The sequence below is a fragment of the Thamnophis elegans genome, chromosome 15, assembly GCF_009769535.1.
Source record: "Thamnophis elegans isolate rThaEle1 chromosome 15, rThaEle1.pri, whole genome shotgun sequence".
In the NCBI taxonomy this organism is placed as follows: Eukaryota; Metazoa; Chordata; class Lepidosauria; order Squamata; family Colubridae; genus Thamnophis; species Thamnophis elegans.
In genome coordinates this window covers 3,062,188-3,134,276 of record NC_045555.1, presented here as the reverse complement: position 1 = coordinate 3,134,276, position 72,089 = coordinate 3,062,188, and the positions used below count along the sequence as shown (strand labels likewise).

Genomic DNA, 72,089 nt, shown 5'->3' with positions numbered 1-72,089 from the left:
AGATCAGATCCTGGTTGATTGCAAAATTCTGGCTTGTCCGCAGGTACCAAGATCCTGGGTTCAAGTGACTTTTTCCTCCCTCTGGTTAGTTTATCCATACATGCGAAAGGGGTCGAATGGGATACAACTAAATTCACACAGGGGTAAATACCGAGTCCATCAAATGATACTGCATGAAAGACCGAATCGGACATCGTTTTTTTAAATCACAGCTGTTCAAGCGCAGGCTTTTTACGTGTCGTATTAAGGCTTGTAATTTGAACTAGAGAATAGTAAACAAATGGGCAGAGAGGACTGGAGAATTTCTTCACGCTCGTTCCCGTTGCAAAATCGTTTCCTTGCCGAGAAACGGAAAACAGGAAACTGCAGGACCAAAATGTCCTCATTTCAAACAAGATGGATTCTTTGTTTATGTTACTTATCTTGCACCCCTCAAAAACGCAAAAGGATGGAGGGAAATGAAGAAGAGGGATTTCCAAGTGGCTCGAAGACATTCCTAAACTTAGTAGACTCCGAGGAGGAACAGCGGAAAGCGTAAATGTGACTTGAATCACAGTTTAAACCTTCTTAAACCTAACCCAATGGTTCTTGGTTCAACTGAGCCACATTTACTGAATAACCTGGAATAGGCTAGGCTGACACAACCTAAGTTGTCAGCAACCTGTGTGGCTCTGGAGCCGCATGTGGCTCTTTCATCCCCCTGCTGTGGCTCCCTGTCGCTAGTCGGTTCCACAATTGATAGAGCTTTCGATTAGGACAGGTACAGGAAAAAGGATGCCATGCTAGGAGGAGACTCTACATTGGGGGAACCGGACTTCTGGTGGGCTCCAGAATTGAACACCACCACCCCCGCTTCCGGTTAGGAACTTTCCGGCTCTTTTTTAAGATTGCCGACCTCTGGCCTAGCCAACGGATGAGATTCACAGCAAAAACAAATGATATTATGGCTCTTGAGTGTCTCCCAAGATATGAGGTAACTATAGTTGGATGTTGGCTTAATTCCAAGTGATTCACCATCCCCACCAAACACCGAATATTGCAATTTCTCAACAGCCTTGCTTTAAGTCATCTTCGAAATTATGGATTTGTTAAGTTCAACCTTGCAGATTTTATTCACCATCTACCAAGGCAGATGGTAACATGATCCTGGCTGGGTTTCCTAAATGACCAGCTCAACAAGATTCCACTTAATGGCTATTCCCACCCCCCACCCCACCTCCACACACAATACTGTATTATGAAACTGTGAGCTTCAATCAAGGTCCCATCAATTTGTGGCTGTGCAAATCATGAGCCCACGAGGTCCGTTTATGATTTCCTCTGCTTCTAAAGGTAAAGGTTCTCCTTGCACATATGCGTTAGTCGTTCCTGACTCTAGGGGGCGCTGGTCATCTCCGTTTCAAAGCCGAAGAGCCTGCGCTGTCCGAAGACGTCTCCGTGGTCATGTGGCCGGCATGACTCAACTCCTGAAGCCACATGGAATGCTGTTCCCTTCCCACCAAAGGTGGTCCCTATTTTTCCATTTGCATTTTTACCCGCTTTCGAACTGCTAGGTTGGCAGAAGCTGGGACAAGTAATGGGAGCTCACTCCATTACGCGGTACTAGGGATAGAAGAGGGTATTTGTTAAAAGAGTGCTCACTTTTGCTCCTTCTGCGAATCTAGTCACATAACGGTTGTGTTATCCTATTTATTGGAGTGTGACTTTTTAAGATAACATTCTCATTCTTTCTGCACACATTCCATTGCTAACAAAAGGCCCTCAAAATGATTAGGCTGCATTTCTAGAGTCAAAACAACAGAGTAGAGAAAAATTTGACATGCTTCCAAGAAAATCCCTTGTTTTGTAAGCAACGAAACAATGGTTAGAACCAGTTATGAAATGATGCACAATTACAGCACATGCTTTGCCAAGATCGCAAGCTTGCAAAATACTCTGGACATGGGACATCTTTTCTGGAAATCCATTATTTTATTTATATCCTTATATCATGTGTTATGGTCTGTCTCACAGCCAGACACATGTTCAGACTGGCATTTTTATCCACCTATGAAATCCTTCCCAAGGATCTGGAAAGGCAGATGTTCTTGTTTGAAGGTGTCAAATATATAATTATTATTATCTATGAAGATTCCCAATCATCCAGGTCCTGATTGTCCCAAAGGTGTGTTTTTTTTCCCCAAAAGGCAACTGGATTTTTTAAGGTTTTTTTTTTTAATTATTATTTGAAAACCTTTCCCTTCTGAACTTAAGAAACTTCTGGGATAAAGAAGCGAAATGTTTTCAAAGGAAAAAAAGAGCAAGAAAATCTACTTGGTCACCACACTATAAAAAAAGATGTTGAGATTCTAGAAAAAGTGCAGAGAAGAGCCACAAAGAGGTTTAGGAGACTGGAGTGGAGCCTAAGACATAACAATGAACAACTGCAGGAAATGGATATGTCTACTGTAATGAAAAGGAGGACTAGGGGAGACATGATTTGAGGGGCTGCCCCAAAGAAGAGGGAGTCAAGCTATTCTCCAAAGCACCTGAGGGACAGGACAAGAAGCAACGGGTGGAAACTAATCAAGGAGAGAAGCTAGAAATAAGAAGGAATTTTCTGACGAGAACAATCCACCCATGGAACAGAAGTTGCCTTCAGAAGTTGTGGGAGCTTCATCCCTGGAGACTTTAAAGAAGAGACTGGGCTGCCAACTGTCAGAAATGCGGGGGGGGGGGGGGGGTTGGACTAGATGACCTCCAAGGTCTCTTCCAACTCTGTTAATCTGTTAAAATCTGTCTTTTTTTGGGGGAAAGCACCTTTGGAATATCAATTATTACTTATGTGAAAAGAGTTGCAATCCGGTACATCAGCTTGTAAAGAAAGTTGAACGGCAGGAATTATAACGCAACCACAAGATGCAAATTTCCCAGCCGTGGAAAAAAATAAGGCGGCATTTTTTTTTTTATGTTACACAACACGTTTAATGGGTGATTGAATTAATCCCATATCATCCCAGTTTTTAATCCGTGGGCTGTCTGGCTCCTGAAGGCGAAACAACATCGTAACTACGTAATACGATGGACTTGCAGAGCTGGCACAATGTGTAACATGTTCACACTGGTGTAATGGGACAGGGTGCTGGTTAATATGATTTATTGGGTTAAGGGTTTTTCTTGTTCCTTTTTTTTGGTCTTCACTGTGAGTTGTATTTTGTTGGGGAGGGGGGTTGCATTGAGGGAGCTCAACCAACCTCATTGTACTTATGGTGTGCCCTGACAAATAAAGTGTTGTTGTTGTTACTGCTGAACCCTTATCTAACCAAGCAGGTTTGCAGTTGTGTTGCGTGCAACACAACATGACACACCAACATACCCAACCAACAGCAAAAGTGAAAACAAACCAAGCAGGTTTACAGTTGTGTTGCATGCAACACAACACAACACACCAACATACCCAACCAACAGCCCCAGCAAAGGTGGAAACTAACCAGGCAGGTTTGGAGTTTTGTTGTGACACAACACAACATGATACACCAACATACCAACAAACAGCAAAGGAGAAAACTAACCAAGTAGGTATGGAGTTGTGTTGCCCACAACACAACTCGACACACCAACATGGCCAACCAACAGCCCCAGCAAAGGTGCAAATTAAACAGGCAGGTTTGGAGTTGTGTTGCACACAACACAACTCGACACACCAACATGGCCAACCGACAGCCCCAGCAAATGTGCAAACTAAACAGGCAGGTTGTGTTTGTGAGTGCAATGCAATGCAATACAGGGCAGGATGAGACCCCTGGGCTTGCGGGATGAAGCCTGGTTGGTATGGGTTGGGTGGATGATGGGAGTTGTGGTCCAGCGTCCCTGGACTGGAAGAGAGACCAAATTGCATTGATGGAGGGGAAAGGGACCGCGGGCGCAAGGTTGGGGGACTGGCGAGCGTCCCCTGTGTTTCCCCCCCCCCTTTTCTGGCACAGTCGGTTTCTCCCTCACCACCGGTCGGCCCCGCCCCTCCTGCTGACGTCACTCACCCTCGCGCCCAGGCCCCTCCTCCTTCGCCGCCGCTGCCTCTCTCTCGCTCGTGCTGCCCCTCCGTCCGAGTGGTGGGCCTCCTTCTCACAGGCCTCACGCCGCTGTTGCTGGTCGCCACGGGCGCCTCCAGGCCAGCGAATCCGGCCGAGGGCGGCCGCCGCCGTGGAACCCGCCACGCACCGCCCCCATTCTCCGCCCCTCGGCCCGCCTCAGCGGCCTCGTGAGGGGAAGGCCGGGCGCGGGGCCTTCGCGCGCCTGCGCACTCGCGCCTCCCGGGTGGACGAGAGTGCTGTTTTTTAAAAAAGCCTAGAGCGTCGCGTGGCGTCGCGAGTCCTCCAGACTTTCCTTGGCTGCCCCCTATCGGGAAGTGAGGGAAGTCCTGGTAATAAGATTTAAAAATAAGATTAAAATCTTGCCGATAATAGAAGCTGTTTGTTTTTTTGGTTTTTTCCCCCCAGCATTGCTGATTTCCTCTTGTGTGTTATGCAACTTGGATTCAGGGGGCATTGCAGGTAGTATAAGTATAATCTGATGAAAGAAATGTACTTCTGGGTTCTGCTCTAAGTGGGGAAAAAGACACTGGAGACATGGAGGCTGCTTGGAAAGATGGTTTATTGTTGGACAGGGCCACATGGCTTGAGCCCTGAACAGAAAAGGTGATCACATGCTTCAATGTTGGTGGAGAAGAAGAGAAGGGCTGAAGGAGGGGCTTGCTAGGCTTTTTATAACCTTAGTCCCACCTCTCTGTTTCCTGTTCCTGTGTAAGAAATGTATTCTGATTGGTTGTCAGACTCCCATAGGGCCATGCAGGGGCAACTCTCTAGGCTGTGTTTTGAATCCAGGTTGAGTTGACTTCTCAGATGCCATGTGGTCAGTTGAATAAAGGGCCAATATTATCATACCTTTACTCCCATCCCGCCTGGGGCTGCAGTGGAGAAGTCTTTATTATGTAAAAGGGACTAGCTTGGCCTTCTTAATGGCCCATTAACAGTGGGGATGGGCAGGAAGCTACAGGCAACTATTCTGTCTTTTAAAACATGTTTCTTTCTTTTCATATCCAGACAAATATTCTGCCTTTTCAATATTTCCTATAATATTTCATTTTTTCTGGGAGAGGGCTGGATGATAACTTCCCACAAATCTTTATTGTCATTGTACTTAAATACAACGAAATTGGTTTTAACCTCACTGGTGCTTAACGGCCATCGTACTATCCCCACCGTGTGATTTACATTTTGGATTCTTGGCGGCGGACTGATATTTATGGTTATCCACGGGTCACGTGATCTGCTTCGGCAACCATCCAGCGAGCAAAATCAATGGGGAAGCCAGATTCACTTTACGGCCGTGTGACTAACTTAACAATGGCGGGATTCGCTGAATAACGGTGGTATCAATACCCTGATTTCCCCTTTGCTTTGCTTTTAAAAAACATCGTGTTCATTTATTTGTGCGATTCTTATGCTCCCAGTGACAAAAATAGTCTGCCAGTGGACTGAATACATTGAATTTTATTTCGTTAAATTATGTGGGACGGCCGCTATCAAACACTAAGCTGCATCTCACATCATTGGCTCCGAACAGGTTTGCATTAATATCAACATTTATGATGAAAGACAAGAGGTCAAAATGCATAAAGGATGTACAATATATCCTTTAATATCCTTTAAATTCACAAATGATTCTCCCAGTTGCAATGGATGGCTGTGAAAGTTGGACGATGAGGAAGGCTGAGCGCCAAAGAATGGAGGCCTTTGAGCTCTGGTGCTGGAGAAGAAGACTCCTGCATTGAGTCACTTGGACTGCAAGGCCATCCAACCGGTCAGTCCTAGAGGAGATCAACAACCTTGACTGCTCTTTAGAAGGCCAGATCCTGAAGAGGAAACTCTTCAGGAATTAATAGAAATGTGGGATGGATAGACAAACATCAAAGGGTGTCCACCCTCATCTTTTGAGGACCTGAATGCAAGAAGTGGCCAGATAATCTCCCTTGCCATGCAACCAGAGGGAGTCAAGTTATTCTCCTGTATGAAGTTATCACCCAGCCCTCTCCCAGAAAAAAATGAAATATCCTAGGAAATATTGAAAAGGCAGAATATTTCTCTGCATGTGAAAAGGAAGAAGCATGTCTTAAAAGACAGAATAGCTCCCTGTAGCTTCCTGCCCATCCCCACTTTATCAATGGGCCATTAAGAGGGCCAAGCTAGTCCACTTTACATAATAAAGAGTTCTCCCCTTCAGCTCCAGGGGGGATGGGGTTAAGGCATGATAATGTTGGCCCTTTTACCCAACTCGCCACATGGCATCTGAGAACTCAACCAAACCTGGATTCAAAACGCCGCCTAGAGAGTTGCCCCTGCATGGGCCGATGGGAGTCTGACAACCAATTAGAATACAAGATCAAGATCAAAGGCCAGATAAAACCAGGGACTCAGCATCTCAAGCCATGTGGTCCTGTCCACCAATAAACCATCTTTCCAAACAGCCTCCATGTCTCCAGTGTCTTTTTCCCCACTTGGAGCTGAACCCAGAAGGACATTTCTTTCAACACTCCAAAGCACCAAGAAGCAATGGGTGGAAACTAATCAAGGACAGAAGCAACTTAGAACTAAGGAGAAATTTCCTGACGGTGAGAACTTGGACTGCAAAGCCATCCAACCAGTCAGTCCTAGAGGAGATCAACCCTGACTGCTCTTTAGAAGGCCAGATCCTGAAGAGGAAACTCAAAAGACTTTGGCCACCTAATGAGAAGAAGGGACTCCCTGGAGAAGAGCCTCATGCTGGGAAAGATGGAGGGCAAGAGAATGGGGTGGCTGGACAGAATCACCGAAGCAGCCGGCATGAGCTTCAATAGACTCCAGAGGGTGAAAGAAGACAGGAAGGCTTGGAGGAACGTTGTCCATGGGGGTCAAGATGCTCGGACATGACTTCACAACTAACAGCAACAAGTTCACAAGGTATTTGAACGTACCCCAAACGTGCTCCAAAATTTAGACAAAGATGGCTGGTGCTTCAGACTGAACTCCACAAAAAACAAAAGAAAGATTCTGTTCATTTCCCCTATTAATTTAATCAGTGCCGTTTTCATCCGCCAGCCGTCAGGTCCAGATGACTAGGAATTTGCACATGCATTGAATATCAATAAGACTTTTGTTCTCTCCTGCCTGATTCGTACATTAATATTCTTTTCATCTACAGCTATATTTATACCTGTAAGCGCCAGCTGGCAGAAAACACCGGGTGTTTTTGAAAGCATTTGGAAGTGAAAGAAAGAAAGAAAGAAAAAGGCTCTTTGTTTCCAAGCTTGAAGGCCCATAGACAAAGGGACTGGAAGGATTGACAAATAAAATATATCCCTCTTATCCCTCCTAAAATGACCAATAATCTTCCTCATTTTCCTCAAAAGCCCTTCTTTTAACATCATGTCAATAGGAAAGAATTTGGTTGCTAATTAATAATTTTTCTATTTTTAGCCCCGATTGTAAAATAAGTCTCTAGTCCTCATGCACTTTTAATAGCAATAGCAATAGCAGTAGACTTATATACCGCTTCATAGGGCTTTCAGCCCTCTCTAAGCGGTTTACAGAGAGTCAGCATATTGCCCCCAACAATCTGGGTCCTCATTTTACCCACCTCGGAAGGATGGAAGGCTGAGTCAACCCTGAGCCGGTGAGATTTGAACCGCTGAACTGCTGATCTAGCAGTAGCCTGCAGTGCTGCATTTAACCACTGCGCCACCTCGGCTCTTACTTATTTTTTTTCAAATAATTTAAACTTTTACTTATTTCTTTCCAAATAATTTAATTATTTGCTGTAAGAAGCAAACATAATGCATTATCACTCCAGCTGCCAGATGAGATAACCACAAAATAAGCCTAAAAGAGAGTTTTTAGATTTATTTATCATTTGATACTTGAAGAGAATACCCACAGATCTTTTTCCGTGTGTGTGTGTGTGTGTGTGTGTTCCAGCATAATTCTGGAACGCCTCAAGCAATTTCAACCAAACTTGGTACACAGAAGACTTACTCTCTGGAAACAAATATTGTGGGAGTAACACACCCCTAACACCCCTTGGGGGGGTGTTCTGTTAAGATACAGCCTTTTGTGCCTTCAAATGGCTTCTACTGTACAGCACAATGGAGTTGCCACAGTACTCCACAAGGGGGCTCCCTCTGGTAAGGGGGAAAATCCAACATTAGAAATTACATTTGGTCCGGACAATTTCCCCACTATGATTCACCGACAAATGCGTGCTTGACAAAAGCGTGCTGACGAAACTGCGGTGAGAAAACCGCAAGTTCTAAATCGCGCCGATGAATTGGCGCAGAAGCGCGCTGACAACAGCGCGCCGACAAAAGCGCGTATTCAACAAACAATAACCGCGAGTTCTAAACCTAAACCTAACTCTAAACCTAACCCTTACCTTAACTTAAATTTCGCTTCCCTTATCTTAAATCGCGCTTCCCTTACTTTAAATCGCGCTTCCCTTCCCTTCCCTAAAATCGCGCTATCGGCGTGCAGTTGTTGGCGCCCTGTTGTGGGCGAATTGATGACATCGCAGTTTTTTCGCTGTTTCGTCAGCGCGCTTTTGTCGTGCACGCATTTGTTGGGTCATGCCCCACTATAAATAAATATCTGGGCAACGCTAGGTTATCAGCTAGTATTGATTAAAAATGACTCTTGGAGAGGGAGCAAACCCTAGCAATCCCTCTCCACTACCTGGACCCTAATTGCATTTTTTTTTTCTTTCCCCTTCCCAAAGCACTTTCTGTTTTATCTACTTAAGATTTGTTTTCTGGAGGGTTTCCATTTTGTCTGGCATTTAATGGCTCACCTGCATTTACAATTGGTTATCTATTAGAAACTATCTCTTCTAATGTGTACCTTGGAGAAATGAAGATGCAAAGAATTGATTATGGACATTTTCGGTCTTGGCCGCTTCATTGCAGAAGGAAAATAGAAAAGAAAAAGAAAGCAAGATTAGAAGAAAGCTTAAGTGTTGAAAGGGTTCCCTCTAGTGGAGCAAACGGGTAAGGGCATTTTTAGATATATTTTAAAAAAAAAACACTTTCCCTTAATAATGTTTCTTAGATTAAGAACATTGTTAAACATTTTTTTAAAAAGAGTGATGTTAAACTAAGGGAATGTAAAAAAAATATTTTTTTTAATTGGGACAATGCCAGAATTTGAGATCAGCGTGTTTGAAAAAGATTAATGTATGGAATTCACAATTCCAAATTTTCCTAATTCTACGAGTTTCTTTTTTATAGACACCCATGTATATTTAATTTTTAACCATCCTTTCATTTTTGAAAAATGGTTCTATGTCTCCTGAAACTACTTTTGCATAGGAATAAAATTAATGATAAATATTATTGGTCAGTAATATCAGTATCCATCTGCCTCGGGAGCAAAGAATCTTCTTTAAGGCAAATACATGTGTCGTATCACTTCTATTTGTGAGAGAAAAGGCCCACTTTCTGTAATGTTAAACTGTCTCCAAGTATGCAAACAATTCCCCTTATTTGTATACAAATCAAAGGACAGCTTTAAAGCCACCAAATCGTACTTTAGAGATTTAAAACCTGCTGGCTAAGACGCTGAGCTTGTCGATCGAAAGGTCGGCAGTTCAGAGGTTCGAATCCCTAGTGCCACGTAATGGAGTGAGCTCCCGTGACTTGTCCCAGCTTCTGCCAACCTAGCAGTTTGAAAGAACGTTAAAAAAAATGGAAGTAGAAAAATAGGAACCACCCTTGGTGGGAAGGGAACAGCATTACGTGCTCCTTTGGGAGTTGAGTCATGCCAGCCACATGACCACGGAGACGTCTTCGGACAGCGCTGGCTCTTCGGCTTTGAAACGGAGATGAGCACCGCCCCCTAGAGTCGGGAACGACTAGCACATATGTGTGAGGGGAACCTTTCTCTTTTAGGTAGAATGACTAACAAAACAAAGGTGAATGTTATTATTTAGATAGGTTTCATTGGCCGATGAGTCTCTACCCATTCATAAGTCATCACGTGAAGTAACCAGAAGTGGTGAAAAAAAGAGGAAGTGTTTCAACGCTTAGGAAATTGGCCTATGAAATGTCTTCATGCAAAGAAGAGGCACATTGGCAACTTTGTGCGGATCCAGAAACTGATTGGTTCCGGGCTCGACGGGAGACCACCAAGTAATCCCCACTTCATGAGACAGGAAGCGGCGTGGTGAACGATGGACGGGACAATGGGTGCATCCAATCACCCCGATCTTTTCACCTTGCCGGCGGCTTCTTCTTCCATCGGTTTCCCCTCGCGATTCAACGCCAGAAAAAAACGATCATTTAAAAAAAAACAGTTACGAGAAGCTACTGGACAGAGAGGTGGTTTGAATAAGCGAACGTGTAATTCCTTCTGAAAGCAGGGATGACTCATCCTGGATCGGAGCCAGACCTCCTACCCCACCTCCTGGCAAGCTTTTCTTCTCGGCCCGGTGGCTACTGCCATCTTTCAAGCTGAGACTTCCTGGGACCACAGCGGAGATGCCACCGCGTAAAAAACGCTGGGATTTTTGCTCCAAAGAAACCAATTCTTTTTGGAGCTGATTCCAATTTTCAAGCCCGAGGAAAGGCTGGCGGGTTTGCATATCTAACCTTGGCAGAGAAAGAAGGGGTCAAATTCTCCATTTTTCCGCTCCCTCTTTGAGGTGGGAAAGGTAGCTTTTATAAATATTTTGAAATTTATTTATTTTTTTTGCTCTTCTTCCAGCCGGATAACCGTGCAATTATCCAGGATCACTTCAGCTTCCGTTCAAACATTTTGGTTATCTGAATCGAGCTCTGCGGGCATGTATGAATGCATCACACAAAAACCACATTTGGGGATTCCTTTTCGGTTTTTCAGGGACTTTGCCAAGATCGGCAACATCTGCACGAATGGTAATGCCAACCGTGTGTTTTCTCTGATCCCTTCAAGGTGCGGGATTTCAGTACCTGCCATCCTTGCCTAGCAGGCTCGAGGCCTGTGCAATTAGCCATGAACTTGGCGCCCCCCCTTTTAAACAAACACAAATGTACATTATTTTAGGCCAAGACGCTAACCGAGACTGCAAAAACCTAGTGAGAAATCCTCTTTGTAGACAGCTTAAAAAAATAATAGACTTGTAATCTTCAATCAACAAAAATAAGCCTTAATTTGAACAATTTAGGGCCTGTTTGCCACTTCTCAAGGATTTGGGCTTAAACCAGGGATTGGCAACATTAAACAGTCAAAGAGCCAGAAAGGCCCTAATTGGAAGCCCCCCGTTCAATTTTGAAGCCGACTGGAGGTCCGGTCCCCCCCCATAGTCTCCTCCTAGCACGTCCTTCCTTTTTCCTTTGCTGACCAGATGTCCAGTTCCCCCACCATTGAGTTTCCTCCTAGCTCGTCCTTTTTCCAATGCTGACAAGAAGTCCGTTTCGAGTCTCCTCCTAGCGTGACGTCTTTTTTCTTCTACCTGTCCTAACCAAAAGCCCTCTCAACTGTGGAGCCAACCGGCGACAGGGAGCTGCAGCAGAGGGACAAAAGAGCCACATGCGGCTCCGGAGCTGCAGTTTGCTGAGCCCTGGCTTAAACAAAGAGAATCCAAGTTTAGTTCTAACCTAGTTTTGCAGGCAGTGATATCACACACTTCAAATCTTCTAATTAGAGACCTACATCAGACTATAAACCTACATTACAGATTACAGAATGTGTATATATAATGATCTAATTATACACAAAACCTACATCACACACCAGATGCTAGATGGGGTCCCAAGATGAGTTGGTTCACACAACCTACTAAGACACAGGCTAACAATACCAATAATGGTTTCTCTGTACTTTGGGATATAGAAGTGAGTTCCAATCCTGTTCTATGCTGGACCAGGATGTGTTGTGAAACCCAAATAATTAATTGTGCTTACCTAATCACGTCTTCTAAGCCCAGTTGGTTTTGGCTTAGTGTGTCATTGCGGTTGCAAACCATGGCATATATAACATTTTCTGGAGCAACCAGTCACTTAGCCAGGTTTTCCTGAAGAACAACGAACTGCTGTTTCCGCTCCCAGCAAAAACCACAAGGGCCCTCCAGGAATTCATGTCAAACTGCTTTATTACATCTTAAATAACAGTACATTTTAATATAGGATCTATCTTGCATCCACTTTCTTGAAGTACACTGACTTTTAAAATTAAATACAAAAAGTGAAGGAACCGGGGTGCAGAGTAAGCTCTGCAGAGATTTATCTCAAATGGGGGCAGAGGGGGGGAGCAAGGGAAGAGGAAAGAGGGTGATTTATTTAAAAAAAAAAAAATCCAAGGTGCCAAATCCAGGCCTTTAAAAAAAAAAATGCACGATTACAGCACATTGTGTACAGAATGTTGCAAGGGGGGAAAAACGCAAGAGTGAAAAGAGGATTTTTTTAAAAAAATCACTGCTTTAAAAAAAGGGGGGGGGAAGGGAGGAGAAGAGGAAGAATCAAAAAACTTTATCCAAACAATTTGCTGTCCAAATGGCCTGTCAGCTTTCAAAATGCAAAGGGGATTTAATTTTTTTTTTAAATTTCTTCTTTCTCTACTCCAAACTTGAATCTAAGGGATTATTTAAATAGCTTGCTTTTTTTGCTTTCAAATTTGCTTTTTTTTTTTTGAGGGAGGAGGAGAAAGGAGCGGAGGGGGGTGGAATGGAGAAACCTTATTAAAAATGATAACTTTGATCACCCTACTTCCAGATGTGCAAAAAAAAAAAAAAGTCTGGAGACTTTTCATTCGTCGGTTCAAATCAGTTTTTAACGCACCCCAGTGTGGCGGCAGTAAGGAAAATCAGCAAAGGTTACTAATTGCTTGTTTTCTTTTTTAAAAAAAATTAAAAGAAAAAGGATGAGGTTAATTTCTCGAAAGAAAACACAAGAGAAGGACGTCTTAGTTTTATTATGCACTTCAGCGTTTCTACAGCATGCGATTCTAGGAGTAATCCAACATCCACCCACCCCAGCTGGCAAATACCAAACATTCCCCCCCCCCCCAACAACTTTTTCCATTGTAATGGTTGAATTTAGAAGAACCTCAGAATCGTGTTTTTCACTAAAAAATAAAAAAAATTGATTTGGATCTTGCCTCAGATCCAGCCAAAGGTTCCACGGGTGGGGGTTACATTTTTCCTTTCTTTCTTTCCCAGCCTTTGCTCCTGAAAACCCTAAAACCCACCCAATTCTGGCTGTTTATTGAAATTATGGGATAGTCGTTAGTCCATTAAACTGAGCCGATAGGAAATGAAAAATTGGCCTGCTGCCAGGTGAGATTGAGGAAAAATAAAGAGGGGGAACGTATATATTTTTTTTGTTACCCACAGAAGTGATTTTTTTTTAAACATTCATTACCATGTACAGTGTGCTTGGTTATCTGCTTAACATTATCATATATATGCAATATTTGTGCAACAATTTGTGACATTAAGACAGATTTTTTTTTAAAAAAAAAAAGGATAAAAGAAAGGATAAAAGAAATTCCAGGGAGTAAATTTACAGCATTTTAACAACTCCAGAAACATCTGGGTTGGGACTCCATCTCTCTTGGTTCAAAATTTGGACCATAAAAAGCAAATTTGCGTTTAAAAAATAAAATAAAAAGTTTTAAGAAAAGGGAAAAAGGATATGGAAACATGGACCAAAAAAAAAAAGGAGAGGAGATACCATTCTTGCTACAAACGTGAGTTTCAGAAATGAGATTTAAAACGAAACCTTCCCACCATAATCCATAAAGTCAGTATCATTTGTCTTTTTTTTTGTTTAAACTATAGTGAAACTTAAATGGTTATCTTTTACTTTTGACAAGGTGTTTGTTTTCCTTACTTATTTATCATATCATTTACTTTGCTTTTAAGTTTTGCCCGGGCATGCTTACAACAAGCGTGTGATTTTCTTTTTAATTTTTTTTCTGTTTTTTTTCTTTAAACAAACCCCACCCCAAAATAATGATAATAACAACATGTGGTCCCCAATGGAATGCACAATTTTGATCTCTTTTGCTATTACTGGTATAACAATCGTGATTCCTCTTTGGAGAGAGAGAATTGTGCTCTTTTGCTTTCGGCGAACAAGAGGCGTGAAAAGATATTTTGCCCTTTGGTGGTAGGGTAGGAAGGGGGAAGGGGAGGAGAGAGAGAGAGTGGAAGGCAGAGAAGGGGATCCAAGTTAGTATATTGAGTTGGATACATTATTTTAAACTTTCAACCGTTGGGAAAAAAAATTCTTCTGATCAGCGGGGAGTCCACAGACTTTCCTGAAAGAGAATACACAGAGAAAAAGAAACCTTAGTTAGGAAGCAAAGCTACTGGGGATATATTTATATATATCTATATAAGCTTTAAAATCTTACACGGGAAAAGACCCGAATATAACAAGACCAGCATACCTACACCCCCGTGAAAATCTACGAAAACAAGTTAGATAGATAGATAGATATAAATCAGTGGTGGGTTTCAAAAATCTTCTGTAGGTGTGGCCTGCTTTATGGGAGTGTTTTGCCGGCCATGTGACCAGATGGGAGTGGATTGGCAGTCGTGTGACTGGGTAGGCGTGGCCAACTCATAAAATGTGGTGAAACTCACTTAACAACGCTCTTGCTTAGCAACCAAAGTGTTGGCTTAGAAACTCTGGCATTTGAAGCACACAAGTCTCAAAGCTGTCACGTTACAAGATCCTCGCACCCCTAACCCTTTAGGAAAAAACCCCCAGGGGGGGTTCAAACTTGACAGCTTTAAGACCTGTGGACTTCAACTCCCAGAATTCCTCCTCCAGTCATGTTGGCTCAGGAACTCTGGCATTGAAGTGTGCAAGTCTTAAAGCTGTCAAGTTACAAGACCCTTGCACCCCTAATCCTTTAGAAAAAAAAATCCCCAGGGGTGTTCAAACTTGACAGCTGTAAGACTTGTGGACTTCTAACTCCCACAATTCCCCCTCTCACATTTATCTTGATGATATGCGGACGGGTGGGGAGAGGGAGCTGGAGCCGGTTCTAAACGGACCCCACCCCTGATATAGATAGATAGATGATAGATAGACACTTAAAGTTTGAAATTTAATTAGTAGTTACATCGGGCATGATACATTGACACTTAAAGCTTGAAAATTAATGTAGAATGTGTAACTCCTTAGCATCAGAGGATGTTAATATAAGGCAAATGGCAGTTGGAACAGAGTTCCTTTCAGTTGGGGAGAGGGAGTAGATTGTCTAACTCCTTAGCATCAGAGCGTATTAATATAAGGCAGTTGGAACAGAGTTCCCATTCAGATGGGGAGGGGGAGTAGAACTCCTTAGCATCAGAGTGTGAATATATGAAATACTAATGATCCGATGGTCATTTTGAAAAATCCTTTCTTAGCGAGCACCTAGAAGCCAAGAGGAAATTACGTGCCAAATTTCAAGTTTGTAGGCTTTACAGTTATGGAGATTTCGTGATGAGTGAGTGGTATTTGGCTTTTATACATATATATAAAGATAATCCTCAACTTGCAACCACAAATGAGCTCAAAATTTCCATCGCTAAGCAAGAGATGTTAAAGGAGTTTTGCTCCCCCTCACCCCATTTTACGATCTTTCTTGCCGCTGTGCGAAATGAATCGTTGCAATAGCTAAGTTAGTCACGGCGGCTATTAAGTGAACCAGGCTTCTCCATTGAGGTTGCTTGTCAGAAGGTCACAAATGGGGATCAAGACACACACACACACACACACACACAATGCAACAATCATAGGTACATGTCAGTTTGCCAAGTGGCCGGATTTTGGTCATGTGACCATGGGGATGCTGCAACGGCCATAATCCATTTTTCCCCCAGTGCCGTTGTTAATTGGAACAGTCACTCAGCGAAATGTTGTAAGCCAAGGACTGTACTTAACAAAGCCACTGATGGCTTTGCCCTCTTGTTCAGCCACGTCTCCAGCTCAAGCACAGAACAGACAAATGGACAGGCAGCCACTTACTACCCGTGAAGGACCTAGCATCCCTTAAACTGGAATGTTTTGTTCCTAACCCTGATGATCATTTGATACAATGATGGTTTCCCTGCCCCTCAGGCCAGGATTAGGCTGGACACTTTTGCTGACTGTTCTCCCTCCCCAAACCCCATAATCCACTTTAAGGGAAGATGGAAGCAGATTGCGGCACGTTTCCCCCAGCCCGCTATTTTGGGGAAGGGGAGCGTGGGAATGGATACCTACAGGCTTCAGTTCCAGATCTTGAGGAAGCTATCCCACGATCCTGTTGCCACCGCCATGCCATCGTCAGTCACACCTAAGCAACTGACGCGGTTATCGTGACCAGCTAAGACGCCTGCAGGGAGGGGGGGAGAGAGAAGAGGAGAATGAAACACAATGCAGGAGGAGAGTTGCAATACAGCCAAGTAACAAATGTATATGCACAGAGAATCATGTCATTTGGGGGGGGAGGAAGAGAGGGAGGAAGGAGAGAGAGAGAAAGCAAGAAAGAAGAAAGGACAGAGAAAGCAGGAAGGAAGGGAAAGGGAGGGAGGGAAGGAAGGGGGAGGAAGGGAGGAGAGAGAGAGAAAGAGAGAAGGACAGAGAAAGCAGGAAGGAAGGAAGCAGGAGGGAGGGAGGGAGGGAAGGAAGGGGGAAATAATCATGAGTGGCTGAATTTTTGTTCAAGGATTTGATATTCACTCATTCCCCCACCTTCCTCCCCCATGTCTTCCCTCATCCACCACTGCTCTTCCCCAGCCACGTGCCCCCCTTTCGCCCCCACCCAAAAAGAGGGCCAAGGCTGACCTGCTCTGTCCGCTTTGAGCGTGTCCCACACGTTGCAGTTGAAGTCGTCGTAACCAGCTAGCAGGAGGCGTCCGCTCTTGGAGAATGCTACGGAGGTGATGCCACAGATGATGTTGTCGTGGGAATAGACCATGAGCTCTTGGTCGGCACGGAGATCGAAAAGCCGGCACGTGGCATCGTCGGAGCCAGTGGCGAAAGCGTTGCCATTGGGGAAGAACTGCGTGGGGAGAAAGGAACAAGTGGTGATTGGTGGTTGGCCAGGGGTTCAGACTGGGTTTGCCATTTCTGTCCCTCTATTCGGGACAGGCATCTGGGGTGGGCAGGTGTCCCTGCTTAATTATATGAATATATTTTTTTAAAGAATACTGTTTTTATGCTTTTAATATTTTATTTTGTATGCCCTCTGTGAGGGACATGGCCAATTCCTCAATTGGATGGATGGACAGACAGACAAGAAGATAGGTAGGTAGGTAGGTAGGTAGGTAGGTAGGTAGGTAGGTAGGTAGGTAGGTAGGTAGGTAGGTAGGTAAAAAAGTTAGGAGGGAGGGAGGGAGATGGGTGGATGGATGGATGGATGGATGGATGGATGGATAGGCAGGCAGGCAGGCAGGCAGGCAGGCAAGAAAGTTAGTTGATAGATAGATAGATAGATAGATAGATAGATAGATAGATAGATAGATAGATAGATAGATAGACAGACTGACAGACAGACAGACAGACAGAGACAGAAAGTTAGGAGATAGGTAGGTAGGTGGAGAGAGACAGACAGTCATACAATTAGAGATAGATATGATGGATGGATGGACAGACAGACAGACAGACTGATAGAGACAAGAGAAAAAGAGAGAATACAGATAGAACAATATAGAATAGATAAATAGACCGATACAATGGGAAGATTATCCATCCATCCATCCATCCATTTAGATATAAGTAGATAGAGGGAGGGAGGGAGGAGTCTTTGCATTAGATCTACTCCCTAGTAGGAAATCTTGTCTCCATTCCATCCAGGGACCTCACAGCATTAACGGTCAACAATGACAGACAGCCCGAACTGCCTCCTCACACGCCATCTTGCTACGTACACAAATGGCATTGATGTCCGACTCGTGGCCGGTGAAGGTCTGCCTGCACATCCCTTCTCGGACATCCCACAGCTTGGCTGAGGCATCGCAGGCACCAGAGACAAAACACTTGGAATCCGGAGCGAGGGATAGGCTCATGACATCGCCGGTGTGGCCGGTAAACGTGGTCGTTTGCTGTCCGGTTTCTATGTCCCACAGGGCGCTGTGGTAGGGTGCGAGAAGGAAAAAGCCACCGTCAGAACCACCGAGTCAAGTCTTCTAGGCCAGGGGTCCCCAACCTTTTGGACCTCAGGGACCCCTGAATCCATAATTTTAAATCTCGCGGACCACCAATATATGATCTGCCTAATGACTGACTGGGTGGGCGCGGCAAGGTGGTCATGTGACTGGGTGGGCGTGGTCAACTCAACGTCACGTCAAGGGACGCCTTGCCAGCCTCTACCCACCACTCCTTGCCTGCCTGCCCAGGCTCCTTAGGTCCCCAATGGAAAGCAGTTGCTGGAGCTAAGCAGTCACCAGGAGGAAGAGTTGGCAACAGAGCTCCGTTCAAATTGGATCTGACCGAGAAGGAGGCTCAGCAGAAGCACCTCACTGAGGACTAGGAGCTTAGGCTTTCCAAGCAGAGGGAAGAGCTGCGGGAGTGCAAGTTCAGGTACCGGCGCCTGGAGGCTCAGTGGGCTGAGATGGTCAGCCAGTTCCAGGCCATGATAACAGTTCCACTAGAACGAGGCCCTCCGGCTCTTTGCCACCAGCGGCTCTTCCCTCCAGCCTTCGCCCAAAGCCCCCCACCAGGAGGCTGAAGCAGACCCCAAGTTGGAATTTCTGCCCCCCTCCAACCCGTACAAAAAGACTCCGAAGGGGGAGACTCTCTGCAGCAACACAAGTATTCATTGCACGTATCTGTCCCGGGGGGGCGTAGTTTGAGGACCCCTGATTTAGTGCAATATAAAAAAATACAAATAATTTTTCTGTGGACTACCGGTGGTCCATGGACCACCAGCTGGTGACTGCTGTTCTAGGGGCTTCTCCCGCTCCCTTAAACCCCTGCTGGATTCCCACGCACAGATCAGATTTCTAAATTTGCAATCTTTTCTCTGACTCACAGGCCTTAAAAGACCCGCTTTTATTCTCAACTTTGTTTTATTTATTTTTTTAAAAAATAAGCAGATTATCTCCATGACTTAAAAAGGGGGGCCATCGCTCTGACGGCGAGATCCCAGCATTCAAAGCTTAAGTATTGCGGTTTATTATGTGACATAAAACTGGATGCCCGCAACGATCTGAAGACATCAAAACAGGGATGGGGACGGAGGGGTAAAAAAAGGCCGAGCAGAATAGAAATGGGCTTCTTCCACTACTATAAAATAAAAATCTTGATTAAATCTGGGGAAGAGGACTGCTTTTGGCTAGTATTTCTGGGATGATCAGGAAGGGATTGGAGGGGAGCTCCGCATGGGTTGTGACTCCTAATGGTTAAAAGGCACAAGCTTTCATCACGAAGCCACCACCACCACCACCACCCCTTTTGATTTCGGGGTGCTAAAAATAAACTCCTGCTTGAACATTGCTGCTGGGAGAAAACAGCCTTCTCCCTCCCTCCCTTTTTATGTTTCTGCAGGATTTCAAGGCTGGCCGGGGAGAGAACAAGTGTCCGGCCTGCAGTCATGTTTCCTTGTGGATCTTTGGCCTGCACACTTAATATTACTTTACTATGCATTTTCTATGGTGGGAAAATTTGGAGTTAGATGATATGTAGCCATAACAACATTCTTCTTAGAAAGCCAAGGTCATCCTTTGTCTTTGCACCGCTGCACCTGACCGGAACTGGATGGGTGGAAGCTGCTAGCATGGCAGTGGGAGATTGGACCGTGTGATGGACCTGTGGGTGTGGGGGAAAGATCTTGAACTTTCAACTGGGTGGGGAAAACTGGGAAGCTTTCAGATTCGGGTTTTCCCAGATGTGCCAACATGGCTCTCCTAATAAATTGAAACTTTGAGCAATACTTTGCCTCGGGCTATGATTTATTTTTGGATGCTATTTGGCACCCTGACAACAAGATTTCGGCCGAATGTTCCAACGTTTTGGTTTTTTGGAGCATGCAAAGCTATGACGGTCGTGTAACCCGAGTCCGGATCTTACCAAGTGGTGTCTCCAGAGCTGGTCACAATCTGATTATCATCCACAAACCGGCAACAGGACAAATATCCTAGCAAAAGAGAAAAGCGAGAGAGGGGGTCAAGCCCTTCGAGGAGGTCCAAGCAAGCAAGGAACTGAAAACCATGAGGACTAGCATCGTCTGTGCTGGAGGGTTCCACTAACAGAGTCTTGAAAGCCCGAAAGCATGATCCACCCTCTTCCCTTCTTGCCTTGACAGCTAAGCTCCTGACTTACAACAGTTCATTTAGCGACCGTTCCAAGTTACCATGGCATCGAAAGCAGTGACTTAAGGACAATTTTTCACACTTAACGACCGTTGCAGCATCCCCACGGTCACGTGATCAAAATTATCTCGGCAATTGACTTGTAGTTATGACGGTTGCAGCAATGGGGAAGCCAGATTCACTTAAGAGCCGTGTTACTAACTTAACCGCCACAGTGATTCACTGAACGGCAGCCAGAAAGGCCGTGAAAACTTGCTTAACCAGTCTTGTTTAACAACAGAGGTTTTGAGCTCGATTATGGTCGTAAGCAGAGGACTACCTGTACTTTCCAGAGAATTAGCGAGGGTCCCTTAACACTTCCCACACCTCGTTCCTTTGGAAGCATCTTATCTAGTGGTGTCAAAACTCGATTTCATTGAGGACCGCATCAGGATTGTGTTTGACCTGGGGGGGAAGGTGCAGCTAAGGTGGGCGTGGCCCACATGCACCGCAGGCAAGTCCTTCGCTATTTCCAGGGCAGCCCCGTGGGCCAGAGCTGCCGGAAGACAAGAACAACTAAGAAAGCAGGGTCGACTTGGGAGTAAAGCCAAACTTGGAGGTGAATGGCCCCTCCCATAGGAAACAAAAGAGGAGCGAATGGGGGGGGGGGGCTTTTGCAGGAAACAATTCGTTCCTTTGGTCGTGTCGAGAGTGGAAAGTTCTGTTTGTGACTATAAGAGACTCTGTGCCAAGTGTTTGGAAACTAGTTATCTGGCAGCTGTCCAAGCGAGATAAGGTGCGTGTGGATAAACATTCCTCTGAAAGACTGTTTGCTAAGCCTTGCTGACTGCGAATGAAAGGAATTCAGTCGTGTAAATATAAAAGGGGTTTTGCTGGGACCAAGACTCTGTTTTTTGCTTTTTAAGGAAGCCTGGCTCAGAACAAGGATCTGATCCAACAAGATATCCCAGGATAGCTTCAAAGAAACCCAAGGCCAGAGGAAAAAAATGGTTCCAGCCCTTTGCCATAAATATCCCCCCCAATTCTTCAATTCAACTCAGGCTTTACTCAGAAAATGTTCCCATCTGACTCTCACCTGTAAACCTGGCCAGATTTATAAATAGCTCTTTATTGCTGTCGTATAACCTCGGCTCCCCACCTTTCCTCCCCGGCGAGCTCTTCTCGGAGAGCTGCTTTTCGTCTCCATCCAAAAAGCCTACGCAGCAGAGCAAAGTCAGCGGGACGCAGAGCTTTGCTGGAGGTGGGGGAGCTTTTAAGAAGCGCCAAAGGTTTTCCGGAGCCAAGCTGGCAAGTGGGAGGAAGCAAAGCCCTCATTTTTTATTTATTTATTTTGCAAACAGAAAGAAGAGCGGAGTAAAAATAAGAGGGCTGAGCTGGATGCCCCCCGGGGAGCAAAAGGGTTTGTTTGTTTTGGAGAGGATTCGTGTCACCGCCCCCCAAAAAAATTCCATCTTAAGAAGCTCCGTAGAAAGGGAGGTGGGTTATGGGCTATCTCTAGGGACCAGCAGCCCCAAGGCCGTAAGGAAGGATGCTCAATTCTCTCTGGGCTGGGCTGGGATATATTAAAACGAGCCTGATGTTTGGTGATGCAGAATTACATCTTGCTTTTCCTCTAGAAGAGCGGTTCTCAACCTGTGGGTCGGGACCCCTTTGGGGGGGGTCGAACGACCCTTTCACAGAGGTCGCCTAAGACCGGGGTCACCACAACATGAGGAACTGTATTAAAGGGTCGTGGCATTAGGAAGGTTGAGAGCCACTGGTCTAGAACAAGGACGTCCAACTTTGGCAACTTTTAAAGACCTGTGGACTTCAACATGGCCGACTAGGGAATTCTGGGAGTTGAAGTCCACCGGTCGTTTAAAGCTGCAATGCTGAATGGGGAATTCTGCGAGCGTTCAGAAATGGTTCCCACAGATGGGCCAACATGGCTTTCATAATAAATTGGAACTTTGAGGAATTCTTTTGCCTCGGACTCCGATTTAGTTTTGGGTGCTATTTGGAACCCTGACATTAACCCGAATCTCTATTAAAATACTTCACCAGCTACCCCAACCTTCAGGGTGCTGTCCGGGGTCCTGAACCCCAGCGCCAACCCAAACCCGGGCGGTGTAAAGACTCAGGGAAGATGGACAGCAGGCGTATCTTTCCTGCATTGTCTGGACTTGCCAATCCTAAATAAAACCTTTGAAACCTTGGTGGGTTGGTATCAGAGGTGGTATTCAGCCACCTCGGGCCGGTTTGGGCAAACCGGTAGGAACGAGAATCAGCTGGCCCTGCCCACCCTCCCCTGCGCTATCCTGCCGTATATTTCCTTCTTTCTGGCTCAGCTGATTTGCGCGGCACAGCTGATTTGCACCCCTCCGCAGTTCTACTTGCCGGGGCTGCCTTAAAAGGTAAGCAGCTGAGCTTCAAATGGCTGTATTTTAAACACTGCGCGCAGGCGTGTTAGGCGCCCGCCGACGCACCCACTGAATTGGTTGTTAAACCAGTTGCATCCCAATAAGTATAAGTATAATCTTTATTGTTGTTGTACTTAAATACAGCGAAATACTGGTTGATATGCAGGCCTGCATAGCTCAGAAACATTTTTTTAATTATTCGAGCAAAGCATCCTGACACATGGCTGAAATCACACGTTATTGAACCTTGGGTCTCCTGCAGGAGCAGAGGGTTGGACTAGAAGACCTCCAAGGTCCCTTCCAACTCTGTTATTCTGTACTCTAGGCCACTGTTGGCTTGAGCTCATCCAGAAAACTGGATCCTCAGGTAAGAGGATAGTCTTGGTTAACCCACAAGGAGGCAACCGACAGCTCTGCAGGATTTCTTTGCCCAATATTTTTTTCACTCTCAAGGTGTGTTACATCACTGTCCTCACACCTGTTCTTCTTTGCAAGAACAACAAACATTCCCAAAGGAATCCCACACAGAACGACTGGAAAAGGAGACATTTTAGCCCTGAAACCCTTTTAAAATCTGATGCCCAAGACCGAGATAAGTATCCCATCCGCTTATCCTCTTTTAAAAAAAACCACAACGTTCATCCTTTTTTATTAGCGCTCTGAACTTTGTGTCATGGTGAATTTTGCTTAATGGCCTGCAAGTGGACAGATGCCGATTCAGAGATATTCCCAATCAGGGAGAATTTCTCGGGATTGTCGTGCTAAGACTATTATGACAAAAGTGAGATTATCATCTTTTTAATGGCACAGGAGAGCAGCCGTTTGTGCGAATTGAACAGCGTAATTGGGACAGACGCAGTCAGTTCTCAATCTCTTCCTCTATGATTGGGGGTGGGAAGTACCGTATTTTTTAGAGTATAGGACGCACCCTTCCCCCCCCCCCCGAGAAAGTAGGTAAAAATCTGGGCGCGTCTTATACACTGAATACAGCATTTTTGGCCTCCTGAAACCCCGCCCCGCTTTGCAAAAGTGGATGTGCATAGGCTTTGGGAGGCTTGCAAAGTGCTCCTGGGGGCTGGGGAGCTCATTTTTGCCCCCACCCCCAGGAGCACTCTACAGCCTCCCAAAGCCTCTACATGCCTTCTTTTTTTTTTTTTTGGAAAAAAAGGGCATGCAGAAGGTTTGGGAGGCTTGTAGAGTGCAAAAACTTTTTTTTTTAATTTACCTTTTCAAAATCGTGGTGCATCTTATACTCCGCTGCGTCTTATAGTCGGAAAAAATACGGTACCACCTGACGTAAGGCGAGTTGCATAAAAATCACCCAGAATTTGGGATGCATTCTGAAGCCGACAAACAAGGTGACCTTCACAAGGATGCAGTGTCACCCAGGGGCCAAAGGAACAGAGCCTGGACATACCTGTGTGGCCGGCCAGCTCCCGGCTGACCCGGACGTTGCCTTCGCGTGTTTTCAAGTTGTAAATGGAACAAATGTTATCGAGACCACCGCAGGCCACGTAGTTTCCGGAAGGGGCGTATGCGCAGGTCATGACCCAAGAGGAACGCAATGGGATGGCATGGACCTAGCAAAAGTATAGAAAAAATAAAAAGTATGATCATTTGGTGAGAACAAATAGGCTTACTTACATGAGCTGGTAGATGTTTCACTGGCGCCTAAGTGGCAGGGATGCAGATTTCCTGGCAAATTGGAGGCAGGAACTATTTGACCAATAAATTATCCTGAAATAAGGCTAAAGTTATCCTTTGACCCACAGAAATGAAACTGCACCGGCATTTTCTCAAGAAAATGAATGGAGGTATCGGAAAGGCTGATCTGGCATTGCGCTGCTGCTTTTTAAGCGGTTCATTTTTATTTGGCAAGCCATTTAGGGAAAAGGCCTCTCAATCAACCGGTGGAACAGAAGAAGTTGCCTTCGGAAGTTGTGGGAGCTTCACCCCTGGAAGCTTTCAAGAAGAGACTGGACTGCCCTCTGTCAGAAATGGTGTAGGGTTTCCTTCCTTGGGTGGGGGTTTGGACTAGATGATCTGCAAGGTCCATTCCAACTCTTGTTATTCAGTGGAATGGGTTGCCTTCAGAAGTTGTGAAAGATTCATCACTGGAGGCTTTCAAGAAGAGACTGGACTGCCATCTGTCAGAAATGGTGTGGTGTCTCCTGCTTGGGCAGGGGGCTGGACTAGACCAGGGGTCGGCAAACTTAAACACTCAGAGCCATTTGGATCCATTTCCCACAGAAAAGAAAACACCGGGAGCCACAAAGGTCCTAACCGGAAGACCCCCGTTCAATTCTGGAGCTGCTGACCGGAAGTTCAGTTCTCCCACCATAGTCTCCTCCTAGTACGGCGTACTTTTTCCTCTACCTGTCATAACCAAAAGCCCTATCAATTGTGGAGACAACTGGAAAACCCTCCCCTTGCCATAGCGTCTTCTCTAGGGGCACTGTGCTTCTTCCCCATCCCCCCCCCCACCGGAAGCTCCTTTCAAAATTGTGGCGCCAACCGGTGACGGAGCTGCAGCCGCAGCAGAGGGAGGAAAGAGCCACATGCGGCTCCAGAGCCGCAGTTTGCTGAGCCCTGGACTAGACGACCTACAAGGTCCCTTCCTACTCCTGTTATTCTGTACCTGAGTTTTGTTAGCACTGAATTGCTTGCAAATGGGCTGCTTGCCTCTTCCTATTTTCCCCCACCACGGCCCTGCGAGGTAGGTTGGGCGGAGACACACTGAATGGTTTGAACTCCGAGGGAGCTTTGATGGCTGGGGGGTGTGTGTGTGTGTGCAAGAATCTGAGTTTCCCTGCTCTTAATCTTAACTACTTTTAAGTACTATACATGCTGGTTCCCTCTAAGTTTACAAGTGTTGCATGAATTTTGGGAGAAAACACAATGGGATCGAGAAGATTAAAACTTCTGATAAGATAGCTCTGTTGGGTACCTTAGGGAACTTTGAATATTATGAAATCTGGAACAAAATGCATTAATGGTTGGAAATGAGGAAAGGGAGTCGGAACAGAATATTTTGAGGATTGTAAAATTGGAACTGGATAATACATAGATAAATATATAAAGGAGGATAAGGAATATGTTAATAAGATCAAAGTAGCTATGTACGATAAGTAGAAACTGTATTTGTTGTTATGTTAAAATATGTATGGAAATGACAAAGCCAGAGAGGTCGCGTTATGTCCAATGTTTTAATGCATATTCAATAAAAAAAAATTTTAAGGGAACTTTGAGAAAACATAGTGGTAGGAAAAATGTTTAGAAGGTTAAGTAGCTCTTCTGTAACGTTGCAAACTGTTAGTAATTTCCATTTCCTGCTAAAATTCCCTGTTGTTCACCCCAGCTAGCAGCTCTTCAATGTAATATGTATCTACTGCCAGCAGTAGGGGCTAAACTTGTCTGTAGCTTCAAGAAACAATTACTTTCGGCTTGCAACAAAAGGAGCAACGGGTGTGTATCTTAACTCTTTCACTAGGGCTTTAGCAAATGTAAAAAGAACGCAGGTTTTATGGAACAAAAGTTGTGTTGAAGTTTGCATTGCTAGAATTGTATTTGCACAACAAGGGAAAAGTGAGGAGATTCCTATTGATGAGGTGGTGATCAGGAAAATATTAGAATGTGCAAAAATGAATAGATTAACACTAATAACTAAAGAGAAAGAGTAAACTGAATATTATATGATATGGGAAGTATTTCATCAATGGTTAGAGGGGGAAAAGGGAAATTGGAAATAAGGGAAGAAGACTAAAGAAGAGTAGAAAATATGTTAAGATAGAGGCATAAACAAGATGATAATTGTTAACATTATGATGAGGAAGAGAATTATGTTTAACGTTATTATTGTATTTTTATTAGAAGATATGTTAGGAGGAAAACGAATAGGTTAATAATGTTCATTTAATATACAATTTTAAGATCAGAACATTAACATTAATGTGAATGATGTTGTTAATGCTGAAAGCTGTTGCACAGAGATATTTTACCCTGACGAGAGACTGTGATGAAATGTTTGTATGTGGGGAAAAAACCCTTTAAAAAAAAGAATTGCTTTCCTGCAATTCAACAACAACCAGAACATTGTTTTGTCTCTCACCTTGTTTGTGGTGTAGCTGTCCCAAATGATCAGTTTTCCATCTTGTGATGCACTAACCAGAAGCCTAGAAGGGCAGACAAGGGAGAATAAATGGTGTTGTTGTTGTTGTTTTGGCTAATCATACAGTGAACTGGTCCAGACTGGCCTCGATCAATTGATTGAATCCTTCACAAGAGGTTCTCATCAAACCACGTTACCTTTGCTTAAGCTTAACCCAGGAACCGTATCAATGGCTTCGGTGCCGTTTAAATCCTGAAGTTTGGAGTGCCGTAATCTGCGCGCATCTTTGCTAAGTGGCCATTTAACCATCCAAACTCAGCCATAGGAAACACTTGTGCGTGTCAACTCACAAAGCACCCCTAGCCTGCTCTTGAGTTGCCATAGGCAAAGGGGATGGGAAACTGACCAAGCAGCCACAAACGGAAGCATATTCCAGGCATAACTTTCTCAAGGCTGTCTCCCAGGTTACCCACAGCAGCTGGAGGGGGAGTGATCTCTACAGCCCGGCCCTTGGAGAATGTGATTTATGGCACACCGGGGGGGGGGGGGGAATAGGGTCATAATTGGGCTGTAAAGTACGTGGGGTGAGAGCTGGCTTCACATGTTGCTCCTAATAAATAACTGGATTTCTTTTGAAGCTTGGCTCCAGGCTCATGATTTAATTAGGCATCCGAATTGCGACCACAATTGAAACCGAACTACCATTTACTAAGCAGAGTGGCTGCTGAGTCACACCCAATTTTACAACTTTTTTTGCCATGGTCGTTAAGTGACTCACAAGGGTCATTGAGTAAAGTGGGCGGCCATTATGCAAATCTGCCTCCCACCCCCACTGACTTTGCTGGTTGGAAGCTGGAAGGGGAGGTTTCGAGCGGCAATCATGTGACCTCGTGAAGTGCTATCATGGTAAATCCATGCCTGAATTTTGATCATGTGACTGCAGAGGCATTACAGTGGTTGTGAGTGACTTTTTCCAGTGCTGTTGTAACCTTGAACGGTCACTAAAATGAACAGTTGTAATGTGAGGAGTACCTATATATTATCCAATAACGAACCCAGGAAAGTGCGTTGAAAGTAACTGGGGTGGATCTGCTGATATTTCCACCTTGGGATCTTTTCTACGAGATTACAAAGATCCGGGAATCTGTAAAGACCTTAACATTGATTATCTAGATTCCTTTCAGTCTGGATTCAGGCCTGGCTACAGTACGGAAACTGCTTTGGTCACGCTGATCAATGATCTCTGGAGAGCCAGGGACAGGGGTCATGCCTCTGTCCTAGTGCTCCTTGACCTCTCAGCGGCCTTCGATACCATCAACCATGGTATTCTTCTGCGGCGGTTGCGGGAGGTGGGAGGCACCGTTCCCCGGTGGTTCTCCTCCTACCTCTCGGATAGGTCGCAGTCGGTGTTGGCTGGAGGACAGAGGTCGACCCCTAGGCCCCTTAAGTATGGGGTGCCACAGGGTTCGGTCCTGTCCCCCCTCCTGTTTAACATCTACATGAAGCCACTGGGTGAGATCATTCGGCGGCACGGGATAAAATACCACCAATATGCGGACGATACACAGTTGTATCTGTCCGCCCCATGCCAATCTAGTGAAGCGGTTGACGTGATGTGTCAGTGCCTGGAGGCTGTTAGGGTCTGGATGGGTGTGAACAAGCTTGCACTCAATCCCGACAAGACCGAGTGGCTTGTGTTTTTCCCTCCCAATAATTGGCCTTGTATTCCAACTCTCAGGCTGGGGGGTGAAATTATACGCCCCTCAGACAGGGTTCGCAATTTGGGAATCCTCCTGGATCCACAGCTGACTTTAGAGCATCATTTGTCAGCTGTGACCAGGGGGACATTTGCCCAGGTCTGCCTGGTGCACCAATTGCGTCCCTACCTGAACCGGGAGGCACTTAGAACAGTCACTCACGCCCTTGTGACCTCAAGACTGGACTACTGTAATGCGCTCTACATGGGGCAGCCCTTGAAGAGCATTCGGAGACTTCAGCTTGTCCAGAATGCAGCCGCACGAGCGATTGTGGGTGCACCTTGGTACACCCGTTACACCTATCCTCCGCGAGCTGCACTGGCTGCCTATCGGACTCCGGACACGCTTCAAGGTGCTAGTCGTTACTTTTAAAGCCCTACATGGTATCGGACCTGGGTACTTGAGAGACCGCCTTCTGCCAATTACCTCCCTATGACCAATTAGATCCCATAGATTAGGCCTCCTCTGGATTCCATCAACTAGCCAGTATCGACTGTTGACCCCCCGGGGGAGGGCCTTCTCTGTGGCTGCTCCGGCCCTCTGGAACGATCTCCCCGTGGAGATTCGGACCCTCGCCACCCTTCAGGCTTTCCGCAAAGCCGTTAAAACCTGGCTGTTCCGGCAGGCCTGGGGCTGATGAGTTCCCAGCCCCACTCGAATTGTTGCGGCTGTTGACGAGTTTTTAATTTGTTTTTTGTATTTGTCTTGTCTTCTTGTTTTTTTGTACTTCCACTTTCCCTATTTAGTTTGTTAGCCGCCCTGAGTCCCCTCGGGGAATAGGGCGGCATACAAGTTTAATAAAAACTAAACTAAACTAAACTAAAAACTGTAGTTATTTTTTTAGCGTCTATTTTATTTATTGCTGCACGGCATGTCATATCTTGGATTTACATATTTCAAAGGGTGTTTGTAAACTTTGCTTGTACAATTAGCTTTGACTTTAAGCTTGCTCTATGTTTGAATGCCATGCTGACAGAGTTCATTAATAATCAGTTTTAAAAAAAGAGTAACAGGGATTAGTGAAGAAACAAAACTGAGTAATTATTAAGATTCTTTTTTCTTGGATTAAAAACGGCCCTTCCGATACAGCTTTGGTCAATTCCCCCCACCCCCCCCCCCCAAAAAGGAGGGAAGGGGGCTGCTGTCTTTTTGAAAAACAAGCCCAGTTCTGTGTCAACAAAGAAGAATAAATGTTAACTTTACTTGTCAGCATCGCTTAATATTCTACGTTCTGGAGCAGGAAAGTACAATTGTTAAAACTTATTAATGACTGCGGTGGCTTTGTTTAAATAAACCTTTCCTGGTTGGGAGTTTGTGTTTCGGAGCTTTGCTCAAACTCCAGGCCAAAAAAATAATAAAAATAAATGATCTGGCTTGAAGCTCGTTTCAAAAATTCAACCCCTGAGGTCAAAGGGACTCAACCAATGCTTGTTTAAGGACAGTTCAAAACTTCCAAAAGTCCTGAAAGAAATGACTCGCTGTTGGACCCCAGGCTAACAAATATTCCTGCAGTCCCATCATCAAAATTCAGGTGTTAAAGGTAACCAAAGGTAGCTAAGACGGTGAGCTTGTCGATCAGAAAGGTTGGCAGTTCGGCGCTTCAAATCCCAAATGCCGCGTAACGGAGTGAGCTCCTGTTACTTGTCCCAGCTTCTGCCAATCTAGCAATTCGAAAGCATGCAGAAAAATAGGAACCACCTTTGGTGGGAAGGGAACAGTGTTCCATGCGCCTTTGGGAGTTGAGTCATGCTGGCCACATGACCACAGAGACGTCTTCGGACAGCGCTGGCTCTTCAGCTTTGAAACAAAGATGAGCACCGCCCCCTAGAGTCGGGAACGACTAACACATATGTGCGAGGGGAACCCTTATCTTTACCTAAAGTAACCAGCATGTATTCACCACGGCTGCCATGTCTCGGGGTCATGTGATCATGGTTTGCCATTGTTCCCCAGCCCGTTTCCAACAAGCACAGTCAATGGGAGAAGCCAGATTCCCTTAACGTCCTCATGAGTCACTGAACGACTGCACTGATTTGCTTAACGACCACGGCCAAAAAGATTGCCAAATTGGTGGCGGCTCGCGAAACAACTGTCTTTGCGTAGCAACGGACATCCTGGGCCCAATTACGGTCGTAAATAGAGCACTAGTCATACATCGAGGAAAAATGGCTGGGGTGAAGCAGGAGGGAGTCCTAGTTGGTCATCTGTTGTGTTGCACAAAGCAGCAACACAACCAGGACTCTGTTCTAATGTTCCTCCCACTTTCCTTCTATCTTCCCCCACCAGCACCTTCCCTCTCCTGACGAGGAGGAGGAACCTTGTGCTGGGGACAACCTGTCCAGGCTAGGTAACTTACCTGGAATCAGTCCCCCAGTGCATGGCATAAATTTTGGCCAAGTGTCCTCGCAGTGTTCTTCTAGTGCGCATCTGAATACGACCCACGGGATCAATGTTGGCTGTGATCTGGAAAAAAAGAATTGCATATAACCTGTCAAACGCTACTACACAAAGGTGTCTGTGTGTAAGAGGGAGGCGCACACAGAGAAAGAGAGACAGAGAGAAAGACAGAGAGAGAGAAAGAGAGAGAGAAAGAGAGAGAAATAGAGAGGGGAGGGAGGCAGGAAAGAAGGGGAGAAAAAGAGATGAAGGTGGAAGAAGGAGAGACAGGAAGAGAACGAGGGAGAAAGAGAGAGATGAAGAAAAGAGGGAGAAAGGGAAGGAAGGAAAGAAGGAAAGAAGAAGGGAGAGAGGGAGGGGGAGAAAGAGAAATGAAGGAAGGAGGGAGAGAGAGAAAGGGAGAGGGAGGGGGAGAAAGAGAGAGGAAGGAGAGAAAGAGGGAAGGAAGAAGAGAGAAAGATAGAGGGAGGGAGGGGGAGAAAGAGAGAGATGAAGGAAGGAGAGGGGGGGAAACAGAAACAGAGGGGGGGGGAGATAAAGGGAGGAGGGGAGGGGAGAGAGAGGGGGGGGAGGGAGAGAGAGAATACACTATAGCAGAGGTGTCCAACCTGGGCAATTATAAGACCTATGGACTTCAATTCCCAGAATTCCCTAAGAGAATTCTGGGAGTTGAAGTCCACAAGCCTTACAGTGGCCGAGGTTGGGCACACCCTGTCTTAACATATGAGATAATACGAATAGGGTTATATGCCTGCCAGGGTCTTTATTATTGCAAACTACTAAAGGCCCAGAGGGACTCGTTAAAACCCGAAGGTGTCACACACAAAAAGGTTTGGCTGCCCAACACAAACAGACTTTCTAAGAAAAGTGCTTGTAAAAAAGGAAATGGTTTTCCTCGTCATGTGGCTAAGTAAACACCACAAGGGCGACAACACAAGTCTGCATATCTGCACTGCCTCCACGCCACACAAACTATTTCGCTCCCTAACACAGAAAACAGAATTTTCCCCCTTTCTCCCCACTTCCACATTTAAAACTATTATCGTCACAAATAGTTTTAGCATTTGTTACACTTAAAGTGAGCTTAGCACTGCTTTTTGAAGCCAAGATTCCCAGATAAATGATCATTCGTGGCTAACTCTTGGTCTGTAATCCTTCTAAATCTAGTTTGAAGGAGGCAAACCTCTCCAGTGGCAGCTCCCTAAGAGGACACCGGATCAACTAGCCACTTAAGCCATCATTAAGAAAATAAAACGAGGGCCTTTTTTTTTGGGGGGGGGGGGTCCAAGGAGAAAAATGTTATGGAAGTGAAGAGCAACAAAAGGATGATGGAGAAATATTGAAGTGCCCGAATTAGAGGAATGGATTGCTGATTATGGCAGAACAGGACAGAAAGGTCAAATGTCTACTGCTTGCTTGGGGGGGGACCCATACAGGTAGTCCTTGACTTAAAACTGTTCGTTTAGTGACTCTTAGAAGTGACAAGGGGAATGAAAAGGTGACTCAGGACTGGGTTTTTTGACTGTCACAACATCCCCAGCGTCATGTGATCAAAATTCAGCTTGCTTAGCAACTGGCATGTATTTATGAATACAAGAGAATAAAATAGGAGAATAATATAGAACATAGAATAGAATAAAGAACAATATAGAATAGAATATAGAATATAATAATATAGAATATAGAATATAATAATATAGAATATAGAATATAATAATATAGAATATAGAATAAAATAGAATATAGAACAATATAGAATATAGAATAATATAGAATAGAATATAGAATATAATATAGAATATAGAATAAAATTAAAAAATAGAATATAGAATAATATAGAAAATAGAATATAGAATAATATAGAATAGAATATAGAACAATATAGAATATAGAACAGAATATAGAATATAGTAGAAAATAATATAGAATAGAATATAGAACCACACAGAATATAAAATAGAATAAAATAAAATAGAGAATATAGAAAATAAAATAGAATAGAGAATAATATAGAATATAGAATAGAATAAAATAGAGAATAATATAGAAAATAGAATAGAAATAACAGAGCTGGAAGGGACCTATGGAGGTCTTCTAGTCCAACCCCCTGCTTAGACAGGAAACCCCACACCACTTCAGAAATTTTGAGCTCCATTGTGGTCGCAAGTCAAGGAGCAACTGTATGCCACTTTTATGCGACACAAAACGCTTTGATTAAATTTCACACACACACACAGCACGCAGACCTTACCTGGGCCAAAGTAGCGTCAGCACAGGCTTTCCTAGCATCCTGCAGGAAAGAAAAAAAGAATGTGTGAATGCTTGCATAGGAGTAATAGCCAAATGAATGGGGGGGGACCCACATTTTTTCCCCTGCTTCTGTTTTAGAATGACTGTTCACTATCCTAGGGCTGCGTCCTGATAGGGAAAGGGCACACGTCAATACCTCTCGGAGGAGGGAAGCCCTTCTCTATTTACCGGAAGCTTATAATCTGACTAAGAATTCAGAAAGCCTATTAAGAGCCAGTCGCATCTCCCTCGATCAAATGGCCAAAAAAAAAAAAAGGAAAAAAAAGGAAGGGTGATTAGGACGAAGGGGAGGGCGGGTGGCAAAAGGTTTTCAGACAAGCTAAGCCGGATAATCTCTTTTATGAAACCCCTTTCCGCTGGGCATCGCAAGCGGCATCAATTCTGCTCAGTGCCCACGTTGGCCTAAATGTTAAAACAGCCGCTCGAAATGTGATCTCGTTACTCGTGGTTAGGGAATTCCAGCACGGATTCCAATCTGGCGGAGAGGAGATTTAAACACGATTCTGCTGCTCGGCGGCTCGAAGATAATAGAATTTAAGGCAATAGCGTCTGGTCGATAATCAGGTTTAGCTTCCCTTGCCCTAATATAGGGCAATAGTTTCAATATTCAATATATAGTAGTCCCTGTATCCAACACCTTTTAAGATGTGTTGACTTCAACTCCCAGAACACCCCAGCCAGCATGGCGGTTGAAGTCCACACGTCTTAAAATGCCAATGGTGGGGAAACACTGCTTGAGAAACAGTGGATCTGAAATGCACAAAGAACTTTACCAAAAGTTTCTGCCGGATTTTGATGTGCGTATATTTGGGGCGGTCATTCTGTGCTACCTATAAGTAGTGCGGTGGCCTAGCGGTCGAGCTCTCACCTCACAATCAGGAGGCTGTGATTTCGATCCTAGGTAGAGGCGGATATTTCTCTCTCTGGGCACAATGAGAAATCTATCTGCTGGGGAAAAAAACTCTGCTCTGGTGACAGGAAGGGCATCTGGCCAGTAAATACTCAGCTCCATTCAGTTGCCCAAGACTCCACCACGCAAGGGATTAGGGGGCCTTTAAAAGAAGATGATGATTCTGTGCTACCTACGGTCCAGTAGTGGGTTCCTACCGGTTTGGACCAGTTCAGCCAAAGCAGTAGTGGTTTGGCAGCCTAGGTCACTGGAACCGGCAGCGACCCAGGCCTGCCACACCCCCAAACTGGTTCTCCTGGCGGCATTGTAGTCGCCGTCATCTTGTTTTTCGCTTCTGCGGATAGCAATTTTTGTTGTGTTGTGCATGCTCGCGCAGAGTGCCCACGAGCGAACCAGTAGTAGTGCCGGAACCCACCCCTGCTACGGTCACTGCCATATGGTACTTGGTAGCTTAAATATGTCACAGGGTGTAACAGATGCTGAAAAATGGACTTAAATGAGTAGGAAAAAGAAATGTTTGCCTGCACAATCAAAAATACCCCTCAAAAAAAAATCCAATTTCAAGGCCATTTTTCATGTGGTGGCTATCTCAGCCCAACGGTGCTTTTCATTCCATACAATTCTTTAATGTTAATGGTTTTTTTTTTTCATTTTAATGAAAACACCTGTCAAAATCCAATTTTAGATATCCCCCCTCCCCCATGCCTAATCTTTGAAAATTCTATAAATCAAAGATCTCAGGAATATTTCACTGAAGGAGGAGAGGAAACAAGTTAATACTTACTCTGATTTGGTTCTTTAGTTGTTCAGCCTCCTGGCGTAACTGATCGAGTTCACTCATCTTCCCGCACTAATGGTGTGCAGCTTTTGTCACTCCTTAAAAGCTTAAAAACCTGCAAAATAGATAAAAGGAGAGAGTGTGACTCAGCTAATCTTTTGGTCATCTAATAGGGAACGAAATATTTATACCGACATTCATCCTAAAATCCTGGGCTAAGTACAAGCAGTTCTCGACTTACGTCCACAACTGAGCCCAAAGTTTATGCCGCTGAAGTGAGACATCTGTTAAGTGAGTTTTGCCCCATTTTTACGACTTTTCTGGCCTCCGCTGTTAAGGGAATCACTGCAGTTGTTAAGTTAGTGACACGGCTGTTAAGCAAATCTGGCTTCCCCGTTGACTCTGCATGTCAGAAGGTCGCAAAAGGGGGCCACGTGACCCAGGGACGCTGCAACTGTCGTAAATATGAGTTGGTCGCCAAGTGTCTGAATTTTGAACACCTGACCCGCAGGGATGTTGCAACAGCTGTGTGAAAAATGGCCGTGAGTCCTTTTTTTTCAGTCCTGTTGTAATTTTGAACTGCCACTAAATGATCTGTTGTAAGTCGAGGACTACTGGTAACACTGAATTACATGACATTTGTAAACTATGCACTCTTCTCAATTATTATTTTTCAAAGACTGCAAAGGAGAAAACAAAGTAATAGAAATACTACTTCCCGTTATTGATTTTAGATATATTTCGGGGGTTTGTTTTTTTTGCGCTCGCTCTTGAATTTTCCTTTGAGAGATAGAACAGAATAGAAGGCAAAACAGAACAGAACAGAATAAGAACAGGAACAGAACAGAATAGAATTCTTTATTGGCCGTGTGACAAGGAATTTGTCTCTGGGGCATACCTTGTGTGTCCAATCACACTTGACCAATAAAGAATTCTATTCTGTTCTATTCCTGTTCTATTCAAGAGTGAATCTAAAGGGAAATATATATATATATACTCTATAAGTATAATTCAATTCTCTTATCTCAATGAACCACTTTTAGATTTGCCCCCTTTCAGGTTTATCCTTTTTATCCCCCCTCCCAAGAAAATAGGATCACTGCATATATAAAACATCCTGTCTTTCAAAAAACAGCAGCCTGTGGAAGCCATCCCAGTTGGCTGGATTTATTCCAGCTGTTTTCCCCAGCTCCAGCACAACCTCTCCAACGAGACTGGGAAAAACTCGTACAAACGCCTGTGAAATGCGGCAGGACTTTTGGATGGCAAAAATCCCAATCTTTTCATCTTCCCAGACCCTCAAACTCCCAAGGATCCTTCCGGGCTTCCAGAGCTGTTAAATGTTTTAATTTCACCCACCAATTTCTTCCCTTGCACTCCAGAGTCAGATCGCCGAAGCTGATCCGACACTGGCAAACAGATAACATTTCCAAAATTACAATTTATTCTCCCGCGCATTAGCGTTCAGACAAGGTTTTGTAAGGAGTTCGCCACCATCCAGGTCCTCCATTGATCAGCTACGTGATAGAATATAATCTTGGAGGGGGGGGATGGCCCATGGCCAAGTCCTCCTTTAGCCACATAAGCTCAAAAGGTCACATTTTGTGGCAATCTCTCTTTCTCTCAGACACCCCCAACATTGTGGTTTGAGGTGAAAAAAAGGGGGGAGGGGAAGCATTTTGAATCAAGTTCTAAATCCGTGATGGCGAACCTACTGCATGCATGCCACAGCCCAGCTGCAATGTGCATGCACGCCTCCCGCCAGCCAGCTGGTCTTTGCATTTCTGCTACACATGGGGGGGGGCTGTAGGGATGCACGCACGCATGCACGCTCGCATTGCATTTTGGGGCCTCATGCAGCGCCCCTGCACCGATTTAGATCTGGAAAGCCTGCACCAACCTAGAAGATAAAACAGGGCGCGTGGATGCCACACAAGCACCCCCCACCCGCGTGCCCTGTTTTCAGCCTAGAAAGCCTCCTGCACCAACCTGGAAGCCAAAAATGGATGAGAGCAGGGCAGGACGCATGCGCTGGGGGAGGGGGGAAGCTCACACGTACATGTGTGGGGGCGGGGCACACATGGGGGGTTATGCATGCATGCGTGGGGGGGTCGCAATGGCATTGCATTATGGGTGTGGCCACGGGCGCTGGCTGTTGTAAACATGCGCGTGCTTTCAACCTTTTTGGTTAGCCACCACTGCCCTGAATGATCAATAATTTAAAATAATTTTACAAGAGCTACCTCAGTCTGAACCGGCAGCGACGGCTACACCCAGAAGCATCTCCGAAATTCTGGATTGCAGGATCATGGCTAATGCTTCATAATCTCCCGGCTCGAGTTAGCCATTGGTGCAAATCCAATTAAGATGATGCCTGGATGATCTTAAGCCTAGCCTCTCTTTATCCCGGGGGCTGTTTCGAGAAGCTAACCCCAGGGAGAAAGGACCATAGGGCGGAGTTGCGGGGCAGGTCTTCCTGTCTTGACATAATTCAAAATAGTTAAAGAGTCTATGAAGATTCTTGTTCATCCCGGTCACGATTGTCTCAAAGATGCCTTTTTCAAATCATGTCTCCCCTGGTCCTTCTCTTCCCTAGACCAGCCATGCCCAGTTCTTGCAACCGTTCTTTGTGTGTTTCAGCCTCCAGTCCCCTCATCATCCAGGTTGCTCTCCTCTCCACTTTTTCTAAAGTTTCAACATCATTTTTTTTTAATACCAAAACTGGATGCAATATTCCAAGGGTGGCCTTACCAGGGCGTGACAAATCTAATGAATGGATGAACGCTTTGCTCACAATTTCAAATAGTCAAAAGATCTAGTAGAAAGAATATTTAGATGCACATTCATGATTCAGCCACATGGCCTGACCAAATTATTTGGTCTTCCTCTTTTGGACAGAAAGGCATTCTTTAATAGCCATAACGGCTAAACGGGAGGGGATGGGGGGACAAACTCTAATTGCCGTTTCAACGGTCACTTGCAACGAACCAAACCAAGAATCAAGTCAGCCTGGAAAATATTTTCCCGGTTGTATTTTACCCAGCAAGCTTTTTTTTCCAATGGTGCTATTGTACCCCATAATTTAACTCATTTTTTTTTTTTTAAAATTGCCTCTTAGCCCAACGATGCTACAATCAGAAAAAGACCGAGAAAGGATTTGAGTTATAATCAAAGGATGCTTACCCAGTATCTTGAAGCAGGGAACCAATTGAAGAAAGTGGGGCTAATTTTACTTAAACTCACCTAGTTAAACTGCTGTTATGACACTGAATTTAAATCCTAATTATTTGTAGATGACTGTGCTGTGCTAATATTCACAGCAATAGTTTTATCTTAAAACCCCACAAAAGCCGCCAAAACAGATTTCCCTGCGAAATGAAATTAAAACAAGCGCTGTTTGCAACCACTATTATTAACAAGGTAAAGCTTAACAAGGGTTGGCGGTTGCAACTTCGGGGGGGAGGGGTCTGCGCCAGCCCACCTGTACCAATTGTTGATGCCGTTAAATACCATGCTAAATTTCGAATTAACGAAAAGGACTGGGGCTTTGATTAATTATCTGTATGCTCCAAACTGTAACACTGAGGTTTTTGCTGCCAAAAAGAAAGGGGGGGGGGGTTGCTCTCATGATTTCCCCAGATCAATTCCCAGGCACCTGAGTGTAGAACAAGAAGCAATGGGTGGAAACTAATCAAGGAGAGAAGCCACTTAGAACTGAGGAGGAATTTCCTGATAGTGAGGATAATTAATCAGTGGAACAGAAGTTGCCTCCAGAAGTTGTGGATGCCCCAACACTGGAAGTCTTTAAGATGATGTTGGATAGCCATTTGTCTGAAGTGGTGTAGGGTTACCTGCCTAGGCAGGGGGTTGGACTAGAAGACCTCCAAGGCCCCTTCCAACTCTGCTATTGTAGTGTATTGTATAATAACTTGTAAAAATTGTTTTATATTGAAAGGTATTCCCCTCGGATGTTAACTGGGGGTGTCTTTTTCAAGGGGTGTCCTTTCGTCAAAGATTTCAGAGGTGAAGTTTCCAGCATTTGCATACAGGAGGTCCTCGACTTACAACAGTTCATTTAGTGACTGATAAAAGTTACAACGGCATTGAAATTAAGTGACTAATGGCTGCTTTTCACACTTACGACCGGGTTCATATTTATGACCGTTGCTGTGTCCCAAGGTCACGTGTTCCCACGATGGCGGCCTTCTGACCAGCAAAATCAGTGGGGAAGCCTGATTCACTTAACAACTGGGTTGCTGACTTATCCACTGCAGTGATCCACTTAACAACTGTGGCGAGAAAGGTCGTAAAGTGGGCAAAAAATAAATGTCTCACTTAATAACAAAAGTATTGTGCTCAATTGTGGTCGTAAGTCTTCATCTCAAGCTGGAGCTTAAAAAAAAAGGAAAACTGAACTGCCGCTAACAACTTAAAATGAAGAAAATCAATAAGACCTCAGAAGAAGCCATGAACCTGATACAAAAATAGAAATGGAAAAGGTTGGACAAAAAAGAGAACAAAAGGACTCAGCGGTAGACCTGAAGGGACCATCCCAAGTAAAGATTCCTCACTTTTACAAACACCGAATACGCTTCCCCCCAAATAGATTTTTTACAAGATTAGAAATATCCATTTACCCGATTCAAGAGAACTGTGCCATCAGTTGGTAAAAGGTGGCTCCATTAACCCGAAAAAATTCAATTCCAACATTTCTGAACTGTCTCCAAGGTCAGCCCTATAAAGAATGCCTTTACAGTGCAGGTAGTCCTTGACCTATGACCACAATCGGGACTAGAAAGTCCACAGCGAAGGAAGGAAGGAAGGAAAGAAGGAAGGAAGGAAGGGAGAGAGAAAGCAAGAGAAGGAAGGAGAGATAAAGAGGGAGAGAGGAAGGAAGGAACGAAGGAAGGAGAGAAGAGACAAGGAAAGAAGAAGAAAGCAGGAAGGAAGGGAGAAAAGAGTGTGAGAGAGAAAGCAAGAAAAGGAAGGAGAGATCAAACAAAAGAGGGAGGGAGAGAGGGAAGGAAGGAGAGAAGAGACAAGGAAGGAAGGAAGGAGAAAGCAGGAAGGGAGGGAGGGAGGAAAGAGTGGGTGAGAGAGAAAGCAAGAGAACGAAGGAGAGATAAAGAGGGAGAAAGGAAGGAAGGAAGGAAGGAAGGATTGTAAATTGAGGACTACCTGTAATCTAACCTACCTGGACACTTCATAACATGGAATGACCTTAACCAGGTTATCCTCACCCAGGAAAGGCTGCAGCTGAGGAAGGACCCAACTGTCATGGCGGCGTGAACCTGACCCTGGAAGAGAGCCACCCACTCACGGCAATCTCATTTCCTCCTGGGAGATTCCCTTGGGCTCCCTACGTGGGCAGATCCCTTAAGCTTTCCAAACCAAAGGCAGACCTCCCATCCTCACCCAATTCACAACAGGCTTAAAAGCTTCCGGATTCCTCGGAGATGCCATCCAAACGGCTGGCCAAACATTTGACTTCTTGGAAACAAAATGCTCGCTATGAATTCACTTTTGAAACCTGGGAGAAGCCCAATCTGCCTAAACAAGGAACATAATAACAACAACAACAACAACAAGGCAGTAATATCCAGGAATAGTTCCCCCCCTTGCATACAATCAGACAGCAGTAAAAATTATCCATTAAACCAGTTAAAGCAATAGCAACAGCACTTAGACTTATATACCGCTTCACAGGGCTTTTACAGCCCTAAGCGGTTTACAAAGTCAGCCTCTCCCCCCCCCCCCTTCCAACAATCTGGGTCTTCATTTTATCAACCTCAGAAGGACGAGTCAACCACGATGAGCTGGTGAGGATCGAACTCCTGGCTGAGTCAGCCTGCAATACTGCATTTTAACCACTATTATAATAATTCAATGATGTACAATCCCCGATTTACGACCGCAAAATGGGATCACATGACAACCACACACACAGAGGACACTGCAACCGTCGTAAATACAAGTCAGCTGCCAAGCATCTGAATTCTGATGACATGACCATGGGAACACAGCAACAGTCATTAAGTGGGGGGAAAGGTTCTAAGTCACTTTTTTCAGTGCTGTTGTAAATTTGAATGGTCACTAAACAAACTCTTGTTAAATTGAGGACTACCCGTATTGGAAATAATTTCTGTCAAGTTTTTGCTTCACCTCAAAACTGGTGAGGAGTGTCAAATCCTATGTCTAAAATAGAAAAAAATATTTCCTTGGGGAATCACATGCTTTTGTGTAGGTATTAAAGAACACAATGATTCAAACATGATTTAGCATAGAGGTGTCAAACTTGCATCGAACAGGGAATTCCCCCCCACCTTCGCTAAACCGGGCGAGGGTGGGGCCAGCACATGAGGCAACTGGGCCACGGGCCGCGAGTCACGACTTTTGACACCCCTGATTTAGCACCTTCCTCTGGATCAGGGGTCAGCAACCTGTGTGGCTCTGGAGCCGCATGTGGCTCTTTCACCCCTCTGCTGTGGCTCCCGATCGCCGGTTGGCTCCACAATTGATAGAGCTTTCGGTTAGGACAGGCAGAGGAAAAAGGATGCCGCGCTAGGAGACTCTATAGTGGGGGAACTAGACTTTGGGTCGGCTTCAGAATTGAGCGGGGGGCTTCCGGTAAGGACCTTTGAGGCTCTTTGAGTGTTTAAGGTTGCCGGCCCCTGCTCTGGATATATGCCTGTTAAAGAGGCAAAAGCTTGTTTTAAGATGCTTAAACAGTGATCAAGTGAATTATGGTGGAAAGGGACTTGAAGTCAATTTCTTTTCTATTTTGGAGTAACACCTGGAAGGAAACATTCAAAAGTTTGCACCTGAATTCTTTTCTGTCCTGGAAATTATGAGCATCCATCCAAGTCTGCCCCTATTCCTGGCTACCCCACTTATTGTTTTATTGTTCAGATTTAGCAAAGACACCAATCTGTGCAGCTGATTAAATCTCCAGGTGTTTGGGTGATCCATTTCAACCAACCCCATGGCAAGATAACCAGTGGTCGGGCTCTGATAAGCTTCAATTTCCTGCTTTTTCCTCCATATTTATTATCTTCCTGGGTGTGCTGCAGTGCGTTCTAATTTCCATGAAATCCTCTTAGAAGTCCTGCTACCTGGACTCCCCTTCCGTAGGAGATACAAAATTTATGAAACTTAAAAAGTCCCAATTTGTTTGAAGCGTACAGGTGAGAAGAGGAACGGCTCGTCCCTCGGAGACCAATTAGGAACTGCGGCTGCCGACGCATCTCGGATTAAACATTCAGCCTTGACGTGTTTAATTTGTATTAACCAGTGGGTAAAATAGGGGTTATGAAAGCATGAATTAAAACCCTTTGAAGCTTTCCTTGCATGACATTCTCCAACCCTCACTGTTGCCCCACGCTGCAGAGGCTCTAATACAGGGGTTCTTAAACTACGGCCCACGGGCCAAATACGGCCCATCAAAGCAATTAATCCAGCCCACGCAGGACCACCAGGCTGTCCCTCCCAAATCGCTCCACCTACCTGCCGGCCCCCACCTACTTTCAGGAGAGATTTTAGAGATTTTAGAGATTTTATTAATATTTGTAGGCCGCCCTTTTCCCTGAGGGGACTCAGGGCGGCTCACATAAAATCAGGGGGGGGGAATACAAAACAATGACGAAGACACATATAATAAAAGTAATAAGCAACATACATTCATCATTCGGGAGGGGCGGCTATCCTTGTCCCCAGGCCTGACGGGCTAGCCAGTTCTTAAGGGCTGTGCGGAAGGCCTGGACGGTGGCGAGGGTACGAATCTCCACGGGGAGTTCGTTCCAAAGGGTCGGGGCTACTACTGAGAAGGCCCTCCTCCTTGTGGTTGCCAGCCGGCACTGGCTGGCCGATGGAATACGGAGGAGGCCCAACCTGTGAGATCTAATTGGTCGCAGGGAGGTAATTGGCAGAAGGAGGCCAGGGAAGCCAAAAATGGAATGCGCAGAGGCTTCTGGAGGCCAAAAGTGGGCCTGTTTTTGGGGGGGCCGAGAGGTACTGGAGGCTGGGAAGGCCAAAAACGGGACATTTTGGCCTCCCCAGTCTCCAGAAAGGGAGGGAGGGAGGGAGACACACACAAACACACACACAAAAACAAAACTCCCTCTTAAACGCCCCAAGGCAGCCACATCCCTTCACTAACCTGCTTTCCACCCCCAGGAGCAACACAAATCATAAAGTTTAATTTGTGTGTATGATTTGGACTGCTAAATTGGCCACACCCACCCAGTCACATGACTACCTAGCCACATCTACCCAGCTGGTCCGGGCCCCCCCAACAGTCTGAGGAACCATGAATTGCCCCCCCTGTTTAAAAAGTTTGAAGACCCCTGGTTTACAGCTTAATTCAGTATTTCTCAATCTTGGCCGTTTTCAGACGGGCGGACTTCAAATCCCAGAATTCCCCAGGCAGCTGGGGAATCCTGGGAGTTGAAGTCCACCCGTCTGTAAAACGCCAGGGCCGAGAAGCACTGGCTTGAGGTATCAGGAGTGTCGAACTGCCGAACTTTCTGATCGACAAGCTCAGTGTCTTAGCCACTGAGCTACTACGTCCCATAAATGATCAATAAAAATACGGCAAACGAGGCCATTTCTGGCCAGCTCGGAAGACCGTGGCGAGGTCCCGTTTTTGCCAGGTCAAAAGTACGAGGGCCGCCTAAAACATCTTTCCTGCAGTCAAATCCCTCTTTCCAACCCAAGAAATAAAGCTATTTATGGCTCCCGTGAAAAGAAAGCTCGCTCAACGCACAGACGGGTCCACGCAGCTAAATGCTGGTGTGAAACAATGCCACTGGAATTTGGAAAATTTAAGAAAAGGAAAGCTATTTTCGCTCCGCGGGGCATAATGCGGGGTGGCAACAGGCCTGTAATTTTAGCATTCAGTCTTAGCAGCAAAGAAGAAGAAGAAAAGGGGTAAGGCTGCATCTTTGCAGAGCTGAAGAACAAAAGGAAATCATTGTTTTAAAGAAAGCAAAACTCTTGACTCCAAACTCTGCAATACTTTGCTCAAGCCATCCCAGGGAGCTGAAATGCAGATTGTGCCTGTCTTGTCATATTTTATTCTTAGCCTCTCTCTCTCCAACACGGATTTCTTTTTTTTTTAAACTGGTTTCCAGTTATTACTGGTGTTCTGGTTGCAGGGGAAGGGTGGGGGAGCGTCTCTTAGAGAGAACAAGAGCTTTGGCCAGAAACTGTATATTAGCTGGACAGGAGAGGAAGTAGACAAGGAAAATGTTTTTTTTTGGGGGGGTGGGGGGGAATAGAAGGATTTGACGTGTCTGCATAGCAGAGGTTGTGTAGATGAGCAGCCTGAGCCAAAGGAGGGGGTCAAACGCGTCATGAGTCCCTACGTGCCTGCAACAGATCTTGAGTGCCTTTCTTATCTCCTGCTCATTTCCCTCCACTGTTAGTTGGGCAGATTCTTGTAGAGAGCTTAAGCTTGCAATAAATCTTTATAGTCATTTGAACCACCCAGATCTCCTGATTCCCCCCGGCGCTTGACGGATTATCTCAAGGATGAAACTATGGTTACTAGTGGTTATTGGCCATGTTGACACTTTGGTCGTCTCTAATACTGGTTTGACAAAATTCAGCTGCCAGGACGGATCATATATCTTGAGTGATCACTCTAACTGTGTTATGCCTCATTCAGATGCTTTTCTTCTGGGTTGTGAGACAAAGGACACAAAGAGAGAACACACTTTTCCCCCTTCTTTGGGGGCACAAAACTGTTCCTCTTCTCCCCCTCCCAAAACTGTCTCTTCCAAACCAAACACTCAAAAGATTTCTCTTTTCTTCAGATACCAGGAAGGATTACCAAATCATCCAAGTGATGGCAGGGTAAATCTACAAATTAATATCTCAAATTCAGACTTTTTATCACTGCCCTCTAGTATTTGGAAGCCAAGTCTAGAATTCCAACACAACACTACTAAATTACAGGTAGTCCTTAACTTGCAACTGTTTGTTTATTGCCCATTCGAAGTTACAGCGGCACGGGAAAATGCAAATTTTGACTGTTTTTTTACACTTACTACTGTTGCAGCTCCCCTGTGATCATGTGATCAAAATTCAGTACACTTGGCAACTGGCAGGGACTTATGACGGTTGATGTGTCCTGGGGTCATGGGATCGCCTTTTGGGGACTTCTGACAAGCGAAGTCAACAGGGATTCACTTAACAACCATCTGACTAACTTAGCTGTAGTGATCCACTTAACGACTGTGGCAAGACAGGCCCTAAAATGAGGCAAATCTAATAACAGTCTAGCTTAGCGATGAGAGTTTTTGGCTCAATCGAGTCAAGGACTATTTGTAAACCCCCCACCAGATACAAAGGATGCATTCAACTTGTAGGTGATCCAACTATCCAAAGATCTGGCAGATAAAATATATCCAAAAATGGCATTTTGACCGCATATCATTTGTGGCAACAGAATATGTTTTAAAAAATATAGTGTGTTTAAGAAGAAAGCTAGCTTGCTTTTACATCTCAAGGGGTCACGTAGATGTATTGCAAATTTTGTAAAAATTAACAGAAGAATAAACAGTTGGAAGGGACCTTGGAGGTCTTCTAGCCCAACCTCCTGCTCAAGCACGAGACCTTATACCATTCCAGAGAGGTGGTCTAGGGTCTTTTCCTTGAGCAGGGGGTTGGACTAAAAGACCTCCAAGGTCCCTTACAGATCTATGTCCGGTCTCTTTTTAAAAAAGCCTGAGTGATGGAGCACTCACAACTTCTGAAGGCAACTTCTGTTTCACTGATTTGATTGTTCTCATCCAGTTTCTGACCAGAAGGATAATAGCATCTTCTATGGTCCATTGACTAGGGATGCGTTGGCTCAGTAGCTAAGACGCTGAGCTTGTTGATCAGAAAGGTCAGCAGTTCGAATCCCTAGCACTGCGTAACGGAGTGAGCTCCTATTACTTGTCCCAGCTTCTGCCAACATAGCACTTCGAAAGCACGTAAAAAATGCAAGTAGAAAAATAGGGACCACCTTTGGTGGGAAGGGAACGGCGTTCCGTGCGCCTTCGTCGTTTAAGTCATGCCGGCTACATGACCACGGAGACGTCTGGACAGCGCTGGCTCTTCGGCTTTGAAACGGAGATGAGTCGGGAACAACTCACACATATGTGCAAGGGGAACCTTTACCTTTACCTTATGGGTCCATGGATTATTGCCAACAGTAATCTAGAACTCTCTTTAACACCATCTCAAAAAATAACTACATTAGCAATGGTGCCGTTTGAGTCCCTCTCATCTTCTAGGCGATGATAAAACAAACAAACCAGTCAACTTTCAAAAGTGTTCAACTTTCACTTCAATATTGAAGCTTTTAAGAGCTGTGGAATTCCTCCCCCACCCCAAGCCCGGGAGAAAGAATTGTCTTTGAACAAAGCAGCACTTTTTCAATTCCTTTAAATTTTTCAAAGGGTGTTGAAAGGCCCTGCCAAGAACAACCCAATTCTCCAAATTACTGGTTTGGACCGAGTGTTCCAGTGCAAACGATTTGATGGCACAGCTGCATGTTAGAAGGCTGTTTTGGGTGTTAACGCATGCAGGCAAGGCCTCTACGAAGGCCCCATTTGAATTCAGATTTTGCTCGCCGAAAGGAACTGCTCAATCCGGAAGAGATTTCATGGAAACAATCCAAAACTGAAGTTCAAAAGAGGCAGCCAGCAAGCTTCAGGTTTTGGTGTTATATGACATTCCAGGTACAGGTGTCCAGGCAGGGTATTCTCCATGAAGAGTTTTAAAGGATGGTGCAGGGTTTACAATGCAAAATAAAATGGGGTTTTGTTTAGACAGGGTGGAAGGTAGCAAAATTGGTCTCCGGCAATTTTACATATCCAAAACCAGAGGGGAAGGGTGGATTGCAGCAGGTCAACGGGTGAAATGATAACCCCAAAGAAAGAACTCCCAAACAGCAGCATTCAGAAGAATGTAAAGGAAAAAAGGAGGAGGGAAGCAGGGTGAAAGAAAAGGTATTTGTTCCAAGTAATCAACTGAAGTTTGGACTGTACACCCTTTCATCGTCATCTTTTAAAGACCCCATAAAGACCCTTGCAGGGTGGAGTCTTGGGCAACTGAATGGAGCTGAGTGTTTCCTGGCCAGATGCCCTTCCTGTCACCGATGCAGAGTTTTGTTTGGCAGATCTATTTCTCATTGTGCCCAAGAGAGAGAAATATCTGCCTCTACCTAGGATCGAACTCACAGCCTCCTGATTGTGAGGCGAGAGCTCCACCTCTAGGCCACCACACCACTCTTGGATTGTATATACCGTTTGCTAGGAATAATCCCATAACGTAGTACGAGATGTTGCCAAATGCTAAGACTCGGGTAGAAGGCAAAAGCTTTGATTCAATTTTGGAATGAGGAAGTTGCTTTAGGTTATTGGGTGTTGGCATCTAATTAAATCTGGATGTCTTCACTACAAAAGACGGTTTGGAGAACAGGAGAATTCCAGCCCTATTTTTGGAAAACACCGTTAACACCCAATGTGCGTGTTAACCCTTCGACCCCAATGGGTGAGTTTTTCAGGAGTGAAAATTAACAACTGATACTAGAGTAAAAACCAGGCAGCTTAATAAGGCCAGGTAGCTCTTGGCTTTGTTGTTGTTAGTTGCAAAGTCGTGTCCAACCCATCGCGACCCCATGGTTAACGTTCCTCCAGGCCTTCCTGTCCTCTACCATCCTCTGGAGTCCACTGAAGCTCATACTGACTGCTTCGGTGATTCCATCCAGCCATCTCCTTCTCTGCCGTCCCCTTCTTCTTATGCCCTCCATCGTTTCCAGCATGAGGCTCTTCTCCAGGGAGTCCTTCTTCCTTCTCATTAGGTGGCTAAAGTCTTTGAGTTTCCTCTTCAGGATCTGACCTTCTAAAGAGCAGTCAGGGTGGATCTCTTCTAGGACTGACCAGTTGGATGGCCTTGCAGTCCAAGGGACTCAATGCAGGAGTCTTCTTCTCCAGCACCAGAGTTCAAAGGCCCCCATTCTTTGGCGCTCAGCCTTTCTCATGGTCCAACTTTCACAGCCATTCATGGCAACTGGGAAAACCATCACCTTGATTAGACACATGTTTGTTGGCAAGGTGTTGCCTCTGCTTTTTAGTGTGCTCTCTAGATTTGCCACCGCTTACAACAATTAAATTTAGTGACTATTTGAAGTTACTACAGCACTGAACAAAGTGACTTATGGTTGTGGTTGTAAGTCAAGGACAACCTCTATATGTTTTTTATTGCCTTGAAAGGATACACAGCTGGTTCTGCTATCTGAAAATATTTTGGGGGGCTCAACTCAATGTGTCTCTTGGAAGAAAAGCCACAATTGATTCAGATGATCCCACAGTTCCATTGCGGGTGCCATAAAAATCTAAATGTTTTAAATCTTGGTGGTTTTCTTGCAGATATTTCGTTACCCATCTAGGTAACACCATCAGTGCAAAACCTGCATGCAACCCCAGACATGGTGCCCTTTTCCCCCTTGCACATGTTTAATCGCCGTGATTCATGGTACACGGAGAAACTTTTTCTAACATGAAGGATCCCAAAGGTTAAGGAAAGACACTGAATAGATTATGAGTCCAAAAAAAGAGAGATAATTTTGTATTCCTTTTGAATAACATTCAGACTTATGCCGAGTGGTGGAGCTCTGCCTATTTAAAGTAACACTTCTCCTGAATACAGCTAGTCCTCGACTTACGACCACAACCGAGCCCAAAATCTGTTGCCAACTGGGGCAGTTGTTAAGTGAGTCTTGCCCCATTTTACAACCTTTCTTGCCGTAGTTAAGTAAATTGCTGCGGTGGGTGAGTTAGTCTCATAGTTGTTAAGTGAATCTGGCTTCCCCATTGGCTTTGCTTGTCCGAAGGTGGTCAAAAGGGATCACGTGACCCCAGAGATACTGCAACTGTCATAAAAATGAGTCAGTTACCAAGCGTCCGAATTTGGATCGGGTGAACACGGGGATGCTGCAATGGTCGTTAAGCGTGGGAAATGGTCCTAAGTCACTTCCCCCCCCCCCAGGGCCGCTGTGACTTTGAACTGTCATTAACTGAGCTGTTATAAGCTGAGGACTACCTGTATATGCACCCTCCCAAGAGATGCTGGGGGCAAAGGTATCTAGGCAACCAGTTGGGCTAGCGAGCTCCTAAACAAATATGCACCCAGGTGTATATCCATCCTTCCTTCCCTTGGGGAATTTTCCAGAAGACCCTGTACTTTCACAGGCTAGCTGTTAGTTAGGTTTCCAAAGGTTTTTCCAAAGTGCAGCCCTTTAAACCAAATTCCTCATGGATTTCAAGTTGATTTTGCACATATACATATATACGCAAAATTAGCTTATATATTTATTCATTCTTAAGTGCAGAACTTACTGTTCATTACCTTAATCCCCAGAGCTTTCCTTTGTCAACATCTATCAACCCTCCGGTGAGTTAAAATCCCCAATTAAACTCCCAATGCCTCGCTCCTTGTTTACCATGGGCAGGGAGGAAAAATAGCATGAAAAACAAGATACTAAACCAGCCGTTAGTTCTTCCTAGGCTGGTGAATAACCTCACGTGTTTATTTTCGTTTCCAGAGAGGCGCATGTCATACCTACCTGTTCATCCAGTCTGCAGCTTAAAGTGGTTTATGGGCCTGGTACAAATCCAGGTGTTTTTCTGTTGGGAAACCCGCACGGCTAGAATTGCTACTTCTTCCATTAATTATAATAATAATAATAATAATAATAATAATAATAATAATAATAATAATAATGGTGGAAATACAATCAAGGCCATAAATACCTGGGCAATACCAGTTATAAGATACACAGCTGGTATAGTTAACTGGACACAAGCTGATTTGGACCTTTTGGACCGAAAAACCAGGAAACTAATGACAATGCACTACAGTTTACATCCACGTGGTGATACTGATAGACTGTACCTGCCCCGAAAATCAGGTGGCAGAGGATTATTACAAGTGAAGCAAACAGTTGAAGAAGAAAAACATGCACTGGCTGATTATTTAAAAGAAAGTCAAGAACATCTATTAATCGAAGTAAAGAACAAAAATCTACTGAAGGCCCAACAGACGAAACAAGAATACAGAAAAGATGTGATAAAATCAAGAATGGAGAGTTGGCAGAACAAAGCACTGCATGGCCAATTTCTGGAAAAAATAAAAGATAAAGTGGACAGTGAACAAACTTGGTTATGGCTAACAACAGGTACATTAAAGAAAGAAACAGAGTCACTAATCCTGGCTGCGCAAGAACAAGCTATCCGCACAAATGCCATTAAGGCCAAAATCGAAAAATCCTCTGATGATGCCAAATGCAGACTTTGCAAAGAAGCTGATGAAACTGTTGATCACATACTCAGCTGCTGTAAAAAAATCGCGCAGACTGATTATAAATTGCGGCACAATTCAGTAGCACAAATGATCCATTGGAATTTGTGCAAAAATTATAATATTAAAACAGCAACAAACTGGTGGGAACATCAGCCTGAAAAAGTCACCGAAAATCAGATGGTCAAGATCTTGTGGGATTTCCGTATACAAACCGACAAAATACTGGCGCATAATACACCAGACATCACACTGGTTGAGAAAAATAAGGTCACAATCATAGACATCGCAATACCAGGTGATAGCAGGGTCGCCGAGAAGGAACATGAAAAAATCGCAAGATACCAGGACTTAAAAATCGAAATTCAACGACTATGGCACAAACCAGCAGTGGTAATTCCAGTGGTAATTGGCACACTGGGTGCTATTCCAAAAGCACTGGAATTACATTTAAAACAGTTAAAAATTGACAAAATCACCATCAGTCAAATGCAAAAAGCCGCACTGCTTGGATCTGCACGCATATTACGAAAATACGTTACGACGTCCTAGGCCCCTGGGTGGGGCCCGACTAGTAACCAATGCCAAATCCGGTGAAACAACTGGCCGCTGTGATACAATTGTACAACAACAACAATAATAATAATAATAATCGGGCTTTATCAAGCCCTTCTGAATAACCGTTGTCATAGGATGCAAATTAAGTCAAATACTTTAAAAATATATATGAAGGTTTAAGAAATCAGGTAATATTATTGAAAGCTCAGGAAGAAAAAAGAATTTCTTCGATCAAAGGCAAATTTGAATTCTGTATTTATTATTTATTGATTAGGCCCTTGGGCCATATCAAAGTGCAGAGTTCCAGAAACTATATATCTATCTATATCTATATCTATAAATTTATATATCTATATCTATATAAATGGATGTGTGTATGTTCCAGCATTAACTCTGGAACGCCTCGAGCAATTTCAACCAAACTTGGTACACAGATGAGTTACCCTCTGGAAACAAATACTGTGGGTGTAAAATACCCCTAACACACTCTGGGCTGTGTGTTCTGTTACCATACAGCCTGTTATGCCTTGAAATAGTTTCTACTGTACTGCCGTAAAATGGCTTCTACTGTACAGAGCAGTGAAGTTGCCATGGTAACGGCTGCACAGTACTCCACAAGGAGTCTCCCTCTGGGAAGGGGGAATATCCAACGTTAGAAATTATGTTTGGTCCGGACATTTTCCCCCAATAAATAAATAACTGGGCAACGCCGGGTTATCGGCACTAGCTGATTACTAAAATTTGATCAAAGCAATTTAAAATGGAATTGGATAAAACACAAGATAAAATGAAACTGGAATAAAGTAGTCTAAAATGAAAAATGGCCAATCTGGTTGCAATGATACTAAAGTCCAGCGAAGGGAGTACAATATTAACCCAACATGCTATCCATATTTTGGATTTGGGCTAAGTCGACTATATTGCCTGCTTGCTTAGAAAAGGACACAAAAATATTTATACACACAGAATTAGTATTTATGTTGTCCAAAGCACCTCATATTCATTCTGCAGCCCCGTGGAGTAAATTAGTGTTAGGGTTGGTTGGAGTGACTTATCTTAAATATGTAGTTTTACCATTAGGGTAAGAGCTGTATTAGGGACTTTCCAGCTAATGTTACTAGCAGTTAATAGTTCCTCAGCTTCTAATATTTTAAAGCAAACAAGGGATTTGATTGTTGCTTGTACGGTATATTATGTCATTCTGCACACACACAGAATGTACAGACAAGATTGCATATCCATAAACTGCAATCTTCAGCTTTTTAACCACTCTGTGTTAGCTTCTTTAAGGAACACATTGTTTTATTGGGCCGATTAACAGCATGATAACTAGAATGGGATGAAAGCAATAATGTGTCTGATGCATGGCAAATGAAGAAGGGAACAGAACAGATAAAATGGCATTATTTCCAACAGTAAAGTAATGACTAAGCATTTGAATAACATAAATCTTAACTAACCCACATTGTTGTAAAAATAAACACTTTTTCCCCCTTGGTTACCCGGTTGCAAGGTTTAAAAAAAAATAATAATAAAAAAAAACCCAGAGGAAGGAAACCGGCATGAAATTAACACAGAAAAAAAACACACACCTCACAATCCCTTTCCAGTTTTCATTAGTAATCAGAACAAAAAAGGAAGCCACACCCTGAAGCTTGTACAGTTTGAGACCACACCACATTCACTCAAATCTTTTCTGTGTCATCGCGTGGCTTGGATTTTCTCCACGTTCTGCCGCTCGCTTTCAGCACGCACACTTATTATCATTATCTGATCAAAAAGCACATCGCTGTACTTTTCAGGGAGGGAAACAAGTTTGCATCGTTTGGGCGCAACATTCTCCTACGTCTAGTCGAATGAAAAGAAGGCCAAGGGAGGGCATGATATAGCAGTCTTCCAATATTTGAGGGGGGCTGTCAACCTATTCTCCAAAGGAAGGCAGGAGAAGAAGCAGCAAAGGGTGGAAATTAACCAAGGAGAGAAACAACCTAGAATTAAGGAGAAATTTCCTGAAAGTTTGAACAATTAATCAGTGGAACGAATTGCCTTTGGACATTATGTGTGCTCCAACACTGGATGCTTTCAAGTAGAGACTGGAGTAGAAAATATCCAAGGTCCCTTCCAATTCTGGTATTCTAGTGTTGCCACCACAGAGGCATCTCACATCAGCTTTCCCCAAATATCTCTTCTCTTCATGGCTCCTCACAATAACCCATTAGTGTAGTTGGCTCCATCGCGGGAGGTTTTCCCGAAAAGTATGGGCAACCATTTGTCCAGGATGGTATAAGGAGGTTGAACTAGAAGACCTTCAAGAGTCCTTCAGGCTCTTCAGATTCTATGTCATTCTAAGCAATTCATACAAGAGAGTTACAGACCAAATTCTAGATTGGGAGACATCTAGAGAGAATATAATATAACAGAGCAACTAAACCACAGATCAGCAACCCGCTGCTCTGGAGCCGCATGTGGCTCTTTCGTCCATCCGCTGCGGCTCCGTCGCTGGTCGGCTCCACAATTGATAGGGCTTTCAGTTAGGACAGGTAGAGGAAAAAAGGACGCCGCAGTAGGAGGAGGCTCTATGGTGGGGGAACCATACTTCTGGTCGGCTTCAGAATTGAATGGGGGGGCTTCCAGTTAGGACTTTTGTGTGGCTCTTTTGAGTGTTTAAGGTTGCCAACTCCTGAACTAAACATACAGGCACCTGCCTCTTGCATCATCTTTTAAAACATACATGCGGGCACAGATGCACCGAGGGACGTAAAATGTACAAGAAAACAGGAATCCAGCTGAGAAATACGAAGTTGGATTAAAACTCAAAAATTGTAGAAGCGCCCTTACTGTTTAATTTGTACAGTGAAAAAGAATGCTGGGGTCAGTGCATTGCACTGCTCAATGGCTGGTTAGGAACCACCTCTAAATAGAATTGATATACGTTTGCGTTTTGGGAGGCGTCCTCTGCAGAGATGTGTCTTGAAAGAATCATTATATCAGCTACCAGCATCACGAGGCTGGGAAGCAAATGCCAAAAGCAATAGACTTCATTAATTATTATTTTTTTAAAAGAACTGCACAGAAAGACTCAAAAAAGCGGAAGCAATGTGGGATAAATTGCTTACTTCAACCTCTTGGCTGTGCCAGATGTGGCACAACAGCTGGTTGATTGTGTAGCAAGCGTGGAATATATTTTTTTCTAATTCAACCATTTTTTTAAAAAAATCAGAGCAAAGCTGTTACTGTGGATGTCGGCCATTTTTTTACTAATATTTGGGGATGACACACAATATCTCTCCAAGATTAAGCCACATCCCACTCCCCTTTTCAAGCCCCTCCAGACCATTTCCTTAAATGTCAGACTGTCTGTCTCTACATTTAATGATCGTTTGGTCCCAGAAACTTCAATAAGGTGTGATACCAAGGCCTTTTAGTCTTTCAATAACACACATTTGCGGCCCCTCACTTTGAGGATAAACAGTTCATTGTTACTGAACCCAAGAGCAGGTGAGTATGGTTCTTGTTAGAAGAAATACACACTGGATTTCACTTTTCCTTTTGCCTAAAAAGAAACTTAAAGTTGTAAAGAAGAATCAATCTGAATCAATGTTTTCCCAAACTTGTCAACTTTTAAGATGCGTGGATTTGAACAAGAACATATGGACAACATTAAAGAAGGAGAAAGAGAGTACCAACTGCAATCGACTTCATCCGTTGTGTGTGTTTTATCTACTCAACTCCATTGTGCCAAGTGGCTTTGTAAGCATAGCTCGCACATCACTGTCACCAAAAACTCTACTTCTCATCGACATAAGGCAAAAAAAAAAGGTCCTTAATAACATTTGGAAATAGAATGACATTTTAGTTGTAGTCCCAATGACGCCATCCAAGGTGTCCGCCATTTTGAAATGGAATGGGCTTATGAAGAGAAGAAGTCGGAGAACCTGTAGCTTCCCCTTCCTGTGCGTTATCCACCCAGGGTGAAATGCTACTGGGAAAACAGAAACCACAATGGTGGGAAGATGTTCTTGTGTCATAAGTCGCTAAAGTGAGAAGTCAGGAAAATTATTTTGGACTACTCTATGGATCTCTAAAAGAAAGACGCAACCTAGAAGGAAGGAAGGAAGTTTTCTGACAGTGAAAACAATTAATGAATGGAACAGTTTGCCTCCATGAGTGGTCTATCATTGAAGGTTTTCAAGAAAGGATTGGACCGGGATGATGTAAGGTCTCTGGCCTTGAGCAGGGGGCTGGACTAGAAGACCCCTGAGGTCCCTTCCAGACCTACCGCGTTTCCCCAAAAGTAAGACAGGGTCTTATTTTCCTTAGACCCCCGAAATAAGTGCTTGGCCTTATTTTCAGGGAGGTCTTATTACTTTTGAAGTGCAGGAGGCCCCTTAACCTCAGCCCGTGGCCCGCAGATCAGTTCTGTCTCTGTTTCTGACACACTCTCGCCAGCCCTAGTGTTGCTGTGGCTGACGCTCTTTTTGCGGCTGCCACTAAGAGAAGGGGTGTGGTAACTAGGGTTTGAGGGATTGGCCTCGGTGAGGCCGTTCTGTATGGGTGGCAGGTACATGTGGGGTGCGTGGGGCATGTTGCCCCCCTCCCCTAGGAAATGGCAAGAACCGGCTGCACATGTGTTCAAGTATTTTAGGGGAGGGCTTATTTTAGCATTCAAAAGCCCGACTGGGCTTATTATCTGGGGAGGTCTTATTTTTGGGAAAACAGGGTATGATTCTGTGTTCTATTAGTTTCCATGCAATGGCTCTTAGGTAATCTGGCATGTTCTGAAGACAACACTTCACCCCTTCGGTCAATCTGAGATATCTTTCTCTTGATTGCAAGGGAAACCCCTCCCCCCCAAGCGATTAAAAGAAATGCAGGCGCCAAAAACACTCCCCCCCCCCCAACACCCTCATTTGTTCGAGGGAATTTTTCTGGAGCCTCTGAAAGAGGTGAACCGGGCAGCCCAGCCAGGAGGCTCGCCATTTATGGGAATGGCCCTGTTCTTGTAAGAAATGAAACATCCTGTGTTTATGCAACTGGTGGAAGTATTTTGGAAGGAAGGGGCAAGGCGCGGGAAGGGAGAGGTTTACTCAATGCTGAGTTGAAAAGCTGAGTTTTTACCCTTTTATTAATACACTCTGTGCAAAACCGATGAAGGCAGTTGGGTAACATTCGTGCAAGGGGTGGGTGGGAAACAGATGAAAAGCCCTCCTAATGGGTTAAACCCATGCTTTTAAAAGAGTCCAATTTTCTTATTTCAGGTTGGCCTCCTGTGAAGGTTTGAACCAGAGTTAAGATGAGAAATGCTGGATAACATCTGCCACAGGTTTGCCTATAGGATAGCTGCCCTGCCATCTGTAAATATAGAATAATTAAAAGAATAGAGGTGATTTGGGCCCCTTCTTGTAGAGTAATTAGAATTTAAGGTGATGTACAGAGGCTGTAGAACATTATAATTGACAACTGATATCAGGAAGTGCTGGGGGCAATTGTGTTTAATTTTTATAGGCAGATTATCTCTATATTCTATGTGCTAAGTGCAGGCTTTATTATTATCACAGCTTATCAGTTCTAGTTTTAATTATTTGTGAAATCTGCACTCTTGTCTTTTGAGGAACAGGTCTTATAATTTTATGGAGAGAATGGGTTTTTTTTTTCTCCCTCAAATCCTTAAAACTTCAAAATCTGCATCCTAAATCCGAATTGTGATTATTAGCATTTTAGACATTTTACTGGATAATGAGAAGGGGAGGGAGAAGGGAAGTTAAATGAATTTAGTTTAAATTAATAGAAACAATCCAAATGGCTAATAAGGCTGTCCAAATAATAAATGCTCATCCAACTATTTAAAAAAGAGATAAATTCTTCACACCCTGGTACAATGGACTAACAATGGGTGCCCTCCCAGCTTCATAGAATTTTTTTGGGGGGAGGGGGGGTGAAATTATAAGTGCATGTATCATATTTTCCCTGTCCTGTTTTGCAAAAGCAAAGCTGTAACATTCGTAGGAACTATGAAGCAATGCAAAAGGAATTTTGTTTCCCAGAGTAAAATTTAACACATGAAATAAATTCTATTTAAAAGGTAAAGCACTTGATGTGAACTGATAGGAATCTCTTTTGAGGACACCTCTAACAATTACTGAACCAACAGGCATATCTGTGAAATTTGAAATAACTCCTCCTTCCATGCTACTCAATTATGTTGATGTTACTAATCAGATTGCTCCTATTAAAAAATAATAATTCAGGATCTGTAAAAGAAGTGCCATCAAATCTTCCAACCTTGTTTTATGATTACATTTCTGGGAGGGGGGGGGAAATAGGAAGCATATTTTAACATTTGTTCGGCTTTTTTTTTAAGCAATTGTATAATCTCCAAAACATGAGAATAATAATTCTTGGGAATTTAATAATTCTTGGGAATTTCAACCTAGTGCCTGCATGTATTTTTTGGCTCATTGTTGATTCCAGCTCAATTTTTATTGCATCTGTTGCTGATAAACTACCTTTCTGTGTGGAAAATAATTTACTGTTTTGGAACCTGAATGATGCAATGTTAGGTAACTGTGTTTCTCCTCCCTTCAACTAAAGACATTCACTGCTAATCAGAAGGAAGGAAATGATGTTTGTCAGAGTATCATAGAGTTTTAAGGAGAGGCCTTTTAAGTCTTGGTGGCCAACACCACGAAGGATATCCCAGACTAAAATATCCCAGATCGATGGAGGTTTTTCCGGAAGTCTTCCATCAACCATCTCTCTTGGATCTTTAGACATTTGATTTTAGGATTTGAGAAGTGGATAGTTTCCCACTTAAATCAAACGATGGCCCCTTCCTGATGTGGACTACAACTCCCAGAATTCCTGAGCCAGCCATGGGAATTGAAGTCCACCAGTGACAAAAGGGCCATCATTTCCTCCCCCCCCCCCTTAGGTTTACCACCCTCAAAGCCAAGTTGGTTCTGCTTTCACATGCTCACATGTGCACACTTAACACAGAAGCCTTCTGCATGACAGGAAGCTGAGAATTGGGAACACCTGCTCTAAACAGGAAGTGGCTTGCAGGGTTTGCCAGCTAGGCCATGCTAAGCTTTTCTCCCTTTCCCTATTCTCGGTTGTTAGCCCCCTAATTTGCACTTGTCTTGGATAATGCAAATGGGTTTCACGCTAGAATAAAGTGGAGTCCAGTGCTCACTGCATAATGTGGCTTCCATGCTTTATTCTGTGGGGCTCTCTTGGTTTTTACTAACCCTGATGATGTTACCTAGTTGGGTAATGAAATGTCTGCAAGGAAACGACCAAGCTCAGAGAGAGCATGAAGGACTCAGTCCTGAGCTACAGATATTCTACGCTTTATCCTGTTTATATGACCCCCCCGATGCTTTGGGAGGGATAAAACTGAGTAGGAATCATTGAACAATGAGGGGATTTTCATATTCACGTTTTTACATTCTCACATCTAAAGAAAATATATCTGTGATACAAAATGCTATCAAACTGGTAAAGACTTTAGAACATGACAAATCCCAACAACTTCCATCAATACCTAGTTTCCGAGGAGTTTATCAACCATTAATCATTTTCCTGGATTCATAGTTATAATTTTCTTTTTTTTTTCATGTATCACAAGAGTCACTTATTTAAGAAGTCATTTATTTAAGAAGGCTGGGCCTTCTTAATAATAATAAACACTCAAACCTGAAGGATAGATTATAATGCATGCTATCTAGTCTACAAAAATACCTCGGATCATATCTTGATATTTCCAAGCAACATTGAGAAAGCATCCTTTTTAAAAATCCCAAGAGAACGGCTACCAATCAGAACCACCAAGGCTGAGCTAGCGACCAATAGCTTTTGTGTATGTAAAGATGTTTCCCATAACACAACCTATTGGATGAACCATGCAATATTGTGTTGTGTGCGTATAAAGAAGTGAACACACACATACCCAAGGCACTTCGCATATTTTTAGCATCCTATGTGATGGGCAAAAGTGAAAAAGGAAATTAATCCCAGGAATGGTGCTGTTGCTAATTTGTATATTTGAGGGAGCTGAATAATAATAATAATTATAATAGTAACATCATATATTTTAAGAAAGTACTTGGTTGATATCTAGAATGCTGGCAGCAACCCGTATCAACCATTAGCACCAGTCAATGGTATTTGTGATGCATTTTTGGATGTTCAGGTGACTGAGTTTCATGTTTAATGAATAAAGTATATACTACTAATAATAATAACAATAACAACAACAACAACATATATTTTAAGAAGGTACTTGGTGGATACCTAGGATGCTGGCAGCAACCCATATCAACCATTAGTACCAGTCAATAGAATTTGTGATGCATTTTTGAATGTTCAGTTGGCTGAGTTTCATGTTTAATGAATAAAGTACAATAACAACAACAGCAGCAACAAATTCTTATTTCAGGAGGGGGGGGGAATCTGATATTTATCTAAACATTCATATCTGCTCCTCTATCTGCCCAAATTCTAGACAATCTTTCTTTTCTCCAAGTTATCCACTGAAATTTGCAAAAGATGGGGAAAGTATCATGGGAAAAAACCTGAAATCTCTATTCCTCTGGCCCCAAACATCCATTTGGTCAAAGAATGCTGACTTTAACCTAGCTTTAAAAAAAAAAATACCGTATGCCTTGCTTTGCATAGTTTAACTTGGTAGCCCAACTTAATTAAAAGTCAGACATACTTTCAGTTCCATTCTGTGATCCAAACTAAGACAGGTCCCCCCCCCCTCACTTATGGACAGTTCTATATAATCCTTGTTCAAGGTGAAGACATAGGCAAAAGCAATTTTTAAAAAACCATTCTTTAAAAAAAAAACTTGTATCAAAAGGTGCAGATCTTCTTCCTTCCAGACTGCTAGGGGGAGAAATAAAATCTGAATTTCCCACCTAACCTCTCTGAACCTCATGCGGGGGTGGGGACAAATTGGAAAACCAAAAATCGCACCGCCCACGGTCAGATAAAATATGAACTCATCTTTTCATACAACGTGCCTTCAAGCCACTAGCGACAAAATTGTTGTTCTAACTTGCAGATCAGTTGATAATGGAATTAGCTTATCTTGATATGCGTCTTCTTATTAAGACGGGGTGGTTTTTGGGTCAATATTGTATTGTCAATTTTTTAAAAAATTGTATTTTTGGAGTATAAGATGCACCAGGGTATAAGACGCAGCAAGGTTTTGAAGAGGAAAATTTTAAAAAAATTTACACTCTGCAAACTTCCCAAAATGGCCCTTTTTTTGCAAAAACGGGCCCTTTTTTTTTCCAAAAAAGGGCATGAATGGCCCTTAGGCAGCTTGTAGCGTGCTCCTGGGGGGTGGGGTGGGGGAAAAAAGCAAAAAACAGCCCATTTTTCATGAAAACAGGCCCGTTTTTTGTCAAAAAAGGGGCATGGACAGCTTTTAGGAAGCTTATAGAGTGCTGGGGGTGCTGGGGGTGAAAAACGGGCCGTTTCTCTCTCATTTCTTCCCTCCCCAGCCCCCAGGAGCACTCTGGAAGCCTCCTAAAGGCTATGCATGGCCATTTTGGGGAAGGGGCAGAGTTTCAGGAGGCAAAAAAATCTGTATTCAGTGTATAAGACACACCCAGATTTTCAGCCTCTTTTTTGAGGGAAAAAGGTGCATCTTATACTCCAAAAAATACGGTATCTAGAGTCAAAAGGCTAATAGATAATCAAAAATTATCTGGAGCAAAAATGGTTTTTTTCTTCTGCTACCAATGGGGACATTGTCTTCAACTGGTAGGCCAGGCAAGCACAGGTAGTCTCCTCAACTTATGACCATAATTTAACCCAACAATTCTGTTGGCAAGTGAAACGTGAAGCAAATGTGCCCCATTTTACAAGGCTTTCCTTGCCACCGTTGTTAAGTGAATCACTGCAGTTGCTAAGTGAATCTGGTTTCCCCGCTGACCTTGCTTATAAGGTCACAAAAGGTGGATCACATGACCCCCAGGACAGTGCAACCGTCAGAAATGAGTCCGTTGCCAACTGATCATATGACCATGGGAATATTGTAATGGCCAAAAAACAGTCATAAGTCACTTTTTCTCCAGTGTCATCGTAACTTTGAACGGCCACTAAGTCAAAACTGTTATAAATCAAGGACCGCCTGTGCAAGACATCCGTCTATGAGACTCAAATGAGCCAACAACTAAGAGGGATTCTATAAATTCTACCCTAGAAATTGGAGTTATTTTCCCAGCCTTTCTCAACCAGGGCAGATGATGTGTGGACTTCAACTCCCAGAATTCCCCAGCTGGCAGGCCTCGGCAGGGAAGACTCCCAAATTAGTCATTTCCCTAGCTTATTTCTTTAAAAAAAATGCTAGCTGGCCAACAAAGGAAAATGAGATGGGGGTTTTACTAGAGAGGTGTGGTGTGTGTGTGTGTGTGTGTGTTGGAATGGGATTGTGGCCAGCCAAATGCACGGTTGCTTTGGGGGGGGGAAGTCAAGAGAGACTCTCAATCCACGCCTCTCTTCTTCTTTCTCTGCAGCCGGACATAATTCTCTTTGCTTCCTTTCAAAAGAGCAGTGATTCCAAGAAGCCAGGAAATCATGAGCTCAACGGCCAATGTTGTCGTCTTCATTTTGTTACCTCTGTCCCAATTCCGCAGCGCGGATCAAGCCGCAGAAGCTCCTCTTTGTGTTTCTCAATATTTGAGCCCCTTGAAGGCGTGCGGACTTCGACTCCCAGAATTCCCCAGCCCTGGGGAATTCTGGGAGTTGAAGTCCCACATGCCTTCAAGTGGAGGCGGGTGTGTGTGTCGAGAAACACCGGCATAAACAATCATTGCCAGCTTTGGGTCACGATGACAGAGTCAAGCTTGGAGCTGATATAATATGATCCTGGACAGGCCTTCAACTTAATAAAGAGAATAAAATCCAAGGGCAGTTTTTTTCCCTTCTCTTAATCTCTAGTCACATATTCTCTTCTAATAGGAGACTTTTTCTTATTTATAATGGTAGGCTAGTCTTTGGGCGAGTCATGATTTTGATCTTTTATCATCCAAGAAATTCATTTGGGGATTTCTCTTTCAACAAAGCCTCTCCTGAATTACCACACATTTATTTTTCTTCCTGCCTGCCTCTATCATTTTTCTCCCCCTCTTTTTTCCTATCTCCTTCCTCTCTCCCTTTCTTTTCTCTTTCCTTCCTTTCTCTCCCTTTCCCCTCTTTCCTTTCTTCTTCCTTCCTCCCTTTCCTCTTTCCTTTCTCCTTCCTTCATTCCTCCCTTTCCCCTCTCCATCCTTTCTCCCTTCCTTTCCCCTCTTTCCTTTCTCCTCCCTTCCCCCTCCTTCCTTTCTCCCTCCCTTTCCCCTCTTTCCTTCCTTTCCCCTCTCCATCCTTCCTCCCTCCCCTTCACCTTTCCTTTCTCCTTCCTTCCTTCCTTTCCCCTCTTTACTATCTCCTTCCTTCCTCCCTCCCTTTCCCCTCTCCATCCTTTCTCCCTCCCTTTCCCCTCTTACCTTCGTCCCTTCTTTTCCCCTTTCCTCTCTCTTTCCTTCCTCACTCCCTTTCCCCTTTCCTATCTCCTTTCTTCCTCCCTCCCTTTCCCCTTCCCTTCCTTTCTCCTCCTTTCATCATTTTCCAATCTTCCTCTCATTTCTTTCCCTTCCTTCTTTTCTTTATCTTCCTCTTCCTTTCTCCTTTGTTCTCTCCTTCCCTCTCTTCCTGTTGCCTACTGCCCTTCTATTTAGAATCCACTTGTAACAACCACTTCAGTAGTACCCACATAAAAACAATTCAACACTCAAAATATTAAAAGCCAGCTGCTCTGAAGTTGCTTCAAAATGTTCTCAAGGTAATGGCTGTCTGAAGCACATGCCTCTTTAATTCCCATTATCCCTTTTACTTCCTGGTGGAGTGAATAATATGGAGGATTCTGCCCCCCCCTTTTCCCCTGCAAAAATCATAACTCTGCTATCCCAGATTTTCCATCCTCTTTTTTTTCCTCCCCGTCTCTCTCTCAGACCAGCATTAGCAGTACTCTGAAAACAATCCACAACGCCACACAGCTACATCTGGATATTAAAATTGAGAATATCAATTACCAATCCATTAAAGCAAAGCCAAAATCCATGGACAGTAAGAATTTAATCCTATTCAGGGACTGAAATCTGAGCCAATTGAAACAGACAGGCAAGGAAATCTACAGGGCTTTGGAGAAGCATGATTATTTGGCCAAAAAAAGTTCTCACAAGGAGAGACAGAGACAGAGAGAGAGGGGAGAGAAATGGGTGGGGGGTGGGTAGACATTATTAATGAAACCAATTGCATTACATGGGTAGTAACTGAATCAGGCATCTGAAGAACAGGCAATTTTCAAAAACCCAACTTCTAGATCTCTTCACAATCTCTTCCCCGGGCCCTGAGCTTGAAAAATTGTATTTCCCCCCACCCCCACCTCGAAGTTTGCTATTCATGCAATGAGGAACTAACTTCCTGGTGTTTTACAAAGCTGGTTGCTGACTGTCAGCTGTCACTCCTTAAAGGGAAGGACTGCCTGCAGAATAAACACCACAGCCTATTTATTGTTCATTTAGTCCCCCCCCCGCAACCCCCCAAAATATGTACCCAACCCAACTCTCTTGCTTTCCTTTTTTAATCTAGCACAATTCCGACCCATTAGGTTAGAGAGACAACCTTCTGTTGCAAAGCATTGTTCAATTAGATTTTTTTAACACAGGCAATTGTACACAATTGTATGTTGGACACTGCTTGCTGCAAGCTGACCAAAGAGCTACAGAAAAAAAAAAAATAGGAAGAAAGTCGTGCACATCGGGGACCCACAACATTAGGTTGTGCCTGGGCCTAGATGGCCAAAACCAGGAAGATAGAAAATACGAAGATATGCATGTAGACATTGTATTGACAATGCAAAGTACACTTCAATCAATAAGTACTGGAGAGAAAAAGAAAGAGAAACAGTAAACCCGATTCCAAACTCAAATCTAATAAAAGGAGTTTTTTTAATCAATGCTTCTCTCCTACTGATCCGTAATGTTTCAGAACCTACGGTAAAATATTTGGTTAACTGAACTTGAAAACGATTTATGTCATTAAAAGCTGTGTTAACGCATGTCTAATCTGTTTCATATTTAAACAGGAGATCAAACTACAATAAAATAAATATTCAACCGTATCTAAATTATTCCAGAAATGCTTGATTATTTTAAGCCTTCTTTTTTTAAAACAAAAAACAAGAAAACATTGCCTTTGTTTATATTGCTTCAATTAGATGAGTTTTGCCTTTGCTGACTGTTTGGCTACAGCACTATTAAAAGTTCAGGATTTAGATTTACTAAATAAACATTTATTTTGTCTTAATGAATCTTCAGATATAAGCTGGGAATCCCAACCCATACAATTGTAATAGTTGGATTTTTAAATTAAGACTATCAATTCCATTCCACCTGTCATTCTTCCAAAGTATTCAGGGCAGCAATATAAACCCAATCATCAGATAAAGGCAGAATATTTTGGAATAGTTTTTGTTTAAACTCTGTTGTTGACACTTAAGTCCAATAATAGTAATTTGGGCTTTATTTTAAGCAGATAAGGCCCCACTGAATTTAATGGTTTCCCAATAAAGCAACAGATCAAATATGATTTGGGGAAAGTGACCAAAACAAGATTTTTAGCTACCAAAATTTATTTTATGGGATAATTTCAGGTAAACTGCTGTTTACAGAAACATTACTGGCAGGAGATTTTTTTTTTTTTTTTTACAGATGTACAAATGGTTTACACAAAACCAAGGTAGCCTTTACAAAATAAATAAATCAGAACCTTTTGGTAAAGGGATACTTGGGTCTAATCTTCCTACCATCCTTCATCCTTTGATCTGTTATCCAGTCTGTAACAATTTTAGTCAATTACTCCACCCAATAACCTATGGCTAATAAAAAACTGGGAAGGGGGGGGGGAGGGAAAATGAAAGTTTTTTTAAAAAAAAAAACAACATAACAAAACACAACCAGAGCATTTGTCAATTCCCAATCAAAGCACTATCTGTCAATGATGGGGGAGGGAAATCAAAGTTAAAGAAAACTCTCTCCAGCTGCGAGATTGAAAGCTTGGCAGAGAAGCGGCCAAGAGATGCCGGGGAGTTGCAAAACGCAGAGAGAGGAGGCTTCCTGCAAACGCCATCTTGTTGCAGTTGCCCGGTTCCAAGCACAAAACATCCATTCATTTCCAGAAAAGAAAAAAAAGAAAAAAATGGGGGAAGAGAGGAAAAGAAAAGGGGGAAAAAAAAACCATGGGCGAGGGTATGTAAAGCACACGCATCCTGACGTGCGGAGACTGAAACGTCGTTCAATTCTTCCTCTCCAAAAATAAAATAAATCACAGAAAGGAGAGAACAAGCTAAGATGCAACTAGGTGCTTTATTTACAAGCTTGGGTAGGTCAGGAAAGCATCACAAAAAAGTGTCACAGCCCTTTTTTTCGGGTTGCACACTCAAAAGACCCAGGAAAAAAAGGAAGAGGAGGAGGAGGAATTGAGGGTTCAATTAAAGGGGAGGGGGTTCTAGGTTTCCTTCCCACCCCCGGATCCCGAAAAGCTGCCAGCCACCTGCTGGCTCCCATTTTTTTCAGGAAGGCTTTAAAATAGAAAAATGGCAAAAGAAACACCTGCATGTCTAAAGCAGCGAAGAGGCGATCCCAGGACTTCTCAATCTTTCTACATAAAGAGATGGTGGTGAAAAGATCACACACATTAAATTTTTAGCTAATTGTCAGAAATGACAAATGGGCAGCCTGGGCCAGGGCTGTAGATCATTGCCGTTTTCTCCTTGGCGTTTCTTTAATAAAGAAATCTGTTTTCCTTTCAGATTGACCGTTTCTTTAAAGCCATGCAAAACTCCCAGCCTTTTTTTCTCCCCACCCCTCATTTTAAAAAGCTGGAGCTTTTTTTTTTTTTAAACCAGACCCTGCTACCCCTCCCAAAAGCCACCTTCCCGAATTTGCACTGCCACTTAAAAAAAAACAACAGAAAAGCCTTAAAAAAAACAACAACGAGCCTTCCGCATCCCCTTAGCAACCAACAAGAGCTGAAACGCTGATGGCAAAAAATAATAATAATTACACAATGCCTATCAAAACAGAGAAGCAGCAACTTTAAACAAGGATTTTTTTTAAAAAAAAAAGACAGTTAAAATTGCACAATTAAGACAGCAACAAAAACACTGTTTCTCACCCCCTCTGCGCCCCCCCCCCACAAAGCATTTTTTTCCTACCATGGGAAGAGAGGAAGCAGCAACATTTCCATTTTTTTGTTCCTTCAGCCAAAACTTAAGAACAGTGCTCTGGTTTCAGTTCCTTTTCAAGCAATCAAATCTTCCACCATTATACCAAATGCAGATAATACTCTGGAAAATCTCTTCCAAGCATCTCTTTTTTCCTCTGCGCTCCCCCTCCCCTGTGGTTTGGCACCTCTTCCTTCCCACTTTTCCTGCCTTTTCAAAGGGCAGAAAAGACCCTCCCCTCTTTCTCCCCCCCCCTCCTATCTCTGCCTACTCCCCTTTCCCTGATGCTCCGAAATGGGTGGGACAGTGATGATGGAGACAATGAAAAAAAGGGGGTGGCCTGGGCGGTGTGGATTTCTTGATTTCCCTATGTCAGCAATCTGGGGAGGGGGGGAAAAGGTTGGTCTTCGTTTCCCCCCTCTCCCTAGAAGGAAAGAAGGGATCCGAGAGGACCACAATTCTGAGATTTTACGGGGAGGAGAGAGAGCAAAATGGAGGGGAACTGGTTAGAGAAAGGATGTTCAAGGGTTGCTTCTGTGTTTTGGGGGGGGGGGGGTTGAAAAGGGGAAGAAAAGCAGAAGTAGCAGGAGGGGGGGAAAGAGAAAAATGGCCAAAGGGAGGAAAAGACATGGTGGCGGCCAGAGAAGAGGGGAAAAACAGGAAAGGAGGGGGGAAGAAGAGAAAGAAAGAACATTTTAGTCACCCAGGGAGGAGGGAGGGAGGCTTTAAAAAAAAAAGGAACAGGGAATTAAAAATGAAAGAAGACAATCTCTTGGGGTGGAAAGAGAGCAAAGGATAGGAAGGGGAGGTGGGCCTGAAGGAGAAGGGAGAGCCCCCTTTTTTAAAAACATAAAAATAAAAAATAAAATAAAATTAGGGGAGCATGATTTGGCTAAAATGAGAGTGGGGGTGGGTGTCTGGCTGGTGGATTTCCATAAGGAGACGCCCTCTCCAGAAAAAAGGACAAGGCATATATATATATATATATATATATATATATATATATATATATATATATATATATATATATATATATATATATATATATATATATATATATATATATATATATAAAATTTCAAAGGGCAGGATTGAAGTCTGTTAAAAATGAAGAAATGAAATTAATTATGGTTGGTAGTCCAGAGGGGGGAACAATTTGGGGTCATTGGGGGAGAGGGCAAAAGATGGGAGGAGGAAAAGGGGCCCCTAGTTATAGGTCTTGATCAGATCATGGGGAGGCAGTGATGGGATCTGGTGGGAGCACTTTAGTCCATATATTTAGTCCATGCTTTGGTCCAGATAAAGATAGAAAGATATAGATAGATAGATGATAGCTAGATAGATGGATGGATGGATGGATGATAGACAGATAGATAGATTCCTATATAATACATACACATACATATAGTCCATAGATTAGCATCTGATTTATTAAATAGATCACAGACGAATATCAGCCTAGATGCTAAGCTGACCCAAGCATCGTTTTAGGGGTTTTTGGGGGGGAGGAGTTGTTGCGTTTTTGGAAATAAAGAGGGAAAATAACTGATTAATTGAAATTGATCAACTGAAATTAATCCAGCTTGCATTTCAATGTGAGGGAGCTTTGGGGAGGAAGAGAGGCGGATTGAACCAGAGGAAAAGAAAAATAAATAACCCTGGATGATGATGATATTATTATTATTGTTTCTTTTATTCATTAAGCATGAAACTCAGTCAAATGAACATTTAAAAATGTGTCACAAATTTCATTATTATTATTATATCTTTTATTCATTAAACATGAAACTGAGTCAACTGAATTATTATAATGTATATTATATAAATATAACATATTATATCATATATATTACATTATATTATATCATATATGTTATATCATATATGTTATATCATATATTATATCATATATCATATTATATCATTGTAATTATTATTTTCCAGGAAGAAATGGGGGGGGGTTTTTCCAACAGAGATGCAGTGCCTGGGATTCAATGGGGGGAAAGGGGGGTTTCCTTGAGGTCCAAATTGGGGGGAGGGGAAAGGAAGGGGGGAGGGCAGGAGCGGGCGCTTGAATTGGGGGGGGGGAGGAAGGAGTGGGGGGGGGGGCAAAATGGCCTAAGGTTTTTTGAGGCTGGCTGGGAGATTATTATGGGATTTCCAGGGGGGTGCAAGGGGAGAGGAATGAATGGGGCCAAGGGCTTATTATGGGATGGGGGAGGCAGACTGAGGGGGGGTGAGAGGAGGAAAGACCCCTGCTTTGAGGGGAGGGGGAAATGGGGGTCTGGGGGCGCTGCGCTGAGGGAAGAGAAGCGATATTATGGGATGGGGGTGCTATATAATGTCAACCTCCCCCCCCACAACGTCCTTTCCCTCCAGTCTCACCTTCCTGGGCGGCCGCTGCTCTTCCTCCTCCTCCTCTTCCTCCTCCTTTCTCCTCAGGCGCCCCCGGGCGACCCCCGCCGGCCCGGCTGCCCGGCCGCGGGCGACCTTCTCCCGGCTCTCCCCGTCCGCCTCCGGGGCGACGTCGAAGCAGAAGAAGACGAAGGGGGGAGAAGGCGGCGAGGCGGGAGGCCGAGGAGGCCGCTGGCCCCGGCCGAGACCCCCGCCGGGGGAAAGAACGAGGGCGGCGGCCGCGGCAAGCACCGCAACTACGGCGCGCGCGGGCGGGTGGGGGGTAATAAGAGAGAGAGAGAGAGAGAGAAAAGAGACGACGACGGGAGCCCCGCTGAGGAGGAAAAGACGCTCGGGCGGGCACGTTCGGGGGGCGCCGTCCGTCCGGTCTGCCGGTCCGCGCGCGCAGTCCTCACGGTCGTCGAGGCGGTGGTGGTGTGAGGAGGGCGGGGGGAGACGAGGAAGACGGAAGAGCCGCGAGAGGGTTTGAGGGACGAGAAAAAAAAAAGAGAGAGAGAGAGCGGAGGCAGCAGCGGCGTCTCGCCTGGGCGCGGCAGGCAGGCAGGCAGGCAGGCAGGCAAACAGGCGGGCGGGGTGAGTTGGGCGGGGAGGGAGGAGGAGTGGGGGGGGGAGGGCGTTCCCGGCCTGGCGCGCAGGCGCAGGCCCCGCCCCTGCGGCCGCGGCCGGGAAACCCCGCCGGCGGCCCAACCTCTCGGGCCTCGGCTTTTTCTCCTCAGCTGACTCGACGCCCTGAGGGGACGGGAGCCGGTTCCCCGGCCTGAGGGACCGGAGGGGGGGGGGAATAACGGCTGATGTGGATACGGAGCCGTCTGTGCCTTGGTTTTTTGTGTGTGTGCCTGTGCTTCTAGATAGACGTGTGCGCGCTGACATGCAGCTTACGTATATATACATGTATGTAGGCATGGAAGCCATAAGCATGCGCATATATGTGTCTGCGTGTGGCGATAACACGTCTAACGCACGGATAGTTTGCATCCATTCACACTTACAGGGATGGGAAGGAGAGAGAGAAATAGATACAAGGTGAAAGAGATGCTGGTAGAAGATGGATGGAGAGAGAGAGAGGGAAGAATTAGCAGGTAGGTAGGTAAGATGATAGTTGGATGATAGGCGATGGGTGGATAGAAATTAGATAGGCAGAGACAGAAATAGGCAGGCAGATAGAGATCGATAGGCAAATAGATACAGACAAAGGATAGGCATAGATAGATACAGAGATACAAACAGGCTGATAGACAGATAGATAGGCATAGATAGATACTGTAGAGATAGATTAGATAGATAGATAGATAGATAGATAGATAGATACAGGCAGAGAGATACAGACACAGATACAAATAGGCAGGCAGGCAGATACAGACATAGGCAGATAGATGATAGATAGAATAGATAGATAGATAGATAGATAGATAGATAGATAGATAGATAGATAGATAGATAGATAGATAGATAGATAGATACAGGCAGAGAGATACAGACACATAGATACAAATAGGCAGGCAGGCAGATACAGACATAGATAGGCAGATAGATAGATAGATAGATAGATAGATAGATAGATAGATAGATAGATAGATAGATAGATAGATAGATAGATGATAGATGGATGGATGGATGGATGGATGGATAGATAGATAGATACAGGCAGGCAGGCAGGCAAAGACAGATAGGCATGGATAGATAGATAGATAGATAGATAGATAGATAGATAGATAGATAGATAGATACAGGCAGAGAGATACAGACACATATAGATACAAATAGGCAGGCAGGCAGATACAGACATAGATAGGCAGATAGATAGATGATAGATAGATAGATAGATAGATAGATAGATAGATAGATAGATAGATAGATGATAGATAGATGATAGATAGATAGATGCAGGCAGGCAGGCAAAGAGATAGGCATGGATAGATAGATAGATAGATGATGGATGATAGACAGACAGACAGGTAGATAAGAATTAGATAGAAGGTAGGTGGGTAGATGATTTGGACGATAGGCGATGGATGATAGAGATTAGATAGGCAGAGACAGAAATGGGCAGGCAGATAGAGATATAAGGCAGATAGGCAAAGACATAGGCAGATAGAGACACAGATAGGGATAGTTAGATACTGATAAGCAGATATATAGGTAGGCAGCTAGAGACTAGATAGATTAGAGAGAGAGAGAGAGAGAGAGAGATAGGCACATATAGAGAGGCACATGAGATGGACATTGATGATGCAGACGGATGGCTAGAGGGAGAGAGGATGGATCGATGGATGAAAACATTGATAGGTATTGAGAGAGATGGATAGGTGGGTGGATAGATACATAGAGGGATGGATGGATAGATGCAGGGGTAGAGGGATAGATGGAGAGTTGGATGGATGGAAAGAGATGGATCCCTGTGTAAATGGATGCAAGTTATACATTATATTACATGTTAACACCCCAGCATGAAAAGTAGGATACAAGTCCCCAAAAGGAATAGCATATCTGCACTTTACATATAAATAAAACCGAATTTCCCATGTCCTCTTTCTTTCCTTTTTTGCCAGCATTGTGGACTTCTTAAGGAAATTGGGTCTTCACACAATGTATCCAAAATATAGTTTTAAGTCTCAAGCAAGAACTCTGAAATGGTTCGCTCTATGATCCACTTGTTTTGTTTGCGTGGCCGTTGGTGGTAGTCTCAGGAATTTTCTCAACGCCAGCATTAAAATTCATTAAAAGCATGAATACTTTTTTTTTTTTTTTTTTAGCCATAGGCTGTTGACCTTCCATTTGAGTCTTCATCAGCTCCAGTCTTCCTTGGATGGTTGAAATCAGCCAACTGTGACCTTCATACTCAAGCTTGGAGGTGTGAGAGTGTGTCATTTAACAACAAAAGCAAAACTTGTACAGCTAGTCCTCAACAAGAGTCCGTTTAGTGAAGTTTGAAGTTACAGCAGCATTGAGGAAAGTGGCTTAGCACCATTTTTCACACTTAGGACATTTCAAGCATCCCCATGATCAAAATTTGGACACTTGGCAACTGACTCATAGTTACGACAATTCTAGTGTCCCCCAGCCAGGTCATGTGCTCACTCTTTGCGACATTCTGACAAGCAAAGTCAATGGGGAAGCCAGATTCATGCAAACACTCTGTTGCTAACAAAACCACAGTGGTTCACGCAACAGCTCCTGTCAGGAAAGATAGTAAAAAATGGGGCAACACTTACTGAACAACTGTCTCGCTTAGCAGCAGAAACCTGGTGGTCATAAGTTGAGGGCTACCTGTATCTTTATGACGGTGTAAGGGGGGTCATCCTTTAGGGCAAAAATCCAGGACGAAATGAAATGAGAAAGAGAGAAAAGCATAGAGAAAGTGAAGGCCACGAAGGAGCAGCGTTGCTTAAAAATAACAGCAAGCCCATTCATTTGTAGAGAGGAAGAGAGAGAAAAGAGGAATTGGGAAAACAGAAAATGAAAATACTCAACACGTTCTTTGCAGATGTTAAGTTAATTAGACGGCTATGAGAAGGGACTTTGGTTTCCCCATCGACTTTGCTTGTCAGAAGGTCGCAAAAA

At 44.0% G+C, this 72,089-nt stretch overlaps 2 protein-coding genes across 3 annotated transcripts in view; both read right to left on the bottom strand.

Annotated features, from left to right (window-relative positions):
• Positions 1–4,248, bottom strand: part of NADK (NAD kinase) — a 49,067-nt gene extending 44,819 nt beyond the window's left edge. The window contains exon 1 of one of the 2 annotated variants that reach the window (XR_004256556.1): positions 4,017–4,248. The gene's annotated coding sequence lies outside the window, so the exon portion shown is untranslated. The remainder of the gene's footprint in view (positions 1–4,016) is intronic. The other variant, XM_032231819.1, reaches the window with a different exon arrangement.
• A 7,863-nt stretch (positions 4,249–12,111) lies between these two features.
• GNB1 (G protein subunit beta 1) lies at positions 12,112–69,109 on the bottom strand. Its single transcript, XM_032231880.1, has 11 exons — positions 68,499–69,109; positions 34,934–35,042; positions 33,181–33,219; positions 30,889–30,995; positions 26,776–26,839; positions 24,085–24,247; positions 20,027–20,093; positions 17,887–18,088; positions 16,802–17,018; positions 16,238–16,349; positions 12,112–14,297 (listed from the first exon to the last, which is right to left on the bottom strand). The coding sequence occupies exons 2-10, from the start codon at positions 34,988–34,990 to the stop codon at positions 16,243–16,245; spliced, it is 1,023 nt and encodes a 340-aa protein (XP_032087771.1). The 5' UTR covers positions 34,991–35,042; positions 68,499–69,109; the 3' UTR covers positions 12,112–14,297; positions 16,238–16,242.
• Between the last annotated feature and the right edge of the window lie 2,980 nt (positions 69,110–72,089).

Bases quoted from the DNA above. Each gene is read 5' to 3' on its own strand.
- GNB1 (XM_032231880.1), bottom strand. From the start codon at position 34,990: ATGAGTGAACTCGATCAGTTACGCCAGGAGGCTGAACAACTAAAGAAC. The intron at 18,089-20,026 runs GTAAGATCCGGA...ACCCTACCACAG, and splicing joins AGCTCTGGAGACACCACTTG to CGCCCTGTGGGACATAGAAA. The intron at 16,350-16,801 runs GTCAGCCTTGGC...CCCTCCCTGCAG, and splicing joins GCTCAAAGCGGACAGAGCAG to GCGTCTTAGCTGGTCACGAT.